This window comes from Martes martes (genome assembly GCF_963455335.1).
Source record: "Martes martes genome assembly, chromosome: 17".
NCBI classification, from domain to species: Eukaryota; Metazoa; Chordata; class Mammalia; order Carnivora; family Mustelidae; genus Martes; species Martes martes.
In genome coordinates, this window is record NC_137905.1 from 43,805,512 (window position 1) to 43,868,657 (window position 63,146).

Below are 63,146 nucleotides of genomic sequence, written 5' to 3' on the forward strand. Positions count from 1 at the left end.
TCTATATATAATGAAAATAAGTTTGCATGAGTATAATTCTAATCTAAAATCACTGAGTTCATTCTAGTTGTATCCCTTTTCATATGTGTAACTCCCTTCCCTGATGGAAGAAATGTTCATTTCATTATCCTTAAATATATAGTTATGTGTATATAAAACATATTTGATTAATCTTCCTGGAAGTAATCAATACCCCATTGCCACTGCCATACTCTCCCTGGACAGATACCCTTCACCATGCTCAGGCTCTCACACAGTTCTGTAGGGCCATCATGGCTTTACTGAGGTGTATGCCTACCATGCTCAGTTCTGCCAAATGGCTTTAGGATTAAATTGCTAGGAAGAAAAAGAAAAGTAAAGATTCATTCCCATCTAGGTCAGAGAGATGTGATGTGAAAGGGACTAAACCCACTGTTGCTGGCTTTAAAGATGGAGGGAGGGGGCCATGAGCTAAGGTATATGGCAGCCTCTAGGCTGGTGACAGTTCTCAGCTTATAGCCAACAAATGAAGATCTCAGATCTACAGATATAAGTAACTAAATTTTGCCAGTAACCCAAATAAGCAGGAAACAGATTCTCCCCAAAGCCTCCAGAAAATAATACAGCCCTGCTGATATTTGATTTTAGTGTGGTAAGACCCATTCTGGACTTGTGACCTATGGAACAATAAGATAATAAATTTGTGGGGTTTTTTTTCAAGTCACAAAATTTGTGGGAATTGGTCACAGCAGCAGGGGAAGACTAATATAATGGTCATTTAATTTTCAACGAAGTTCCAAAGACTTCTACTGTTGAAAATACCATTTGTAAAAAAATGGTATTGAAATAATTTGCTATCTATATAGGAAACAAAAAACCCCCTCAACCCCTACCTGACACCATGAACAAAAATTATTTCAAAATAAGTCCTATTCCTGGGTGCCTGGGTGGTTCAGTGGGTTAAAGCCTCTGCCTTCGGCTCAGGTCATGATCCTAGGGTCCTGGGATCGAGCACCGCATCTGGCTCTCTGCTCAGCAGGGAGCCTGCTTCCTCCTTTCTCTCTGCCTGCCTCTCTGCCTACTTGTGATCTCTGTCTGGCAAATAAATAAATAAAATCTTAAAAAATAAAATAAAATAAATAAGGCCTACTCCTAATATAAAAAACTGCAGTTACAAAGCTTTCAGGAAAAAAAAAAAAGGTAACTCTTTAAATATTTTTCAAACTTGGCAGCAGACAAGTTTCTTAAGTCACAGCAGTAACTATAAAAGAAAAAACTAATAAATTAAACTTTATTAAAAAAGACTTTTGCTCATCAAAAGACACTATTAAAAAATGACCAGGAAATCCAAATGCTAGGAAAAATATTCACAAAGCATTTGTCTGACAGAGGACTGATGTCTAGGATATATTAGAATTTATATAACTCAACAATGAAAATACGATCAATTAAAAATGGACAGAAAATTTGAGCAGAGGAAATGTTCAAATGGCTAATAAGCACAAAAAAAGTGGTCAACATCAGTAGTCATTAGGGAAATGCCAATTAAAACCACTATGACACATTACAGAACACCATCTAGATATGAGATACATATCCAGAATGACAGCACTAAATGTTGGTGAAAATGTAGGGAAATGAACTCTCATACATTGTTGTTGGGAGTGTAAAATGGTACAACTATTTTGGATAAAGTTCTGGCAGAAAATTATAAAACTGAACTTACACCTATATACCATGTCCAAACAATTCTGCTCCTAGTTGTTTATCCAAAAGATATGAAAAAATACCTTCATAAAAGATACATCCAAGAATGTTTATAACTGCATTATAATAGCAAAACACCTGGAAATATCCCAGAAGCCCATCAAAAGGAGAACAGATAAAGAAACTGATATAGCCATATAATGGGCTCCAACTCTATAATAAGAACTATTTAGATATATCATAAATACACACACATGGATGAATTTTAACAATGTTATACTGGGGAACTGACTGGGAAGGAGCCTGAGGGAACTTTCTGGTGTGATGATATTTTTCTTTGATAGGATTTTGGTTTGCAAAAATGTATTAATTTGTCAACATTCTTCAAATGATAAATTTAAGGTAAGTGTGGTTCACTGTTTATAAATCTTACCTTAAATACTGTAACAAAATGTTGAACTTTAGCTAGTAATATGCATGCTAAAGTGTTTAGGAGTGAAATATACTGATGTCTGCAACTTACTCTGAAATACATGTTAAAAAAATGGACCAATTTGTGGAGGAAAACCAGGCTTGACAGATAGCTAACTAGATGATAAAGCAAATATAGCAAAGTATTAATTGTAGTGTCTAGGTGGTAAATACATGGTATTCATTGTATAATTCTTATAGTTTTCTATGGAAATTTTCCTAAGAAAATGTTGGTGAAAATAAAAAAAAAAATAACTATCAACCCATAATTCTGTATTCAGTGAAAATATCTTCTAAGAATGAGGGGATTTTTGTCTTTTTCTTGTAAGTGGCCTGAAGTGATCTCTGAAAATGGTTACCTATTCACTTGACCCAGAAAACCCCACAAAATCATGCAATTTGAAAGTTCAAATCTTTGGGGCGCCTGGGTGGTTCAGTTGTTAAGTGTCTGCCTTCAGCTTAGGTCATGATTTCAGGATCCTGGGATCAAGCCCTGCATGGGGCTCCCTGCTGAGCAGGGAGCCTGCTTTTCCTTCTCCTGCTCCCCCTGCTTGTGTTCCTTCTTTCCGTGTCTCTGTCAAATAAATAAATAAAATCTTAAAAAAAAAAAAAGTTCAAATCTTTGTGTTGACGTTAAGAACACTGGTGAAACTGCCATCAAGGGTATGCATATCAGGAGCCATCAAGGGTATGCAATATCTGCAAAGCCACCAAGTCTCTAGGGGATGTCACTTTCCAGAAGCAACATGTGCCATTCTGTCACAACAATGGTGGAGTTGGTAGGTGTACCTAGGCCAAACAGTGGGGTTGGACACAGGTTTTGTGGCCTAAAAAGAGTACTGAATTATTGCACATGCTTAAAAATGCAGAGAATAATGTTGGACTTAAGGATTTAAATGTAGCTTCTCTGGTCATTAAGCACATCCAGGTGAAGAAAGTCCCCAAGATGCAGTGCAGAACTTACAGAGCTCGTATTTGGATTAATCTATACATGAGTTCTCCCTGCCACATTGAGATGATCCTTACTGAAAGAGGAGATTGTTCCTAAACCAGAAGAGGAGGTTTCACAGAAGAAAAAGGTATCTTAGAAGAAACTGAAGAAACATAAACTTGTGGCCTAGGAATCAGTATAAAATAAATGGAAATAAAAGTACACTCACATGCATTTATGCACATGTGAGCATGGACACACACACACATAACTAAAATATACCACAATGATAGCATTTAACTTGGTAGAAGCGATGATCAGTGTATTCTAATATCATTATACTACTGGGCAGGAAAAATTGTAAGTTTAGACTTTGATAACTTAAGTATGTCCTGCTAAATTAAAGATTTCGCAAAGTCACTGAAATAATGCAAACAGAATATACCTTCCAAAAGAGGAGGACATAAAAAAATGGGAGAGGAGAACAATTTAAAGAAGGAATAATGGGGGGAGGGAATGAAAACATTAAAAAGTTACATATAACACAAACAGTAATGTGAAAAAATGGTAGAAATAAATACAAATATGTCATTAAATGACTGGATAAATAAAATCTAATTATATGCTATTGTCAAGATACACATTAAAATAATTATACAGAAAGGCTGAAAATGAGGAAGCAGAAAAAACATCAGTCAAAATACTAATCAGAAGAAAGTTGATGTAGCTATATTAATATTGTGTAAAATAGACTTTAAAAGCATTATAAAAAGATCAGCACAAAATGAAATATTTAAATCTCCATTAATTTACATAAATCTAAACTTATGTGTTACTAAAAAGACATACATTTAAACCAAAATTATTGAAACTACAAGGAAAAATAACATTACAGCCATAGTGGGAGATATCACATATTTCTTTTAGTAACTTATATTTAAGAGACAAAAATAAGTATGATTATAGAGGACTTGGACAGAAAATTTACAAACTTTAGTGCATACATTTTAAAAAGTATACTATGTATAATAACTGCAAAGGACAAATTATTTTTAGGGGCACCTGGGTGGCACCCAGTTCCATATGTATATGACAACTTAATTTATGACTCTTGCTAAGAGGGGAAAGGATAGCCTTTTCATGTGAGACAACTGGTGTGTACACACACACAAAAATTACACCCCTCCTTTGTCTTACAGAAAGAGATGGATTCTAAGAGGTTTTATGACCCCCCCCCCAAAAAAAGTGTAAGGCAAAACTTTATAGAAAACTAAAATTATGACCTTGGTATAGAGAAGATTTTTTTTTTAAAGATTTACTTATTTTAAAGAAAGAGTACACACATGCACCTGTGCCTATGTGGGGGAGGGGCAGAGGGAGCGAATCCTCAAGCTGACTCTCCTGGAGCCTGATACAGGTCTCCATCCCATAACACATGAGATCATGACCTGAGCTAAAACTAAGAGCTTTATTTTCTCTCCATTAGCCAAGGTAAAATCTTCTCATGTATAAAGTTATTTAACTATTTTATTAGTCAATGGCCTTTCAACCTTACCCAGTAATGCTCCCATAATACAGTGGGTGCCTGCTTTGCCGGGCTGTGCCAGAGGAAAAAGTTATTAAGGTAGGCCTGACTTTGAAATCATGTTTCTTGAAAACAAACAAAACTGTTGATTTTGCATTCTTCCCCATAACATGTACACTTGATCCAATAGAAAACTCATGTCTAAGGGGCGCCTGGGTGGCTCAGTGGGTTAGGCCTCTGCTTCAGCTCAGGTCATGATCTCAGGGTCCTGGGATCCAGCCCTGCATTGGGCTTTCTGCTCTCTGCGGGGAGCCTGCTTCCCCCTCTCTCTGCCTCCTGCTCTGCCTACTTGTTGTCTCTCTCTGTGTCAAATGAATTAAAAATAAAATCTTTAGAAAAAAAAAAAAGAAAAATCATGTCTAAATTATTTGCCAGATATGGACTCCTGGGTGGCTCAGTCAGTTAAGTGTCTGCCTTTGGCTCTGGTCCTGATTCCTGGGACTGAGCCCCACGTTGGGCTCCTTGCTCAGCGGGGAGCCTGCTTCTCCTCTCCCTTGCCTGCCGCTCTGCCTACTTGTGCTCTCTATCAAATAAATAAAATCTTTTAAAAAATAAACTATTTGCCAGATAAATTGATACCCCCCCCCCCAAATCAAACTAGTGTCCAAGAAAGAAAGAACTTGACCATCCACCAGGAGGACCACCCGCTCTCCTGGGAGTCAAACTTCTACAGACACCGAAATAGAGGCAAGAGAAGAGCACATCTGCGTAACACAAATCATCACTAGTCATCACCAGTCACGCAACCACCCTCAATTACGAACACAGACAAACCGCAACAGCAGAGGCCCCTTACTCCGTCAGACGATCCCACAGTTCTGTCATTACCAGGCAGCTTCCAGTACCAGCCAGCTCACACCCAACGGCATGTAGAATCGCAGAAATACGGAAATACAACCGCACACATAGCCGCCTAGGGCTTCCCAGTCAGCCTGTAACTGTCTCGCGTTATCTCACACACACCAAAAGGGCCTTGCCAGGCAGGGAGGAGGTCTCTGCAAGTCAGAGGATCCGGCTAGTCCTCGCCTCAGCCCCAGCTCCTCCCGCGCACATGCCCGCCTGAGGGTCCGTCCCACCTTCTCCAGATCTGATAAGACCCGGGGATGACTCTCCGCAACCGCAGTCTCAGACCCCAACCGCCCCAGCAAGCGCGCGCCTGACGCCTGCGCACTGAGCGCAGGCGGGCACTCCCAGGAACACCCGCGGCGCAGCCGTTGCGCGAGCGCACTTTAGCCGCGGAGTCCAGGAACCTCGCGGAGGTTTAGTAAACCGGGCATCTCAGCGTCCTGGCCCGCCAGGCTACAACCTTCCGGGCGTTGGACTACATTTCCCAGAGCCACCGCGTCCCCAATGCGGCTTCATTTCCGTTTGTTCGCGCGATTTGGGGCCCTCGCGTGGGGAGGGCAGCGTCTGTGGAGGAGCTTGGCTCGGCTCCGGCTGGGCGGGCGAACCCCAAATTGGGCTTGGACCCCGGGCGCCAGATCCTGGATCCTGAACCGCACCTTCTGTCGAGGTGAGGATGTCCGGAATGCCGTGGCGGAAGCGTCGCTGGGATTGCGTGTATGTTGGTCTCCAGCCGTTTTGTGCTGTGAGCCAGCCTGCCTGTACTGATGTAGGCGAATGAACGTGTGCGACTGTGGTTTTGTGTGTAAGCGTTTGTGTGAGGGTGAGTCGTGACTCTGAGGGTGTAGTAATACTGCTGTGACAATGTGTTTGTGACCGCGTGCTTAACTGACTGGGAATGTGCCTGTGTGACGGTGATGGTGTGTGTACTTCGTATGTGACCGGGGGTTTGCTTGTGACTGTGAGCTGTGCGACAGTGCTCTTGTGACAGGGTTTTTGGATGTACTTGGGTCACTTTGAGGTTGTGTATGCGACTGTGTATTGTGTGTATCACTGAAGTTTGTGACTTTAAGTTGTTATGAGAGTGTTGCTGTGACCCGGTATTTGTGACCACTTATTTCTTTGATCTGGTACTTAGGTGCATTTTTCTGTCTGATTGGATGGCTGTGTGTATGCCATATGTGTGACTCTTGGGACTGTGAGTGTGTCGCTTTCATGACTGTGTGAAGATAGTAAAACAGCTGTGAAAGGCTGTTTTTGGCCTGGTGTATCCCTGACAGGGTGCTTGGATGTGCTTGAGTCCTTGTGTGTATGCTCTGTTTATGATTGGATTTTGTTTAAGATAAGAGGTGGTCTGAGGATGTAATATTAATTTGGCGATTGTGACTCTGGCTGTGTGACCACGGAAGTGTGTGTGACTTTGTCTAGTCAATTTGTATATTTTATAGTCTGTGATCTTATGGAAGTTTAGTGAGGTACAGAGATAAAATTGGGTTTTTGTATTTTGGGGGTTCATTATGGGACTGAGTCTGCCCATGTGTCTTGAGTCCCTTTGGCTTTGTCCTTACAGAACTTGACTTCTTTCTCTTCTGACCTCAGTGATCCCTCTTCACACATGGCCTATACACATGGCCTATATTGGTTCTTAGTTCACACTGGGATTGTAGATGTAGGTTTCCTTTTGGCTTCCAGGTGTCCTCTCACCTTACAGTCTTAAGAATGTTGAATGCAGAAAGGTGATAGGAAGGAAAGACTTCAGGAATTTGAGACCCTGAATGAAGACGAGCTATTTTTAAGTCACAGACCTGTTCTTGACAAGATTAGAGCTGATTGCACCTTCAAAACAGGCTATATGGAAATATAATGGGGAGTAGGAATACTTCTAGAGAATGTGCCAAAGGAGTCAGTCACATACTTTAGAACTGGTAGTGCTCTGTCTCCAGTGGACAGTTTTGAATCCAGCAGTAAATTCTGGCCCAAGACAGCTGGAGTCTTGGACCTTCTTTCTAAAACAGAATACAGAACTGTTCTACTCTCTTACTTTCCTCCAGGGTAAATGAGGGATAGTTTGGGGGGCTGGGTGGCTAAGAGCATGTGTTCTAATTTAGAGTATATCCTAAGAAAGGTGTACTATCTTATGATTCCATTTTCTTTTCCTGAGAGTAGAGTCCAGAGAAGGAAAAAATGGCTGTTGTGCATTCAAAAGCAAAGTCCGAGGTGAGTAGATGTTTCCTCTTTGTTTCCCTAAATGCCTTTATTTTTTCAGGACATAGGAATCTTTGTTTTCTCTTTCCTAGTTAAGCTTTCTCAAATGATGGAGGTAGCAAAACAGTTTTCTGTAGATTGGGAGCAAGGAATATGTGCAGTTAATTGAGAGAGATACTTCCTCACAGTGGTTAAATTGAGGAAGAATGGATTTGAGACTCGTTAATTTAAATAGGAGATGATATTGTGTTATTTCTGACACAGCAGCATTCTTTTTTCTTTTCTTTTCTTTTCTTTTTTTTTTTTTGTTTTAAAGAAAGAGTGGGGGGCGCAGGGTGTGGAGGAAGGGGAAGAGGGAGAGAGAGAATCTTCAGCAGGCTCCATGCCCAGTGCAGAACTTGAGGTGGGACTTGAATTCATGACCCTGAAGTCATGACCTGAGCCTAAATCAAGAGCCTGACATTTAATCAACAAAGCCACCCCAGGTGCCCCTGTTTGGTAGTTTTCAAACTACACAAAAGTATAATGAACCATCATAGGCCCAGCTTTAAAGTTTTCACTTGCCAATCTTATTTATTCTGACTTCAGTTTGAATTCCTTTCTAATTTTCCTTTTGATTTCCTCTTTGATTTATGGTTTATTTAGAAATATGTTATTTAGTTTTCAGGTATTATGAGCATCTTCCAGAGATCTTTTTGTTACTGATTTCTAATTTCATTCCATTGTGTTCAGAGAATATACTTTTTATGACTTGAGTCCTTTAAAATTTATTGAGAGTAGGTTTGTGACCCAAAATGTGTGGTCTATCTTAGTAAATGTTTGGTGTGCACTTGAAAAGACTGTATTCTGCTATTGTTGGATGGAGAGTTCCATAAATGTCACTTAGGTATAAGTTGATAGTGTTGTTGAAATCCTCTGTAGTACCTTTACTGATTTTCTGTCTGTTGCATTTATTTCTTTCTCTTTGTAATTTCTTTAAGTTTCTCCTTCATGTATTTTGAAGCTCTGTTATTAGGTACGTAAAAGTTTTAGGTAATATGTGCTGTTGGTGAATTGATCCCTTCGTCATTATGAAGTTGTCTTCTTTATTCCTGGTAGTAGTCTTTGCTCTGAGCATCTACTTTGTCTGATATTTGATGTTACCAGTCCAACTTTCTTTGCACTGTGTTAGCATGAAATATCTTTTACTATTCTTTTATTTTTAAACTGTTTATGTTCTGATGTTGGAGTGCATTTTTGTCGGCTGCGTTTCGTTGGATCTTGTGTTTTTATCCAGTTTACAATTTCTCTTACAATTAAAGTATAAATAGACCATTTATATTTATATTATATACAATTTATATTAAATATACCATTTATATTTAGTGTGATCATTGATGTGGTTTGGGTCAAATCCATCATCTTGTCCCATCTGTTCCCTATGCCCCTTTCCTTCTTTTCTCCCTTCTTTTGAATTGGGAGAGAGCTTCAAACTGACAATACCAATATTTTTACTAATTATGTGAATACAGAAAAACAATCAAGACTTCTTGACGTTCATAGGATATGACCTATCCTACAGTTAGGCTCATTTGTTTCATCTTGCTTTTTTCTTTTAGTGATTGTGTTTTCCTGACTTTGATTTAATTTTATTTTAAAATTATGTAAAATATTTACTTATCTCCAAAATCAAAACTACAGAACAAAGGTGAATTCAGAGGAGGCCAATGTTCATTCCTATCCCCTTCAACCTGTTTCCTTTTTCTCTGTATAGGTAATAACTACCTGTACTTTTATTTGGTGTATTCTTCTATTTTTCTTTTAAATGACATGTTTATGTGTATGTGTTTGTATGTATACATAGGTACACACACGTATACATTTATTTTTTACGTCTCCATTCCTAACTAAAAGGGAGTATTCTGTATACACTACACTATACCTTTTTTTTTCTCATGTGTTTAATGTATCCTGGAGATCATTCTTAGCAGCCTACAGAGATCGTTCTTACTCTGTTTTATAATTATCTATTCTCTTGTATGGGTGTATTAGTTTATTCACCTAATCTTCTGTGAGTGGGCAGTTGGTTTTTTCCCCCAGTATTTTGCCATTATGTAATATAGCAATCAATAACAATGTATATGGTTTCTATATGTAGATGTTTATCTTTGGGGCAAATTTCTAGAAGTGGCCTACTTTTAGTTTAATGTTTCTAGTACAAATTCTACGTGAATCACATCTCTCAAGTAATAATGAAATGGGTGCATTTCCTTATTTTTCCCTTTCCCCATCTTTTTCTCCATTACCCAAGTTAAAAAGAAAAATGTTTTAGAGTTTATCTTTTATTTTTAAATATTCTTTTTTCTCAGAATTTATTGACTTTTTTTAGCCATTACATGTCCTTTCTTAAAATTTCACAAAGCTATTATTTCCTTGTTTTCTGATATCAAAGTAGTACATGTTTGTTGGTATGACTTAGAAAATACAAAAAAAAAGAAGAAAATAACAGTTACTCGAAAAAACTCCTTTAGACTGAATCATGGTTCATATATGGAATCTATCTTTAATTTAAAGTCTTTCTTTTTTTAAACTTCTTCTTATAGAAAAATTCAAGCATGTGTGAAACTAAGAAGTATAATGCTTTCCCATGTACCCTAACCATCCCTGTGCTTCCACAAATATACATTTGTATATTTCATCTATGTATGTATGTATGTTTCATCTATAGATCACTGCTCCCTCTCCCCACCAAAAAAATGGGTTATTTTGAAGTAAATTCTAGATATGTATTTCATCCACAAATATTTTAGTATGTGCATCTAAATGATAAGAACATTTTTACTTAAAAAAATACAACCATGGGGCCTCCGGGTGGTTCAGTCGGTTAAGCGTCTGACTCTTGGTTTTGGCTCAGGTCATGATCTTGTGGTCATGGGATTAAGCCCTGTGTCTGGCTCTGAGCTCAGCTTGGAGTCTGCTTCAGATTCTCTCTCCTGCTCCCTCTCTCTCAAATAAATAAATAAAATCTTTAAACCACAAGTCTCAATAAATTCTGAGAAAAAAATATTTAACAATAAAAAAAAAACTAAGACCTTTTTTTTTTTTTTTAACTTGGGTAATGGAGAACCACAATATCATCACTATAAAAAAAAACCCACCTTTAATACTTTCTTAATGTTATGAGATAACAAGTCAGTGTTCACATTTCTCCCATTGTCCATAAATATTTATTAGAATTAAGATCCAAACAATATCTATTTAGTGTAATAGTGTGGTATGCTTCTTAATCTTTCTTTTTCTTTTCTTGCAGTTTATTCCAGAAGCAGTTTTCTTATAGAGCTACCCATATTCTGGATTCTGTTGGTTGTATATGTGTGGTGTCATTTTACATGTTCCTGTGTTTCTTCTAAACTGGTACTTAATTCTAGAGGTTTGATCAGGTTCAGGGGTTTTTTTGTGTGTGGCTTTGCTTGTTTGCTTTGCACTAATCTTTCATACTTAATGGTGAATGCTGCATAACATTAGGTTGTTTTCCTTTATGTGATTTTAGTAGCCATTGGTTGTCTTTACTTGGAATTTATTATTTTATCAGAGTTCAAAATGATATATATTTTTTACGATTCTATCTATTTATCTGAGAGAGAGAGTGAGAATGAGAGAGAGCACAAGCAGGGGGAATGGCAGAGGGAAAGGGAGAAGCAGGGTGCCTGATGCAGCTCAGTCCCAGGACCCTGGGATCATGACCTGAGCAGAAGGCAGACGTTTAACCTACTGAGCCACCCAGGCGTCCCACAAAATGATTCTCTAATTCTCTTATTTCTTCTGCAATTATTAGTTGGAATACTTCTGTAAAGGGAACCATCCTCTCATCAATGTCTTGGTTATCCTAAAGTATAGCACATTTTAAAAAATTAGGATAAAAGCTTGCTTTTACTTATTATTTTTCAGCATCTTCCAAAGTTCGTCCTATGTTTTTCTTTTAAATTATTATCATGAATTTGAAGATTTAAATATATTCGATATGTTTTATCCATAGCAGTTATTGTTCTTATTAATACTCAGTTTGTTCATCTGTGATCTATGGGATCCTCTTTACTCCCTCTGATTTGGCTCCTTTTGGATTCTGTGGCCCTGGTCCTTGAGGTGGGTGAAACCTTTTGTCTGGTACTCCATTGGCAGTGAAATGATTCCCTGTATCTGTGCTGATCCATCTGACAATCTCTTTCTCTGTCAAAAAAGAGAAGAATTTGTTTCTTGGTTTACCTCCCTCTTTTTTTCCCCTTTGTTTGTTTGTTTTGTGTCTTAAATTACACATACGAGTGAAATCATACGGTATTTGTCTTTCTTTGACTGACTTATTTTTTTTTTAAGATTTTATTTATTTATTTGATAGAGAGAGATCACAAGTAGGCAAAGAGGCAGGCAGAGAGAGTGAGAGGGAAGCAGGCTCCCTGCCGAGCAGAGAGCCTGATTCGGGACTCGATCCCAGGACCCCGAGATCATGACCTGAGCCGAAGGCAGAGGCTTCAAACCACTGAGCCACCCAGGTGCCCCTGACTGACTTATTTTATTTAGGATAATACCCTCTAGCTCCATCCATGTTGTTGCAGATGGCAAGATTTCATTCTTTTTATAGCTGAGTGATACTCCATTATGGATATATACCACATCTTTATCCATTCATCAGTGGATGGATACTTGGGCTATTTCCATAATTTGGCTATTGTTGGTAATGCTGTTATAAAACATCAGGGTGCATGTATCCCTTTGAATTAGTATTTTTGTATCCTTTGGATAAATAGCTAGTAGTGCAATTGCAAAAGTCATAGGGTAGTTCTATTTTTAACTTTCTGAGGAACCTCCATACTGTTTTCCAGAGTGGCTGTATACCACTTTGAATTTCCACCAACAGTGCACAGGGGTTCCCCTTTAACCACATCCTAGCCAACACCTAATGTTTCTAGTACTGTTGATGTTGGCCATTCTGACAGGTGTGAGGTGATACGTCATTGTAGTTTTGATTTGTATTTTCCTGATGATCAGTGATATTGAATATCTTTTCATTTGTCTGTTCTCTTATGTTAATACAGGTACACAGGTTTTCTTACGCTTAGTATTTGTATGATATATCTTCTTCCACAACTTTCCTCATCTGTGTCTTCATATTTAAAGTACATTTCTTGTAAAGAACATATAGTTGAAACTTGCTTTTTTTCTTGTCTTGACATTGTCTTTTAATTGGAATAGCTGGACTATTTACTTTTAAGGGAATTACCATTTAGTTTAATCCCTGCTGTGGACAGGAACTTCCCAAATATCTCTTAAGAAGTGCTTTGCACATTTTATAGTTCATTTAAATTTCCTTGTGTCTTTAGCTCTGTGGTGAATTTAAAGGAGACTGTGATTTTTTATCTTTTAGGTTTTTTAAAAAAGATTTTATTTATTTATTTGACAGAGAGAGAGATCACAAGTAGGCAGAGAGGCAGACAGAGAGAGAGGGGGAAGCAGCCTCCCCGCTGAGCAGAGAGCCCAGTGTGGGGCTCGATCCCAGGACCCTGGACCATGACCCAAGCTGAAGGCAGAGGCTTAACCCACTGAGCCACCCAGGCACCCCAATGTGATTTTTTTAATCTTATCTGAAGTATTTTTAGTTGTTAAGATGGGCGCAGTTACCTGTTGAACTTCCACATCTGGAAGAAGTAGAATTTTTAATTAAATGTTAATTGAATATCTATATCATATATTTGGGGCAATGGTTGTCCCTGGAGGATATTTTAGAAATACATCTGCATGCTTTTGAATGTTAAGATAACTGAGTTGAGGGTGAAGTCATCTGGCTATTGAAGGACTGAAGTAATGCATCCTGATTATAGGGTAGATGACTTTTCTATAAAGGGATAGACAGTAAATACTAAGATATCCGGGCCACATGGTCTCTGTTGCAGTTATTCAACTCTGTTACTATAGTATGAAAGTAGGCAAAGATAATTTATTAACAACTGAGTGTAGATGCGTTCCAATAAAGCTTTATTTATAAAAATAGTTGGTGGGCAGTAGTTGGCTAACTTCTAATCTAGATGCTCTGCAGTACACAGCAAATGATTGATCTGTGACCTGCAAAATGGAAGACCATTGCTGGGGAAAAAAATGTGTTTATAATAATCTGGGTCTAGAACTTCTCACATAAAGCACTATTTTTTGCATGATTTCTACAAACTGCTGGATTTATCTGTGTTACTATTATTGCATGGTTTTACTCTTAATCTTCCAGGAATGCTCGAGAATGATTGAGAAAAAAATTGTACTTTGCTTTATTTAGAAATGTACTGTGACTTTTAAAGTCACAGCACTGATATGAACACTGCTTGTGATATTTTCCTTGCCAGTATCCCATACTTGCAGAAGCCTGCATTTGTAGATAATGGATTTCATTGAGCCTATGCATACCCAAACACATCACACACAAACATACATATGCATACATACATATACACATATATAGACTTTATTTCAAAATGTCAAAAATAAATAAAAGTTGTCAACAATACTTAGTTCAAGACTTCTGGGGAAGATGCCAGAGTAGGAGGGCCCTAAGCTCACCTCGTCTCATGGATACAAACTAGGTAACAACTACATCAGTAAAAATGAGCCAAAAAATGGCCTGAAGACTGGCAGAACAGACTCTCCTTAGCTAAATGTAAGGAATAGGCCACACTGAAGAGGGTAGGAGTGTAGGGATGCAGTTGGGAGCTAAAGACCCACAGGACTGTCTGCAGGAGGGAGGGACACTACAAGCATGTAGAGGAGAAAACAAACAGATCCTCACACCAGGCACCCCAGGCATGGGAGCCTCAGGCACAAATCCCCTTAGTATTTGGCTTTGGATTTCATGAGTCCTTGCAAACAGCAGGGCTTAACACCTGGAACTTTAAAAATCAGTAGGCTTGGCTCTGGGAGAGCTGGGAGGGTGAGAAAACTGAGTCCCTGCCCTTAAAGAGATAGCACAACAAACAACCCCACGGAGGTGCAGCATAGAAGCAGCAGTTTCAAAAATGCCTGGGGTATGTGAGAGAGAGATTTGTTTCCTGATCTCAGAACTTGTGCTGGAGGGGCAGGGATCATTGGGAGTCATCTCCACAAACAAAAGAACTGGCAGGCACCATTTTCCTTCCCCATCCCCCAGTCTAGACACACAGGTGCCTATGGGAACCAGTGCATCAGTGGTATTTGCTACATAACTTGCTAACCGTGTCCGTGCCCCTGCGCTCTTCTGCAGATCCACCCCTTATAGCCAAGCCTCTGCTCTGGTTCTCTTCTCGTAGACCTGTGCAAAATTTGCTAACACCCTGCAACACACATGCATACTCCTGCAGACCTGTTCTTCCAATATGCCAGACTAGAGCTTATCCAGAGTGGTGCCACAAGGTTGGCAGTGTGCAAACATCCTTGACATGGACCAGCAACCACTCCCGTGTGACTCCTACTCAGGGGAGAGGTGAAGGTAACCACACACCACAGTCCAACTGCAGCTCCAGCTGGGGGTTCGGTATACACATCTGGTCTGACTGCAGGCCCTACCCACCAATGAAAGCTTCTTAGGGGACAACACATGGAACGTGCCCTGCAGTTTGGTGCTGCTTCGGCGATGGCAAATGCCCGGTGTGACTCAACTTAAGCCCAGTGCAGCCCCATTCTGGCCCACAAACAGTGCAGGAACCAAACTTTACACACAACAGGCAGAAAGACATTGCAGACAACTGAACTGAAGGCAAAAGTGGCTCAGCTACAAAGCGGGGAACAGCATGCAACACACATAAAGGATATTCCTGAAGTGCCAAGTTCTGGTGATCAGGGGACATTGCACTGCAGGGTATTACAGGAATTCTTCATAAGGCCACTACTTTCAAGAGCAGAAGATGTTGCTGATTTTCCTAACATATAGAACAGACACAGAGAGTTAGACAAAATGGGAAGGCAGAAGAATGTGTCCCAAATGAAAGAACAGGACAAAATCACAGCAGGAGATCTAAACAAAATGGAGATAAATAATATATACCTGATAGAGAATTTAGAGTAATGGTCATAAAGATACTCTCTGGACTTGAGAAAAGAATGGAGGACTTCACTGAGACTCTTAACAAAGACAGAAAACATAAAAAAGAACCAGAGATAGAGGACTCAATAACTTAGATTAAAAATACATCAGGTGATGTGTGACTGCATGGCTCAGTGGGTTAAGCCTCTGTCTTCGGCTCGGGTCATGATCTCAGGGTCTTGGGATCGGGCCCTGCGTTGGGCTCTCTACTCAGCGGGAAGCCTGCTTCTCCCCTCTCTCTGCCTGCCTCTCTGCCTACTTGTGTTCTTTCTCTCTGTCAAATAAATAAATAAAATCTGTAAAAAAAAAATACATCAGGTGGAATCAATGGTAGTCTAGAGGAAACAGAAAAACAGAGGACAGAATAATGGAAGGCAGTCAAGCTGAATAAAAGAGAGAAAATAATAATAAAGAGTGAAAATAGAGAAACTGAGCATAACCATCAACTGTAAATAACATTCACACTACAGGGATCCTGTAGAAGAAGAGAAAAAAGGAGGCAGAAGTTGTATTTGAAGAAACAATAGCAGAAACTTCCCAAATCTGGGAGAGGAAACAGAAATCCAGATCCAGCAGGCACAGAGAACCTCCAACAAAATTAACACATGGCAGTCCACACCAAGACACATGGTAATCCAAATGGCAAAAAGTAGTGATAAAGAGAGAATTTTAAAAGCATCAAGAAAAAAGAAAATAGTTACATATGAGGGAAAAGGCTCGTATAGGCTATCAGCTGATTTTTCAGCAGAAACTTTGCAGGCCAGAAGGGAGTGCTATGATGTATACAGAGTACTAAATGAAAATCCTGCAGTTAAGAATACTCAGTCTGGCAGAGCTATCATTCAGAATAGAAGAGATAAAGAGTTTCCCAGACAAAAATTAAAGAAATTCATGTCCACTAAACCAGTCATGTGAAATGCTAAAAGAGACTATTTAAGTGGAAAGGAAAGACCATAAGTAGGAATAAGAAAGTAGGAAGAATAAAAGCAGTAAAAGTAAGTATATCTATAAAAATCAGGGGATTCACAAAAGAAAAGGATGTAAAGTATGACATCATACGCATAAAATGGGAGAGGAAGGAGTAAAGAATGTGTTCACACTTAAGCAACCATCAACTTAAATAGACCACTATATTCAGAAGTTGTTATATAAAAAGCTAATGGTAACCAAAATAAAAAAACCAGTAATGGATATGCAAAAACTAAAGAGGAAGGAATCCAAGTATATCACTAAAGAAACCCAAGAATGAGAGAAGAGAACAAGAGAAGAAAGGAACAGAGACCTACAAAAACAATCATTAACAAGTAATGAGGGTGCCTGGGTGGCTCAGTTGGTTAAGTGACTGCCTTCAGCTTGGGTCATGATCCTGGAGTCCCGGGATCAAGTCCCACATTGGGCTCCCTGCTTGACATGGAGTCTGCTTCTCCCACTGACCTCTATCTTCTCATGCTCGCTTTCTCTCTCTCTCTCTCTCTCTCTCTCTCAAATAATAAGTAAAATCTTCTAAAAAAAAAAAAGTAATGAAATTGCAGTAAGGACATACCATTCATTAATTACTTTGTGCACGTGCTAAATGCTGCAATCAGAAGATGTAGGATGATGGAATGAATTTAAAAAGCAGAATCCATCTATATGCTGCCCACAAGAGACTCATTTCAGACCTAAAGACACATGCAGATTGAAAGTAAAGGGATAGAGGGCCATGTGGGTGGCTTAGTTGCTTGAGTGTCCTGCCTCTTGGTTTTGGCTCAGGTCACAATCTCAGGGTTGTGGGATTGAGCCCCACATCAGGCTCCACACTCAGCATGGAGTCTGCTAGTCCCTTTACTCCCCCACCGCTCTTCCCCCTCTGCACCTCCTTCCACTCACTCTTGCTCAGGTGCCTAATCTCTCTGTAAAATCTTTTTTTTTTTTTAAGTGAAGGAATAGAAAAGCAGTTATCATGCAAATGGAAGTGAAGAGAACTTCTATAAGTAGTAATACAGGAGTGAAAAGAACTATATAAGTAGTAATACTTACATAGGACAAAATAGATATTAAAAAAACAAAGACTGTAAAGAGACAAAGGACACTAGTAATAAAAGGAACAATGCTGGGGTGCCTGGGTGGCTCAGTGGGTTAAAGCCTCTGCTTTCGGCTCACGTCATGATCCCAGGGTCCTGGGATTGAGCCCCTCATTGGGCTCTCTGCTCCGTGGGGAGCCTGCTCCCCCCCCACCTGCCTCTCTGCCTACTTGTGATCTCTGTCTGTCAAATAAATAAAATCTTTAAAAAAAAAAAAAGGAACAATGCAACAAGAATATATACCAGTTGTAAATACTTACCACACCAAACTTGGGGGCACCCAAATACATGAAGCAGCTGATAACAAACATAAAGGAAAGGGAAGTAATTGATAGTAATACAATAATAGACTTTATCATCCCACTTAAATCAATAGATTATCAAAAAAAAAAAATCAACAAGGAAACAGTGGCTTTGGAAGACACATTGGACCAGGTGGATCAAATGATATATTCATAACATTCCATCTTAAAACAGCAGAATACACATTCTTTTCAAGTGTACAAGGGATATTTTCCAGAATAGGTCACATACTAGGCCCCAAAACAAGTCTCAATATATTAAAAAGATTGAAGTCCTACCATGCAGTTTTTCTAACCAGAGTGCTATTAAACTAAATATCAACCATAGGAAAAAAATCTATAAAGATCACAAATATGTGGAGATTAGATAACATGCTACTAAACAATGAGTGGGTCAAGCAAGAAATCAAAGAGGAAATTAAAAAAAAAAACATGGGGACAAATGAAAATACAATGATCTAGAATCTTTGCAATGCAGCAAAAGCTGTTCTAAGAGGGAAGTTTATAGCAATACAACCTAACTCAAGAAGCAAGGAAAATCTTAAATAAAAAACCTAAAGTTACACATAACACAGAAAAAGAGCAAACAAAACCCCAAACCTGTAGAAGGAAGGAAATAATAAAGATTAGAGCACAAATAAATGAAATAGAAACTTTAAAAAAAAAAAAAAAAGAACAGTGAAACTAGGAGCCAGTTCTTTGAATAGAGCAACAAAACTAATAGATATTTAGACTCATCAAAAAGAAAAAATGAGACAATTCAACAAAATCAGAAATGAAAGAAGAGAAATAACTGACACCACAGGAATATAAAGAATTGTAAGAGAATATCATGAAAAATTATATGCCAACAAATTGGATAACTTAGAAGAAATGAGAAATTTCTAGAAACAAAAGCTCCCCAAACTGAATCAGGAAGAAACAAAATTTGTATAGACTGGTTGCCAGTAATGAAACTGAATCAGTAATCAAAAAACTCCCAATAAACAAAAGTCCAGGACCAGATGGCTTCACAGGTAAATTCTACCAAACATTTAAAGAAGAGTTTAAAGCTGTTCTCAAACTATCCCAAAACACAGAAGAGGAAGGAAGACTTCCAGATTCATTCTGTGAGGCCAGCATTACCCTGATAACAAAACCAGATAAAGACACCTTTCAAAAAAGAGAACTACAGGCTCATATCTCTGTTGAACATAGGTGTAAAGTTCTTCAACAAACTAGTAGCAAACCGGATCCAACAATATATTAAAAAAATTGTTCACTGTGATCAACTAGGATTTATTCCCTGGATTCACGGGATGTTCAGTATTCACGAATTAATCAACATCATACATCATATCAATAAGACCAAGGAGAAACACCATATAATCATTTCAATAGATGCGGAAAAAGCATGTGACAAAGTGTAATACCCATTCATGATAAAAACCTTCAGCAAAGTCGGTTTAAAGGAAACAGTCTTTGACATAATAAAAGTCAAATGTGAAAAACCCACACCCAGCATACTAAATGGCAAAAACTGGCAACTTTTCTGGTAAGATCAGGAATAAGACAAGGATGTCCACTCTCACCACTTTTATTCAACATAATACTGGAAGTCCTAGCCGTAGCAGTCAGACAACAAAAAGAAATAAAAGACATCCAAATTGGCAAGGAAGAAGTAAAACTTCCACTCTTTATAAATGATATGATATTATATATAGAAAACCTGGAAGACTCCACCAGAAAACTACTAGACTGATATATGAATTTAGTAAAGTCAGAGGATACAAAATCAATATACAGAAATCTGTTGCATTTTTATACACTAATAATGAAGCTGCAGAAAGTGAAGAAAACAGTCCTCTTTACAATTGTACCAAAAAGAATAAAATATCTAGGAAAAGACTTCACCAAGGAGGTGACAGATCTGTACTCCAGAAACTTAAAATTGATGAAAAAAAAAATTGAAAACAACACAAATGGAAAGATATTCCATGCTCATGAATGGAAAGAACAAATGTTGTTAAAATGTCCATACTGTCCAGAGCAGTCTACAGATTTTTAAAAAATATTTATTTATTTATTTTATTTGAGAGAGTACCCAAGTTGGAGGAGGACAGAGGAAGAGAGAATCCTCAAGCATGAAGCCTGATGTGGGGCTCCCTCCCAGAAACCTGAGATAATGACCTGAGCCAAATACAAGAGTCAGACACTCAACTGATTGAGCCACCCAGGCGTCCCCAAACTACAGATTTAAGGCAATCCCTATCAAAATACAACAGCATTTCCTTAGATTTATATGAAACCACAAAAGACCTCCATTAGCCAAAGCCATCTTGAGAAAGAAGAACAAAGCTGGAGGTGTCACAATTCTGGGTATCAATATATACTACAAAGCTGTAGTAATCAATGTAAAATGTGGTACTGGCAGAAAAACACATCAGTGGAACAGAATAGAGGGCCTGGATATAAACCCACAATTATAAGTCAATTAGTCTTTGACAAAAAAGAGACAAGAATATACAATGAAAAAAATCTCTTCCACAAATGGTGCTTGGAAAATTGGACAGCTGCGTACAAAAGAATGAAACTAGACCAATGTCTTACATGATACACAAAAATTTAAAAATTAGTTAAGAACCTAAACGTGAGGCCTGAAACCATAAAAATCATAGAAGAGAGCACAGACAGTAATTTCACTGACATCACGTTTAGCAACGTTTTTAGCAACACGTTTTTAAATATGTCTCCTGAGGGGCACCTGGGTGGCTCAGTTGGTTAAGCAGCTGCCTTTGGCTCAGGTCATGATTCCAGGGTCCTGGGATCGAGCCCCTCATCAGGCTCCCTGCTTAGCGGAGAGGCTGCTTCTCTCTCTCCCTCTTCCTGCTGCTCTGCTTACTTGTGCTCTCTCTCTCATCTCTCTGTCAAATAAATAAATAAAATCTTAAAAAAAAATAAATATGTCTCCTGAGACGGGAAGCAAAAGCAAAAATAAAATACTGAGATTACTTCAGAATAAAAAGCTTCTGCACAGCCAAGGAAACACCAAAACTAAAAGAAGATATTGCAAATATCTTCTCAAATGACAAATCCGATGAAGAGTTAGTATCCAAAATATATAGACAACTTACACAATTCAACAGAAAAACCGAATAGTCCAATTAAAAAATGATCAGAAGACATGAACAGACATTTCTCTGAAGAAGACTTACAGATGGCCAACAGACACATGAAGAGATGCTCAGATGATCCCTCATCATCAGGGAAATGCAAGTCAAAACCACACTGAGATATCACTTCACACCTGTCAGAATGGCTAAAATAGAAAACACAGGAAACAACAAGTGTTAGCGAGGGTGTAGAGAAAAAAGAGAACCCTTGTGCACTGTTGGTGGGAATGCAAACTTGTGGAGCCACGCTGGAAAACAGTATGGAGTTTCCTTAAAAAGTTACAAATAGAACTACCCTATAATCCAGACTCTTAATCTTAGGAAACAAATAGGGTTGCTGGAGGGGAGGGGGTTAGGAGGATGGGGTACTTGGATGATGGACATTGGGGAGGGTATGTGTTGTGGTGAGTGCTGGGTGTTGTGTAAGACCGATGATTCATAGACCTGTACCCCTGAAACGAATAATACATTATACGTTAATTAAAAAAAAGAACTACCCTACAATCCAGCAATTGCGTAACTGAGTATTTACCCAAAGAATACCAAAACACTAATTCAAAGGGATACGTGTACTCCTATAGCAGCATTATTTACAATAGCCAAGATACTACCATATTATCCAGTAATTCCACTACTGGTACTTACCCAAAGAATATGAAAACACTAATTTGGCAAGATTTATGCATCCCTGTGTTTATTGCAGCATTATTAATAATAGCCAAATTATGGAAACAGCCCAAGTTGTCCATTGATAGATGAATGGATAAAGAAAAGGTAGTGTATGTTCATTCATGTATATATAATGGAATATTACTCAGCCATTAAGAAAAAATGAAATATTGCCATTTACAACAACATGGATGGATTTAGAGAGTATAATGCTAAATGAAATTAGAGAAAGACAAATACCATATGATTTCACTCATGTGGAATTTAAGAAACAGAACAAAGAAAAAATAGACAAACCAAGAAACAGGCTCCTAACTATACAGAACAAACCATTGGTTACTAGAGGGGAGGGGGTGGGATCATGTGTGAAATAGGTGAAGAGGATTAAGAGTACACTTACCGTGATGAGCACTGAGTAATATATAAAATTGTTTAATCAGTATATTGTACACCTGAAACTAATATAACACTGTATGTTAACTATACTGGAATTAAAATTTAAAACATAGCACTTAAAAAAAATGCTTACCTGAATATTGTCATCTTACAAATCTCAATTTGTTCAAGTAGTTGTAAAGCATAAGTGTTTAGTTGTGCCTTTTAATTTATGTAACAGTTGATTATCTCCATTTTTGGCATAATGTATATAAATGTGTCATATCTATATATTTTATTTCAGAAATGGTAGAGAAGTTGTTCTAAATATTATTGTTTTGTATATAGAGAGCATTGAGTTTGATCAGGGTAATAACCACCACCTGTACGTCTCCCATAGAGTATCTTTTGGTGACAGGAGCTAGAGACAGGAAGAAGAGAGCAAGAAGGATAATTCTAACTTACTTATTTGGAGCTTTGCAAAAAGCATGGTCTCATGGTTCTGTTTTCTTCTCTCCAGTTCTGCCTTTTTCGGACTCTGTGCTTCTCTAAGCTAGGAATCCAGAGGAGGATTGATCGTTTTTTGCAGCGCTAAAAACCATGGCTCAGGTAAATTGGTGGTTTTTTTCTTTTCTCTTTAAGTAGTTACTTTTTTTACAGAGTATGTGTATGTTTGCATTTCTTATTTCTGAAATTTCCTTCCTAACCGATCCCACTCAAGAATGTGGTCCCCAAGGATGCCTGGGTGGCTCAGTTGGTTAAGCCGCTGCCTTCGGCTCAGGTCATGATCCCAGGGTCCTGGGACTGAGCCCCGCATCGGGCTCCTTGCTCGGCAGGGAGCCTGCTTCTCTCTCCGCCTCTGCCTGCTTGTGCACTCTCTCTCTCTTCCTGTCTGACAAATAAATAAATAAAATCTTTAAAATTAAAAAAAAAAAAAAAGTGGTCCCCAGCATTTCATTCTTGTAAGTAATAAGGATCTTCCTGAAGTTTGTCTTTCTAATAACCTATATTTACATAATTATTCAAAAATAGTTTGAGCATCTCAGACTAGAAGCACTGTTATGACAGAAGCAGATTCCCTGATTTTATAAGAGAGAGAAGTTTGTTAAATCACATCACATATGAGAAAACTGAACTTTTCTTGGTTAGGCAGTATCATTAGTTTTGACTGGACTCTGTCTCCATACCTGGCAAGAGCTTATGTTCTGTGAGCTTTTAAGATTGGTTAGGAACTTGATTAGAGACAGAGAGATCAGGGATCTTCCCTGGGAATCCATAATTGACATAAAGCAATAATATAGATCATTGTGAGAATCAACATTATGAGTTAATCTTGTATGCATAAGTTTAGATTATCTTTTTTATCTTTTTGTTGCTTAGAACAAGGGAAGGGGGGGCGCCTGGGTGGCTCAGTGGGGTAAAGCCTCTGCCTTCAGCTCAGGTCATGATCTCAGGGTCCTGGGATTGAGCCCCGCATCGGGCTCTCTGCTCAGCGGGGAGCCTGCTTCCTCCTCTCTCTCTCTCTCTCTCTCTCTCTCTGCCTGCCTCTCTGCCAATTTGTGATCTCTGTCTGTCAAATGAATAAATAAAAATCTTAAAAAAAAAAAAAGAACAAGGGAACGGTACATTTTTAAGTGATAAATAGTAACAAGAAAGATTATAATTCACATGCAAAAGTTGTTGAAAATTATAAACTCCCAGAATGAGACATGCTTATGAGATTTTTATGTAACCTAAAGTATTCAAATATGCATACTTAGTAAGTCAGACATATTCATTATATGAAGCTATTTTGCAGCCTATTAAAAATGTATTCTAAATTATTGGTAAGGAGGAAAATGCTTACGATGTATTCCGTCTGATATGATGATGAACTGAGATTTCAGTAAATTCTTTAACTATACAAATCTTACAAGGTACAGATTTTATAAGATTTTTCAGAAAAACTTCCCCAATTATTTTTCTTATAATTAGAGAATAAGAGAACCTTTCATTTACTGAGAATGATATACAAGATACAAGCATAATTAAAGAGCGAGTAATAGAGTATTGTACAGGATGCCTATGTGTGCTTTTTCTTTTAATTGGGACATTACATCTTCTTTATTTAAGTTCCAGACTTATCCGTCTAATGAGATGTTCTATATACAGGAAATACCTACAGCAGCAGGAATAAAAAGGAATGTGTTGGCACACCAGAAGCTATGATATCTTTAGTGTCTTATTTATGTCAGTGGCTTTTTGCTCTTTTCTCCGTTGCCTCCTTGTGGAGAGCTCCCCCATCATCTCCCCTCCATTGAAAAAATATTTTCTTTATTTCTACAACTAGTATTATATTTGTTGTTTCAGAGATCAGTGATGTTCAGGGATGTTGCCATTGACTTCTCTCAGGAAGAGTGGGAATACCTGGACTCTGCTCAAAGGGATTTGTATAGAGATGTGATGTTGGAGAACTATAGTAACTTGGTGTCACTAGTAGGTAAGGAAATGTACCCCTAGTATTTCAGGATTTACCTTTGGAATGGCTGCTTTCTCTGTTTTTAAGTAATTAACTGAATTGCCTCTTACTATTCTCAAAAGAATGGTTTTAAATTACTAGAAATAGTAGTATTTCAGAGGGCACATGTGGCTTCTCCATTCTGCAAGTATAATTATCTATCTTCTGTCTGTCTGCCTTCCTGTCTTCCTTGATTATCAAGGAGCTAGATTTGAATTCTGGGATACTTGAAATATTAAAAATAGACTATCCATTGTTACAATTTAGATCTGCTAAAGGAGCTCAAAATATTTTTTAAAAAATAGATGCAGAAATGTATGGTTTTTCTAATAGAAGAGCTTATATTATTTACATAGTAATAGGGTAGATCAACACAGGTCAACACGGTCCATTACAACAAATACATTCTCTTATTTGTGTTTTATAATTTAATATTACATTTTAAGAACTTCGTATTTTACATTGAATGAATGTGCCAGAACCACCTTCTATTGGAAAAGAGCTCAGGAAGAATATATGATTGTCTCAGAAAGTTAATTGTTTTTTTCCTGTAGACAAGAGACACCCTATATCAGTTAAAACTTCAACAAGTGATTTTCCAACTTAAATGATCACTTTCTTTGGATGCTTTAAGTCCCTGGAATGTAACTGTCTCTTGCCCATTCACTCTTTACTCGGAAGACTTTATGAAGTTATTGGTTGGTACACTGCCTTTCAGAGCCCAGGTCATGTGGAAAAAAAACTTCTCACTTGAAAAGAAAAGCAAGAGCTTTTCAGCACAATCTCTCTAAGGAATCCCACCTAATCCCTACTTCTCCCTTTTGGTCTTTTATGGTAGTCCTTCCCACTGCCAAAGGAGGGGCTTTTCCTTTCCTCCAGTGAAAACAACCCTTTTATTTAAACTTGGGAATCTATTCTGTTCTAGATTTTTTAAAAATTTAGACTTATATCATTTTCTCCCTTCTTTAAAATGTACTCATTCATTCGAAATACATTTACTAAGAGCCTATTCTTTGCCAAGAACTGTAGTAGGCACTGGAGAAATGATGATCTACATAAGGTTCATATTCTGCCACATTCTCATGGGAGAAATAAAAAGTAAACAAGGAAATAAAAATATATGTGTATTTGTGTGCCTATATATGTACATATATACATTTATTTAATAAGTATAACAGTTGCAAGTAGTAATAAAGAATATGAATAAAGGTAAAGATAAAAGTTAGTTCATAGGCAAATGAACTAACTGGGGAGTATGGCTGGGCTATTTTATAGGTAGATTATTTTTTTAAATTCTTTTTGAGGGAGGGAAAGCACCAGCAGTGGGGGTGGAGGGACAGAGGAAGAGGGAGAGAGAGAATCTCAGGCAGACTCCCTGCTGTATGTGGGGCTCAGTCTCAAAACCCTGAGATCATGATCTGAGCCGAAAACAAGAATCAGATGCTTAACTGACTGAGCCACCCAAGATCCCTAGGTAGGAAGATTTTCAAAAACCTCTCTAAAGAGGTAATGTTTGAGGGAAGACTTGGCTGATATAAGGGTCTGAGTCAGGCCAGTCTATGGGGGAACGGTATTCCAGCAGATGGAGTAGTATGTGTAAAGGGCTTGGGGTGGGTGTTAACTTAGGAGGAACAAAAAACATAATTAAAGAGTGAGTGATAGAGTAATAAGAAATAAATATACTTAAACAACTTCAGAAAAGGAGTCCAAATTTTTTTTTTATTTTTTGAGGTGGGGCCCTCTGACTTCTGGCCAAAGAAAATGCACATCCTCTCTGAAGGAAAGTAAGAGGGCTTTAGAATTCCCCAAAATTAAGATCAACAAAAGAGGAGGTCACAAAGATCATCAAACCCACAAGGAAACAGGTCATAGGTGAGTGATAGATAATGTAAAGAAACAATAGATTACATGGCAAATGATTTGGCTTATTGACATTATTAGATATAAATGTAAAATGTTGGTGAAATGTTTTAAGAAATAAGCGAAATCACAAAAATGACAAGCAATGACATTTTCATAAAGGATCTCATTTGAAAGAGAACCAGATAGAACATTTCTAAAGGTTCTGGTTAGATTTAAAAAAAAAAAAATCAGTAATAGATTGATAAATTTGCATGAAAATTGTTTTCTTCATAAAAAGACATAAAGTAAAAGACATTGGGTGAAGATATTTGCAATTCATATTGACAACAGTAAAATTAATACCTAGGATATAAAAAGCTTTTATAGAATGAGAAAAAGGTAAATAAATTTTTTGAAGAATTGGGTAAAAGGCATGCATAGGCAGTGAGGAAAGGGATATAAATCAAGGAAGTGAACGACTTATGCTCTGAAAACTACAAAACACTGATGAAAGAAATTCAAGACAACACAAATGGAAGGATATTCCCTGCTCATGGGTTGGAAAAATTAATAATTGTGAAATGTCCATGTCCATACTACCCAAAGCAAACCATAGATTCAGTGCAATGCCTAACAAAATACCAGTGGCATTTTTCACAAAACTAAAACAAATAATCCTAAAATATATATGGAACCACAAAAGACCCTGAATAGCCAAAACAATCTTGAGAAAAGAACAAAGCTGGAGGTATTGCAATTTCAGATTTCAAGATATACTACAAAGTTGTAGTAAACAAAACAGTATGTACTGGCACAAAATAGACACATAGATCAATGGAACAGAGATCCCAGAAATAAACCCACACATACATAATTAATTAATCTACAGCAAAGGCAGCAAGAATATTCAGTTGGGGAAAAGAGAGTCTTTTGAATATGGTTCTGGAAAAACTGGACAGCTACTTGCAAAAGAATGAAAACTACAGCACTTTCTTATACCATACCCAAAAATAAACTCAAAATGGATTAAGACCTAAATGTGAGACCTGAAGTCATAGAACTAAAAGAGTACATAGGCAGTAATCTTTTGGACATCACTCTTACCAACATATTTCTGAATATGTCTCCTCAGGAAGGGACACAAAAGCAAAAATAGACTATTGGGACGACATCAAAATAAAAAGCTTTTGTACACCAAAGGACACCCATGAATAAGTGAAAAAACCTACTGAATGGAAGACAATATTTACAAGTGGTATATCTGATAAGGGGTTAATATCATTATGTTAAAATAAAGGGAAATACAAATAACCAACAGACATGAAAAGGTGCTCAACTTCATTAGCAATCAGGAAATGCAAATTAAAGCCGCAGTCAGATAATGATTTCACATACCCTGGAGGGGCAAAAACTTAAGTGGTAGTACCAAGTGTTTACAACTTTTGGTGGCAGAAATGCTATATACTTCATTTTCACAATAACCAAAAAGTGAAAATGACCCAAATGTCTGTTGACTGATAAATAAATGAATAAAATTTGGTTTCATTTTATAATGGATAATTATTTAGCAATACAGTAGCCAAAATGTGGAAATAATCCAAATGTCCACCAGCTGATGAAAGGATGAATAAAATTTGGTTTATCCTTAAGATGGTATTATTATTCAGCAATAAAAAGGAGTACTGATACATGCTACAACATGGATGAACCTTGAAAACATCCTAAGTGAAAGAAGCCAGATACAAAGACTATGTATTACGTGATTCTATTTTTATGAAACGTCTACGATAGATGATCTATAGAGATAGAAAGTAGATTAGTGGTTGCAAGTGCATTTGGGGTAGGAGGTGAAGGTGGATGGAGAATGAGAGTAGGGAAATTGGAAATGACTACTAATAGGTACAAGGGTTTTTCTTTTTTTTGAAGTATTAAAAATATAAAATTAGATTGTGGTGATTGTTGCAGAATTCTGTGAATATACTAAAACTTATTTAATTGTATACTTTAAATGAATGAACTGTAGGTATGTGAATTATATTTGAACAAATGTGTTGTTTAATTTAAGTGTTCTATACCTTACTGATGGCAATATCAATTGACATAACCACTTTTTAAAAAAAATGTGGAAATGATTTCCAAATTTGTATGCATAGCCGGGTTCTTTTAAAAATTCCAGATCCCAAAAGACTCAATCTCAAAAAACAGACTGAGGGTTGCTGGGGGGCGGGGGGATGGGAGAGGGTGGTGGGGAAATGGACATTGGGGAGGGTATGTGCTATGATGAGTACTGTGAAATGTGTAAACCTGGTGATTCACAGACCTGTACCCCTGGGGATAAAAATACATTATATGTTTATTAAAATAAAAAAAATAAAAAAATGTAAATAAAATAAAATGAGGGAAGTAGTAAAAAAAAAAAAAAATTCCAGATCCCTGGACACACTCCAGACCAATTAAATTACAGTCTCTGGGCATGGGACACAAATATTTTATGAAACTTCTTAGGTTGTTCAAATGTTCAGACTTGTTTGGTAAGCACTATAGTATATTATCTGAGAATTTATTTTTTTTTTATTTGAAGGTTCACTCCATTTAATTGCTATTGCCTGGATTTATTTTTCCTATTTTATGTTTTTTGTTTGTTTATTTGTTTACTCTTTTAATCTTCTGTGCTTTCTTTTTTATTTCTTAATCAAGATAGATACAACTTTTTGGGGTTTTTTGTTAATTCCATTTTCCCCTTGTTTAATTTGGAAGACATATACTATTTATATATCTTTAGTGGTTATCTTTAATTTTTTATCACATATACTGTATTTCTTTTAATGCAAATGCAGTTTTGTTTTTATTAATTGCAGTGATGTTTGAAAAATATATGCATTTAATGAAAATGGACTTTTATTAATTATTAAATGTATTAATTAATGTGAAGACCCTCATTCAATCCATACACGTATTTGTTTGCATACTGCTTTACAGAAGTCTTTTTTATTTCCCAGATTTTATTTAAATACAGTGCAACACTAGTTCCAGGTGTAGAATTTAGTGATTCATCACCCTCATAGAACACAGAGCTTATCACAACAAATGCCCTCCTTAATACCCATCACCTATTTAACCCATCCCCCTGCCCACCTCCCCTTCAGAAGCCATCAGTTTGTTCTATAAAGTTAAGAGTTTATTTCTTGGTTTGCCTCTCTTTTTTCTCCTACTATGTTCATTTGCTCCTTAAATTCTACATATGAGTGAAATCATACGGTATTTGTCTTTCTCTGACTGACTTATTTCGCTCAGCATAATGCACTTTAGTTCCATCCATATCACTGCAAATGGCAACATTTCATTCTATTTGATAGCTGAGTAATATTCCATATATATATATACATATATATATGTATATATATATATATATATATATATATATGTACACACACACCACATCTTTATCTGTTCATCCGTTGATGGACGTTGGGGCTGTTTCCATAATTTGGCTATTGTTGGTAAGCTGCTGTAAATAGGGTGTGCAGGGCGCTTGGGTGGTTCAGTGGGTTAAAGCCTGTGCTTTCAGCTCAGGTCATGATCCCAGGGTCCTGGGATCGAGCCCCGCATTGGGCTATCTACTCAGCAGGGAGCCTGCTTCCCACCCCACCCCGCCTGCCTCTCTACCTACTTGTGATCTCTCTCTCAATCTCTGTCAAATAAATAAATAAAGGGGTGCATGTATCCCTTTGGATCAATATTTTTGTATCTTATGGGTAAATACCTAGTAGTGCAATTACTGGATCATAGGGTAGTTGTATTTTTAACTTTCTGAGGAACTTCTATAGGTTTTCCACAGTGGATGCACCCATTTGCATCCCCACCAACAGTGATTGAGTGTTCCCCTTTATCCACATCCTTGCCAACACCTGCTGTTGGGGAAACAGGACAGCAACATGCAAAAGAATGAAACTAGACTACTTCCTTACACCATACACAAAAATAAATTCAAAATTGATTAAAGACCTAAATGTGAGACTGGAAACCATTAAAGTCCTGAAGGCAAACATAGGCAATAACCTCTTTGACATCAGCTGTAGCAACTTCTTAGTGGGTATGTCTCCTGAGGCAAGGGAAACAAAAGCAAGAATAAGCTGTTGGGACTATATCAGAATACAAACCTTCTGCACAATGTAGGAAACAATCAACAAAGCTAAAAGGCAGCCTACAAATGGGAGAAGATATTTGCAAATGACATACCTGAAAAGGGGTTATATCCAAAATATATAAAGAACTTACCAAAATCAACACCCAAAAACCAAATAGTCCAGTTAAAAAATGGGCAAGAAGACATGAATAGACATTTTTCCAAAGAAGACATACAGATGGCTAACAGACACATGAAAAGATGCTCAACATCACTCATCATCAAGGAGATACGAATCAAAACTACAAAGAGAGATTACCTCACACCGGTCAGAATAGCTAAAATTAACAACACAGGAAAACAGAAATCTTGAATGAATCATATGCCCCACTCTCACACCTGGGATTTCAAGGCAACCAGTTGAAAAATAGAAAGGACTGTGTCTACCTTGAAATAAATTGGAAGCTGTTGTGACATTGAGTTAAGGTTCTATAAGGAGATGAGATATTGACATCTCTTATGTCACAATAGCATCATTGTCACAGAATTCTTACCAGGAGCCTACCCTCAATGTACACTCTTTCTCTGTACTTTTACGAACACTACATACCTGTGATTCCTGGTGAGTTTAAGTATTTCAGGAGTATTTGTGCCTGTTTGGGTCCTTTAATCATTATTATTATTGTTTGTGCCACTTAAGGAATACATACTTAACAAAGACTAAAGTTAATATCTCCTTTGTCCCAGAACAATATAAAGGATATATGAAGAGTCTTAGAATGCTTTAACTTTCATTAATCTTTCCTATCTATTATGTTGTCTGGTATTTCAATTCTGTTTTCTTTTTAACCCCCAAAATGGGCATTATTTTTGTTTTATAATGAAAGTGTTTGCTTATAGATTTATTCACCTGATTATCCTTTTTTAAATTTTTTAAAAAGATTTTATTTATTTATTTGACAGACAGAGATCACAAATAGGCAGAGAAGCAGGCAGTGGGGGGTGGAGGTTGGGGAAGCAGGCTGATGCAGGGCTTGATTCCAGGAACCCTGGGATCATGACCTGAGCCAAAGGCAGAGGCTTTAACCCACTGAATCACCCAGGTGCCCCTCACCTGATTATCCTTTTATTTGCAAACTATTCCTCCTCTATTATACCTTCCTGCTGAGATCATTTTATTTGTCATGAAATACATTAGGCAAATCCTATTGTTAGTAAATGCTCTGTTTTTATTTTTGTTGTTGCAAAGTAACTTTTGCTTCACTTTCATTCCTGCTTGATGACTTGACTGGGTATAGAATTCTGTACTGACAATTATTTTTTTCTCAGCACTCTGAAGATATTATTCCACTGTCTTCTGGCTTCTATTGTGCTCTTGAGAAGTCTGCCTTCTGTCTCATTATTGTTCCTTTTGTAAGTAATCTGTATTTTCTCTCTGGCTGCTTTTAAGATTTTTTTCTTAAGATTTTAGTATAATTGATTATATTGTTTTATTTCTAGAACTTTGATATTTTCTTCCTTCCCGAGATCTTTTTTTTCTCTTGCTTCTGTTTAGTTCCTTTCTCATGGTTTTGACTTTATATTTTACATTTCATATATTTCAGTCATTATTTTATATGTATCTTTCAGCATTCAGTAATTATAGAGAACAGGTCTAATAATGCTGCTTCTTACATTCATGTGGACTCCTGTGTAAATTATTTTTTTCTTCCTTTTCATTGAGAGTCTAGGCCAAGATTGAAATGTTTCTTGTCATTTCCTTTGAGGTCCCATGGGTTTTTTTCCCTTGTACTGTAAGCCTTGAATAGTTCTGTTTTTATGAAGAGGTTCAGTGCTGATCTCTGACATTTTGTGGGTCCATGGCTTTGTCTCTTGGATTTTATCAAACCATTAAGTTAAATACAAACTGGCAGTTGAAGTCACCAAATGTCATGAGGGTAGCTGTGACTCTGTCAGGGCATGTTTAACTCTAGTTTCTCACTTCACTGTGCCTCTTTTGGATCTTCTTTACTTTTTTTTTTTTTTTTTAAAGCATGGAATACTTTTAAAAAGATATATGTCACAGGTTAGCCAGCATTTCAAGGTGTTTTCAGGAAATCTGATGCACCATTCACATATTTACAATTGTGAATCCTGTCTTTAAACATGCTGTATCTATTTTTTATGTCCTTTGTAAATTTCTTTTTTTTTTTTTTTCTTAAAAAATCTTTTGCATTTCTTGTTAAGCAATTTTCTCAGTACTTTATAAATACTGATACTCTACATAGGAATATTTTGTTGTATGATATTTTCTAAATGGTTAATACAGGTATATATACATACATGCACAATACACACATACAGATAATAAAATGTTGATTTCTGTAAGTTGATGATAATCTTACAGAAATATCTAATAATTTCCAGTGGGTAATATTGGATTTCTAGGTAGATAATTTGAGTTTTATGTATGTCTTATTTCTTCCTTTTCTATTTGTACCAGTTTTTGAAAACTGTAACCCATAGGAGCTGATTGAGTATTTCATAATTTGAAAACAATTCTTATCTTTTTTCAGACTTTCTTGGAAGTACTAATGTTTACTGAATATGTTTTATAGGTTTCTGGTAAATACTCTAAATTAATTAGGTGAAAGAAGAGCTGTTCTTATTTTAGAGAGTTTTTAGTATAGGATCTCATAGATTTTCTTTTCTTTTTTAAGATTTTATTTATTTGAGATTTAGAGAGAGGGAGCATGAGCTAATGGGGGGCAGAAGGAGAGGGAGAAGCCAACCCCCTTCTAGCAGAGAGCCTGATGCAGGGCTTGATCCCAGGACCTCGGGATCATGACCTGAGCCATAGGCAGATACTTAATTTAACCGACTGAGCCACCCAGACACTCCTCAAGTAGATTTTCTGATGTTGAATTACTCCTGCATTTGTGGGATAAACCTTATTTAATTGTGATATATTAGTCCTTAAATACATAGCTAGATTCTACATTGCTAATGTTGATTTTTAAATTCTACTAATGTTGATTCATGAGATTGACTTAGTTTTCCTGAGCTCTCGTTGTCTGTTATTTCAGTTAACTATGTAAAATGACTTGGGTGGATTTCCAAATTTTTGTTATGTTCAACAATTATATATGGTTAGAATTGTGTATTCTTTAATGATTTGGATAATCTTGCCAGTGATACCATCAGTCATTGGTATCAGTGGCCTTTTAGGAGCATAGACATTGAATTCACATTTAAAATTCTTAGTGGTTATTGATGTATTCTCAGATTTTCTTTTCTTTTTTTTTTTTTGTATTCTCAGATTTTCTTTCTTCATGAATCATTTTTTATTAATTTCATCCATTTCATCTAGTTTTTCTAATATACTGTTGAATTATATATAGGTTTTTCTCATAAGCACTTTTCTTAATTTGGGGGATTTATGTTATTCTTTTTCCTTTTCAGTGTTTTGGGTTTGTACCCAATCTGATTTTTTTTCCCCCCAGCATGTCATATTTTTCTATCGTTTACTTGATTTGGAAGGAACGAATGAACTTGTAGCCATTTCTGTTCTTTATAAATTCTGGCTTATTCACTTTCTCATTTTTAGCTCGCTAATTTTTTTTGTTTGTTTGTTTCTTCCTCTTCTTCTTGAGTTGAAATCTTAATTCGTTTGTTTTTAATTATTTCTTGTTTTCTAATAAATGCATTTAAGACTGTAGGTTTTCTGTGGATACATAATCTGAGTATCAGGATTTCACACCAAGTTGCTCTTTTGGTATTTAGTTCTAAATTTTAAGTTTAATTGCTATTTCCTTTTATGACAAACATTATGTATAAGTTAATTCTAGGATTATATTTTGGCTTTATTTTGACAATTTCTAATCTTTTTTTTTAAATTTTTTAAAAGATTTTATTTATTTATTTGACAGATCACAAGTAGGCAGAGAGGCAGGCAGAGAGAGAGTAGGAAGCAGGCTCCCTGCTGAGCAGAGAGCCCGATACGGGGCTCTATCTCAGGACCCTGAGGTCATGACCTGAGCCCAAGGCAGAGGCTTTAACCCACTGAGTCAGTGGGTTAAAGGACACCCAGGTGTCCCTCCAATTTCTAGTCTTAATGTAATATAATAAAATACTGTTAGTTTTATCTGTCTACCTATCTTATTAATTATGCTCCAGTCTTCTTAACCCGTATTTATTCTCAGTCTGTTTTTATTTACTGTCCTAAAAAGAAAAAAAAAAAAAAACCTATTTCCTTCTACTCACACAACACTTCTGACACCAGATGTGTGGATTTTCCCACAGCAAGCAGTTCTCCAGTTCTTGGTAGACACCAGCAGGAGATCCTATAATTCAACTTAATTCTGACACTAACTTTACAGAGTTAGCACAGACCCTGCTGGTTAAGGGCTCAGTCCCACAGGGCTGCTGCTTACCTCAAAGGCCTGTTGTAAGTCCCAGGTTGTCACCTGTATCTATGACTTGCTATAAATCAGAGGTTCCCACAACACCCTCCTCAGGTTTAATAACACGCTAGAATGGCTAAGAGAAGTTAAGAGAAACATTTGTCAGTTTATTACAAAATATACAACTCAGGAACAGCCAAACAGAAAAGATGCACAGGGCAAGTATTTTTGTACTGGTCTCACTTATCAGTAACCACTAATGTTGTGGCTGGACCAGCTTTTGTGGCTCTTACTATGATTGCAACCATCAGGAAACTTTGAAAAAGTAAAGATTTATGACTTAGAGGACCTGGAAATTACACAGCACACCCTGGGCCACACAGTGATGTCATGGGGAGAGAGAGTGCACAGGCCTAGGATTCTGCTTCTGTTGAGGTTGAGAATGAGGGCCTACGGTTTCTGGGCTCTTTATTGTTGAATTCAAAATAAAAGCAGGAACTTAAAGGATGGCAAAGAGAAAACAATAAGTGGTCCAAATGGTTAGTTACTGACATCAACCAAGATTTCTAAAACAAAGGAGTTTTGGTAGGGGGAGGTAGCATGGCTCTTTATCTGCTCTGGCTTGTAATGTGTTTGAGATAGTCATCTTTGAAATGGTCGCCTCTTTGAAGTGATGCCTTAGCAATCAAAGCTTAAGTCAGGCACTCAGATTACAAACAAAAACAAAAACTTGTCCGGACTTATACTCTAGCAAGGTACGGAGAAGGTATAGAGCTTCCATGCTGTCTCCTGGCACACCACCCTCTTAGCACTTTCATGTGTTCACTAACCCAGAAGCTCTGTGAACCCCAGTTAGGGTTTTTCATGGAGGCTTCATTTTGTAGGCATTATTGATGAAATCATGGGCATTAGTAACCTACTCATTGTCCAGTGTCTCTGGACTTCCCACCCTTCCAGAGGTGGGAAGATGGGGCTGCAATTTCCAACCCACTGATCATATGGTTGGTTCCCCTGGCAACCAGCCTACCATCCTTAGGGGCTTTCCAAAAGTCACTTCCTTAGCATAAACTCACCTGTGGTTGAAAGAGACTTGTTATGAATAACAGAAGACATTCCATTTACCTTTATCACTCAGGGAATTCCCAGAGTTTTGAGAGTTTTAAGTTTCCTGCCAGAAATCAGGAACAAAGACCAAATATGTTATTTCTTATTATTTTACAATATCACTGTTCTCTACTATGATCTTGGATTTATTAGTTCCTTTTTCTATGTCTATCAATTTTTGTTTACTTCAAAGCTAAGTTGTCACTTGCATAATCATGACTTCTAATTTCTCTTGCCTGACTCCAAGATGATTGCCCTGAGCTGATTTTACTAAAGTAACAGAAATAATCAGAGAACTTCTACAAGCTTCTGCTGCCCCACTGATCTGTCTCCCTACTCTATACTCATTCGGCCTATTTTCCTATTATGATAGATAAACTTCATGTACTTTTATCTAAGACCAGTACCTCTACTTTTGTACTAAATGCCACTTAATTCTCATCTCTTCAGGGACATTGTTGGACAAATGTTCTGTTTTTTGTTAGTGTTCTGCAATTATCAACTTGTCAGTATCTATTCTAATCATTTTCATCTGCACACAAACATGAAATTTCTCCCATCTTCTATCTTAAATGGATAAACAAATCTCTTAACACCCATATTATCCTCTTGATATGGCCCCATTTCTCTGTTACTTTTTTTTTTTAATTAAATTTTTTATTTATTTTCAGCGTAACAGTATTCATTGTTTTTTCACCACACCCAGTGCTCCATGCAATCTGTGCCCTCCCTAATACCCACCACCTGGTTCCCCCACCCTCCCACCCCGCCCTTTCAAAACCCTCAGGTTGTTTTTCAGAGTCCATAGTCTCTCATAGTTCACCTCCCCTTCCAATTTCCCTCAACTCCCTTCTCCTCTCCATCTACCCTTGTCCTCTATATTATTTGTTATGCTCCACCAATAAGTGAAACCATATGATACTTGACTTTCTCTGTTTGACTTATTTCACTCAGCATAATCTCTTCCAGTCCTGTCCATGTTGCTACAAAAGTTGGGTATTCGTCCTTTCTGATGGAGGCATAATACTCCATAGTGTATATGGACCACATCTTCCTTATCCATTCATCCGTTGAAGGGCATCTTGGTTTTTTCCACAGTTTGGCGACCGTGGCCATTGCTGCTATAAACATTGGGGTACAGATGGCCCTTCTTTTCACTACATCTGTATCTTTGGGGTAAATACCCAGCAGTGCAATTGCAGGGTCATAGGGAAGCTCTATTTTTAATTTTCTGAGGAATCTCCACACTGTTCTCCAAAGTGGCTGCACCAGTTTGCATTCCCACCAACAGTGTAAGAGGGTTCCCCTTTCTCCACATCCTCTCCAACACACGTTGTTTCCTGTCTTGCTAATTTTGGCCATTCTAACTGGTGTAAGGTGGTATCTCAATGTGGTTTTGATTTGAATCTCCCTGATGGCTAGTGATGATGAACATTTTTTCATGTGTCTGGTAGCCATTTGTATGTCTTCATTGCAGAAGTGTCTGTTCATATCTTCTGCCCATTTTTTAATATGATTATCTGTTTTGTGTGTGTTGAGTTTGAGGAGTTCTTTATAGATCCTGGATATCAACCTTTTATCTGTACTGTCATTTGCAAATATCTTCTCCCATTCCGTGGGTTGCCTCTTTGTTTTGATGACTGTTTCTTTTGCTATGCAGAAGCTTTTTATCTTGATGAAGTCCCAGAAGTTCATCTTTGCCTTTGTTTCCTTCGCCTTTGGAGACATATCTTGAAAGAAGTTGCTGTGGCTGATATCAAAGAGGTTACTCCCTATGTTCTCCTCGAGGATTCTGATGGATTCCTGTCTCACGTTGAGGTCTTTTATCCATTTCGAGTTTATCTTTGTGTACGGTGTAAGAGAATGGTCAAGTTTCATTCTTCTACATATAGCTCAGAAATAGATCATCGAAGCAGAAAATCAATAAAGAAGTAAGAGCATTGAATGACACATTGGACCAGATGGACCTCATAGATATATACAGAACATTCCACCCTAAAACAACAGAATACTCATTCTTCTCAAGTGCACATGGAACCTTCTCCAGAATAGACCACATACTGGGTCACAAATCAGGGCTCAACCGATACCAAAAGACTGAGATTATTCCCTGCATATTCTTAGATCACAATGCTTTGAAACTGGAGCTCAATCACAAGGAAAAGTTCAGAAGGAACTCAAATACCTGGAAGCTAAAGACCACCTTGCTTAAGAATGCTTGGATCAACCAGGAGATCAAAGAAGAACTTAAACAATTTATGGAAACCAATGAGAACGAAGACACTTCACTCCAAAACCTATGGGATACAGCAAAGGCGGTCCTAAGGGGGAAATTCATAGCCATCCAAGCCTCCCTCAAAAAAATTGAAAAATCCAGAATACACCAGCTGTCTCTACACCTTAAAGAACTAGAGAATCAACAACAAATCAAACCAACTCCACACGTAAGAAGGGAAATAATCAAGATTAGAGCAGAGATCAACGAGGTAGAAACCAGAGATACAGTAGAACGTATCAACGAAACTAGAAGCTGGTTTTTTGAAAGAATCAATAAGATTGATAAACCATTGGCCACACTAATCCAAAAGAAAAGAGAGAAAGCCCAAATTAATAAAATTATGAATGAAAAGGGAGAGATCACAATTAACACCAAGGAAGTAGAAACAATCATCAGAAGCTATTATCAACAGTTATATGCCAATAAGCTAAGCAACCTAGATGAAATGGATGCATTCCTGGAAAACTATAAACTCCCAAAATTGAACCAGGAAGAAATTGACAACCTGAATAGACCGATATCTAGTAACGAGATTGAAGCAGTGATCAAAAACCTCCCAAAAAACAAGAGCCCAGGACCTGACGGATTCCCTGGGGAATTCTATCAAACTTTCAAAGAAGAAATAATACCTATTCTCCTGAAGCTGTTTCAAAAAATTGAAGCAGAAGGAAAACTTCCAGACTCTTTTTATGAAGCCAGCATTACCCTGATCCCGAAACCAGGCAAAGACCCTACCAAAAAGGAGAATTTCAGACCGATATCACTGATGAATATGGATGCTAAGATTCTCAACAAGATCCTAGCAAACAGGATCCAACAGCACATTAAAAAGGTTATCCACCATGACCAGGTGGGATTCATCCCTGGGTTACAAGGATGGTTCAACATTCGCAAATCAATCAATGTGATAGAACAAATCAATAAGAGAAGAGAGAAGAACCACATGATCCTCTCAATTGATGCAGAAAAAGCTTTTGACAAAATCCAGCATCCGTTCCTGATTAAAACGCTTCAAAGTATAGGGATAGAGGGAACATTCCTGAACTTCATCAAATCTATCTATGAAAAACCCACAGCAAATATCATCCTCAATGGGAAAAAGCTTGCAGCCTTCCCATTGAGATCAGGAACACGACAAGGATGCCCACTCTCACCACTCTTGTTCAACATAGTATTAGAAGTCCTAGCAACAGCAATCAGACAACAAAGAGAAATAAAAGGTATCCAAATTGGCAAGGAAGAAGTCAGACTCTCTCTCTTCGCAGATGACATGATTCTTTATATGGAAAACCCGAAAGACTCCACCCCCAAACTACTAGAACTCATACAGCAATTCAGTAATGTAGCAGGATACAAAGTCAATGTCCAGAAATCAGTGGCTTTCTTATACACTAACAATGAAAATACAGAAAGGCAAATTAGAGAATCGATTCCATTTACTATAGCACCAAAAACCATAAGATACCTCGGAATAAACCTAACCAAAGAGGTTAAAGATCTGTACTCGAGGAACTACAGAACACTCCTAAAAGAAATTGAAGAAGACACAAAAAGATGGAAGACCATTCCGTGCTCTTGGATGGGAAGAATAAACATCGTTAAAATGTCTATACTGCCCAGAGCAATCTATCCTTTTAATGCCATTCCGATCAAAATTCCACCAGTATTTTTCAAAGAGCTGGAGCAAATAATACTAAAATTTGTATGGAATCAGAAGAGTCCCCGAGTTGCTAAGGAAATGTTGAAAAACAAAAATAAAACTGGTGGCATCACGTTACCTGATTTCAAGCTTTACTACAAAGCTGTGATCACCAAGACAGCATGGTACTGGCATAAAAACAGACACATGGACCAGTGGAACAGAGTAGAGAGCCCAGATATGGACCCTCAACTCTATGGTCAAATAATCTTTGACAAAACAGGAAAAAATATCCAGTGGAAAAAAGACAGTCTCTTCAATAAATGGTGCTGGGAAAACTGGACAGCTATATGTAGAAGAATGAAACTTGACCATTCTCTTACACCGTACACAAAGATAAACTCGAAATGGATAAAAGATCTCTATTACTTTTTATAACAAAACTCAAAAGAATTTTCCATGCTCCGTATCTCTAGGTCATCTTTTAAAAACTGCTTCAATCAGAATTTATCCCCTTTATTCTACCAAAACTATCTTGTGAAAATCAGTAGTAACCTTCTTGTTAAAGCCTTTGTTAAATTAGAAGTTACCATTTATCTTCTCTCTCAACATTTGACAAAACTGATTATTCCTATTTAAAACACTTTCTTCACTTGGGTTCTAGGATTCCATATTCTCCTAATCTTTTTCTTTCCTCATTGGCTGCTCCTTTTCAGTCTCCTTTTCTGGTTACTTCTCATCTGCCTGACCTCTAAATGTTCAAGTGTCCCAGTCTCAATCCTCAAATTTCTTTTTTCTTTTCTTTTCTTCCCTTCCCTTTCTATTATCTTCTGGGTGGCTCTCCTTGGGTGATCTCATCAGATTCCATAGCTTTAAATGTCATCTAGTTATTGATGATTCTCAAATTTATTTATCTCATCTAAATATCTCCCCAGAACCCCATACTTGTACATACACCTTCCTACTCAGCATCTTCTTTACAATATCTAATAGTTCAAAACAAAACTCTTGATATTCTCTCTCAAACCTGATCCTACTACAATGAGAAGTTCTCAGTAAATGGCATTTCTACTGTTCTGGATGCCCAGGCAAAACACTTAAAATTTTCTTTGACTTCTCTCATAGTACATGTCCAGTTGATCATCAAATCCTCGTCATCACATCTTCAAAATATATCCAGAATCCAATGATATCTCACTTTCTCCACGCCTTCCTCCAGAATCATCTGGTCTAAGCCACGTGGATTACTATAACCTCCTAGCTTCTATCCACCCAGCTTCTGTACTTTCCCATTGACTGTTTGTTGTTTTTAAAGGTTTTTAAAATTTATTTATTTTGGAGATAGAGCATGAGAGAGGAGAGTGGGAAGGGAGAGGCAGAGGGAGATAATCCCCAATCGTACCACCTAGCATGAGCGGAGCCTGAATTGGGGCTCGACTTATTAGTAATCTAACATATTGTCAGTCCAGGGCCTTATCTCATGTTTTTGTTTTGTTTTTTTTTTTTAGACCATTAAGTTTCATATGTAGGCAGTTGAGGACAGCAAATGTCCCAAGGGTAGCTGTGGCTTCACAGTATGTTTACCTGTCTAGTTTCTGGTTCATTGTGGACTCTGTAGATCTTCTTTCTTTTAAGCTTGGCATTCTTTTGGGAGGTTGTTTCTCATGTTTTATTCAGTATTTATTGGTGTTCTTCAGGAAATCTGATGCACCATTTACTATTATAGCCCTAATATACAACAGTCCCATTATACCCTCAAATTTCCTCATGCTGGGGGCACCTGGGTGGCTCAGTCGGTTAAGTGTCCAACTCGGCCAAACCAAAAACCTGAGCCGAAAGCTCAGGTCATGATCTCAGGGTCATGAGATCAAGCCCTGTCTGCGATTGTGTGCTCAGTGTGGAGTCTAGTTGAGATTTTCCGCCTCTCCTTTTCCCTCTGCCTCTCCGCCTGCTTGTGCTCTCTAAAATAAATAAATAAATAAATAAAATTTTAAAAAAATTTTCCTCATGCTATCCCAGGGACCTATTTTCTATCCCTACAGTTTTGCCTTTTCCAGAATATTATATAAATGGAATAAAAATATCTAGCTTTTCTGGTCTGGCTTTTTTCACTTAATAAAATATATTTGAGATTTATCCACAGTATTCCATGTATCTGTACTTACTGTTTATTCCTGCATAGTGTTCCATTGTGGGAAAATGTCAGAGTTTGTTGATTCATTTCACTTTTGAGGGACATCTGGGTTTCCATTTTCTTAATTTGCATATAATTGACACAAATGTTGCATTAGTTTCAGGTGTACAAAATAGTAATATGACAACTTTATACATTATGCTATGTTCACCACAAGTGGAACTACCATTTGTCCTGATGCATCACTGTTACAGTATCATTAACTGTATTCCTTATGTTGTGCTTTTTAGTCACATGACATTCATTCCATTAACAGGAAGCCTGTTGTCTTTCATTCCGCTTCTTCCACTTTGCCCAACCCTCCATGTCCCTCACCTCTGGCAACCATCAGTCTGTTCTCTTTATATGTAGGTCTGATCTGCTTTTTGTTTGTTTATTAATTTATTTTTTTAGATTCCACTCACTGAAATCATATGGTTTTATTTTTAAGATTTTATTTATTTGAGAGAGAAAGAGAGAGAGAGCACAAGAAGGGGAGGGTCAGAGGGAGAAGCAGACTCCCTACTGAGCAGGGGGCCCAGTGTGGGACTTGATCATCGAACTCCAGGATCTTGAGCTGAAGGCAGTCACTTAACCAACTGAGCCACCCAGGCACCCCTGAAATCATGTTTGTCTTCCTCACTCTGACGTATCTCACTTAGCATAGTAATCCCTAGGTCCATTGAGGTTGTTGCAAATGCCACAATCACATCCCTTTGGATGTATGATATTCCATTACATATATATATATGACATCTTCCTTATCCATTCATCTGTTGTTGGGCACTGGGTTGCTTTCATATCTTGGCTGTTGTAAATAGTGCTAAAATAAACATGGGGTGCATGTATCTTTTCAAATTACTGTTTTCATTTCCTTTGAAATTATTGGTCCATATGATATTTCTATTTTAATTATTTTAAACATTTTTGTTTTAATCAACTGGTGCTCATCTCAGTAAACACACTCCTTAATCCCCATCACCTGTTTCACCCAGTAACCCCACCAACTTCCCCTCTGGTAACCATCAGTTTTCTATAGTTAGGAGTCTATTTCTTGGTTTGTCTGTTTCTCCCCCTTTTCCCCTTTTGCTCATTTGTTTTGTTTCTTAAATCCCACATGAGTGAAATCATATGGTGTTTGTCTTTCCCTGACTTATTTCACTTAGCATTATACTCTCTAGCTCCATCCATGTCATTGCAAAAGGCAAGGTTTCATTCTTTTTCATGGCTGGATAATATCTCTCTCTCTCTCTCTCTCTCTCTCTCTGTATATATATATATATATATATATATATAATAGTCAAGATAGTCAAGATATGGAAGCAGCCTATATGTCCTTTGATAAGTGAATGAATAAAGATATATACTCTTAATTCATTCACTTATCAAAGGACATATAGGCTGCTTCCATATCTTGACTATTATAAGCAATGCTGCTATAAACATTGGGGTGCATGTATCCCTTTGAGTTAGTGTTTTTGTATTCTTCGGGTAAACACCCAATGGTGCAATTGCTGGATCATAAGGTGGTTCTTTTTTAAATTTTTTGAGGAACCTCCATACTGTTTTCCACAGTGGCTGTACCAGTTTGCATTCTCACCAACAGTGCATGAGAGTTCTTTTTTCTTCTCATCACCAACACCTGTTGTTTCTTGTGTTGTTGATTTTAGCCATTCCAACAAGTGCAAGGTGATATTGTAGTTTTGGTTTGCATTTTCCTAATGATAAGTGATGATAAGCACCTCTTCCTGTGTCTGTTGGCCGTCTGTGTGTTTTTAGAGAAATGTTTGTTCATGTCTTCTGCCCATTTTTTACTTGGATTATTTGTCTTTGACTATTAAACTGTATAGTTCTGTATATATTTTGGATACTAACCTTTTATTGGATATGTCATTTGCGAATACCTTCTCCCATTCCAAAGGTTGCCTTTTAGTTTTGTTGATTGATTCCTTTGCTGTGCAGAAGGTTTGTATTTTGATGAGGTCCCAATAGTTTATTTTTGTTTTTGTTTTTCTTGCCACAGGGGACCCATCTAGAAAAAAGTTGCGATGGCTGATGTTAGAGAAATTACTGCCTGTGCTCTTTTCTAGGATTTTTATGGTTTCAGGTCTCACATTTAGATCTTTAGTACATTTGAATTTATTTTTGTGTATGGTGTAAGAAAGTGGTCAAGTTTCACTCTTTTGCATATTGCTGTCCAGTTTTCCCAAAACTTTGTTGAAGAGACTTTTTCCTATTAGATATCCTTTCCTGCTCTGTCAGAGATTCATTGACCATGTAATTGTGGGTTTATTTATGGATTTTCTGTTCTTTTATTGTCTATGTGTCTGTTTTGATTACTATAGTTTTGTAATATAACTTGAAGTCTGGAATTGTGATGCCTTCAGCTTTGCTTTTCTTTTTCAGGGTTGCTTTGGCTATTTGAGATCCTTTGTGGTTCCATACAAATTTTAGGATTATCTGTTCTAGCTCTGTAAAAAATGCTGTTGGTATTTTGACAGGAATTACATTAAAAGTATAGATTGCTTTTGGTATTATAGACATTTTAACAGTGTTTTTTCTTCCAATCCATGATGACGGAATGTTTTTCCATTTCTTTGTGTCATCTTCAATTTCTTTCGTTAGTATTTTATACTTTTCAGAGTACAGGCGTTTGACCTCTTTGCTTAGGTTTATTCCTAGATATCTTATTTTTGGTGCAGTTGTAAATGGGATTGCTTCCTTAATTTTTCTTTCTGCTGCTTCATTATTGGTGTATGAAATACAACAGATTTCTATAGATTGATTTTGTGTACTGCATCATTACTGCATTGGTTTATCAGTTCTGTCAGTTTTTTGGTGAAGTCTTTTGGGTTTTTTTTTTTTTTTAAAGATTTTATTTATTTATTTGACAGACAGAGATCACAAGTAGGCAGAGAGGCAGGCAGAGACAGAGGAGGAAGCAGGCTCCCTGCTGAGCAAGAGCCCGATGTAGGGCTCGATCCCAGGACCCTGGGATCATGACCTGAGCCGAAGGCAGAGGCTTTAACCCACTGAGCTGCCCAGGCGCCCTGGCTTTTCTATATATAGTATCATGTCATCTGCAAATAATGAAAGTTTTACTTCTTCCATACTGATTTGGATGCCATTTGTTTCTTTTTTTTTGTCTGATTACTGTGGCTAGGACTTTTAGTCTATGTTGAATAAAAGTGGTAAAAGTAGACATCCTTGTCTTGTTCCTGACATTAGGGGAAAGGCTCTTAGTTTTTCTCCATTGAGGATGATGTTAGCTGTAGGTTTTTCATATATGGCCTTTATTAAGTTGATGTATGTTCCCTGTAAACCTACTTTTTGAATGGATGTTGTACTTGTCAAATGCTTTTTCTCCGTCTATTGAAATGATCATAAGGTTCTTATTCTTTCTCCTCCTGGTGTGATGTATCATGTTGATTGTTTTTGCAAAACTGAACTACTCTGGCAACCCAAAAATAAATTCCACATGGGCTTGGTGAATGGTATGTTTAATGTATTGTTGGATTCAGTTTGCTAGTATTTTCTTGAGAGTTTTTGCATCTGTGTTCATAAGATATATTGACTTGTAGTTCTCTTTTTTTGTGTGGTGTCTTTATCCGGTTTTAATATCAGGCCTCATAGAATGAACTTGTAAGTTTTCCTTCCTCTTCTGATTTTGGAATAGTTTGTGAAGAATAGGTATTAACTCTTCTTTTAGTGTTTGGTAGAAATGATTTGTGAAGCCATTTGGTCCTGGACTTGTTTGTTGGGGATTTTTTGGTTATTGTTTCCAGTTTCAGTTGTGATAGCTTATACGTTTGGTAGGTTATGTGTTAATTTGTATGTTTGTAGGAATTTATCCATTTCTTCTAGGTTGTCCAGTTTGTTAGCATATAGTTTTTCATAATATTCTCTGATAATTTTATATGGTATTTATTGTTATTTCTCCCCTCTCATTTGTAATTGTATTTCTTTGTATTCCTTCTCTCTCTCTTTTTTATAAGTCTGGCCAATTTTGTTGCTCTTTTCCAAGAACCAGCTTTATTGATCTGTTTTGTGTGTGTGTGTGTGTGTGTGTAATTGATCTGTTTTTACATACATTTATATATAATATCTATGTTATATAGATATATATCTTTTATATAGATATATATTTATATATACAAATATATTAAATGTATATTTAAATATATATATATATATTGTGTAATTCTTTATTCTCTCTTTTATTCAACTTGATTACTTTCCATTACTCTGTCTTATAGGTTATTAATTTGTTCCTCTGCTTCATCCAGCCTTCTGTTCACTCCTCCAAATGTGTTTCTCATTTCATTTCATTTTTTTTAAGATTTTATTTATTTATTTGACAGACAGAGATCACAAGCAGGCAGAGAGAGAGGAAGGGAAGCAGGCTCCCCGCCGAGCAGAGAGCCTGATGCGGGGCTCGATCCCAAAACCCTGGGATCATGACCTGAGCCGAAGGCAGAGGCTTTAACCCACTGAGCCACCCAGGCGCCCCCTCATTTCATTTCTTGAGCCCTTCCTATTACGTTATTCCTTATCTCTGTTAATGGTCTCACTGGTGTCTTCCACTCTTTTGTCAAGTCCAGTGAGTATCCTTACAATCATTACTTTAAATTCTCCATCAGGCATGTTACTTATATCTGTTCTGTTTAGATCTCTGGCCATGACCTTGTCCTGTTCATTTAGGACAAATTCCTATTTTCTCATTTTGTCTAAGTGCTCTGTGCCTGTTTCTCTGTGTTAAAAAATTCAGGTAATCTCCTTTTCTTGAGGGTAGTGGCCTTATAAAGAAGAGTTTCTGCTGTGTCATGCAGTGTAGTGTCCGTGTTTCCTAGGGCCTGGTGCTCTAGGGAGTTTCTCCAATGTGTGCTATGTGTGTTATGCTGGCATGTCCTGGCTGCTTTATCCTTCAGGCTAGTCATCTGCAAAGCCTTTCTTTGTCTGTTATGACCAACGTTTGGTCCCTGGCCTCAGTGGTATCCATTTTAACTAGGTGTGCTCTGGTTTGCTTGTGAAATGAGACCTGTCACCATTGCCACTGGAACTCACTAAACTCCTAGATCAGGAGACACAGTGTTAGTGGGGGGTTTGATCCAGTATTCTGGGGTAGGGGACCTGCCAAGTGTTACTGGGAAGGGTGGTTCCACTGTAGCTTGGTGGAGTTGGGGCTTGTTGAAAGCAAGTTGAGTAGCTAGTGTTGTTACTGTGTTGGTTCCCACAGGTGGCTCTGTGTTTATGCCGAGGGATGGAGGAGTGAAATGGCACCTGCTAATTCCTTTGTTCCTTGAGGGGTCGCTCTGTGATTGCTGCCTCTCAACTGACCTCTCCACTGTGTGCCCCAGGTACTCTTCAAATCACTATTTCCACACTGTATGTCCGTGGGCTGTTTGACCTGCCTTTTCTCCAAGAGCAGCCCCGTGTCCTCCAAGCTCAATCCCCACTGGTTGCATGAACTCTCAAAATTTGGGTCCTTTCACTTTCCAAGCCAATTGCTATGGAGTTTCATTTTTCCCGTGTGCTTCCCAGTGTACTAGTCTGTCTCTTACCCTTCTCCATGTCTGCAACTCCCTCCCTACCACAGCAGACATGATCAGTTTCTCTCCCAAGCTGCATCTCCAGACTTCCTAACTTCTTTGATGTGGCCTCTTGTCTACTTTTAGATATGGAGTACACATCTTCAGATCGATTTCTGGGGTACTTAAGATGATTTGATAGTTGTGTAGTTGTATTCATAGAACAAGGTGAGCCACGGGTGGTCCTACTCTGCTGCCATCTTCACCCACTCTATATATATATTTTTTTTTTTTGAGGAACCTCCATATTGTTTTCCACAGTGGTTGCCCAATTTACATACATGAAGGTTCCTTTTCCTCTACATCCTTACCAACACTTGTTATTTCTTGTCTTTTTGTTTTTAGCATCCTAACAGATGCAAGATGATGATAGCTCATTGTGGTTTTGGTTTGCATTTTCTTGATGACGAGTGATGTTGGGCATCTTTATGTCTTAATTGGAAAAAATATCTGTTCAGGTCTTCTGCCCATTTTTTAATCAGGTTGCTTTTTGGTTCAGAGTTGTATAAGTTCTTTATATATATATCAGATATTAACCTCTTTTGGGTATATTATTTGCAAATGTCTTCTTCCATTCAATAGGTTGCCTTTTTGTTTTGTTAAGGGTTTCCTTTGCTGTGCAAAAGCTATTTTGATGCTATCCCAATAGTTTATTTTTCCTTTTTGTTTCTCTTGCCTTAGGGGACATACCTGAAAAAAAATATTGCTGTGGACAGTGTCAGTGAAATTACTGCCTGTGTTCTCTTCTAGGATTTTTATGGATTCAGATCTCCTGTTTAGCCCTTTAATCCATTTTGAGATTGTTTTTATGTATGGTGTTAAAAGACAGTCCAGTTTCATTCTATTGTGTATAGCTGTCCGATCGTTCCAGCACCATTTGATGAAGAGACTATCTTTTCCCCATTGTATATTCTTAACGTTCTTTGTCATAGATTAATTGACCATATAAGTGTAGGTTTGTTTCTGGTGTCTCTATTTTGTTTTATTGTACATGTGTCTGTACCAGTACCTTTCTCTTTGGATTACTACAACTTCATAATCTACCTAGAAACCTAGATATTGTTTAATGAAACTGTATGGGTCAGGTTGTGATATGAAAGGTAAGTAGGTATTAGTATAGGTCATAGTAAATAATATCTGAAAGGCACTGATGTAAGCCAGTTATTTCTTTTGGGTGTTGATTACCTATACCAGATCCTCAGCTTATAACTCCCACTCCAATAATCCCACTGTGAGTTGAAAATTTTGTAAGTTTCATACACCTACCGAACATCATAGCTTACCCTATCCTACTTTAAACATGCTCATAACACTTAAAATAGTCTATAGTTCAGCAAAAGTATCTAACTTAAAGATTATTTTATGATAAAGTGTTGAATACCTCATGTAATTTTTTTATACTGTACTGAAACTGAAAAGCAGAATGATTGTGTGGGTGCAGAATAGTTGTAAGTATATCACCTGTTTAACCTCACAATCATGTGGCTGCCTGGGAGCTGTAATTTACTGTGACTGGTCAGGATCATGAGAGTATTGTACTGCATATTTATAGCTCAGGAAATTAACAAAATTCATAATTGAAGTACAGTTTCTACTGAATATATGTTGCTTTTATACTCTCATAAGATCAAAAGTTTATAGGTTGAACCATCTATAGATATTTTCACATGTAGTCTTTTCTACTATGGGTTCTCCTGAAATGACAGCAGAAATGTTTGATGTTCTCTTATCTTTCAGACTTGCCTTCAAGGAGTGCAAATAAAGACTTATCTCCAAAAAATGACACTTATGAAACAGAACTATCCCAATGGGAAATGAGTGCCAGGCTTGAAAACTGTGATCTTGAGGAGTCCAGTTCCAGAGATTATTTGGAAGTCAGAGGCACATTGGAAAAGCAACAAGAAAATCAGGAGGAATATTTCAGGCAAGGGATGATCATATATGAAAAAATGTCCATTTTCAATCAGCATGCTTACTTATCTCAACATCCTAGGTGTCATTCTACTGAGAAACCCTATAAATGTAAAGAATGCGGGAAGGCCTTTAGACGAGCCTCACACCTAACTCAACACCATAGTATTCATACTGGTGAAAAACCCTATGAATGTAAGCAATGTGGAAAGGCCTTTAGTCGTGATTCACAGCTCATTCTTCATCAGAGACTTCATACTGGCGAGAAACCCTATGCATGCAAGGAATGTGGGAAGGCCTTTACTCAGAGCTCACAACTTATTTTACATCATAGAATTCATACTGGTGAAAAACCATATAAATGTGAAGAATGTGGGAAAGCCTTTATTCGTAGCTCACAACTCACCCGACATCAAAAAGTCCATACTGGTGAGAAACCTTATGAATGTAAAGAATGTGGGAAGGCCTTTACTCAGAACTCGCAACTTACTCTGCACCAGAGACTTCATACTGGTGAGAAACTCTATGAATGTAAAGAATGTAGAAAGGTCTTTACTCAGCTCTCACAACTTATTCTACATAAGAGAATTCACACCGGTGAAAAACCTTATGAATGTAAGGAATGTGGGAAAGCTTTTATTTGTGGCTCACAGCTTTCTCAGCATCAGAAAATTCACAATGGGGAAAAGCCATATGAATGTAAGGAATGTGGAAAGGCCTTTATTCGTGGCTCTTTGCTTATGCAACATCAGAGGATTCATACTGGTGAAAAGCCCTATAAATGTGAAGAATGTGGGAAAGCCTTTATCCGTGGTTCACAACTTACTCAACACCAGAGAATTCATACGAATGAGAAGCCTTATGAGTGTAAGGAATGTGGAAAGACCTTTAGTCATGGCTCACAACTTACTCAACATCAGAGAATTCATACTGGTGAGAAACCCTATCAGTGTAAGGAATGTGGAAAGGCTTTTAATCGTGGCTCACTCCTTACTCGACATCAAAGGATTCATACTGGTGAAAAACCCTATGAATGTAAAGAATGTGGGAAAACTTTTAGCCGTGGCTCAGAACTTACTCAGCATGAGAGGATTCACACCGGTGAGAAACCTTATGAATGTAAGGAATGTGGGAAGTCTTTTATTCGTGGCTCACAGCTTACCCAACATCAGAGAATTCATACTGGTGAGAAGCCATATGAATGTAAAGAATGTAGAATGGCCTTTACTCAGAGTTCACATCTTTCTCAACATCAGAGACTTCATACTGGTGAGAAACCCTATGTATGTAATGAATGTGGGAAGGCCTTTGCCCGTGGCTTACTACTTATACAGCATCAGAGAATTCATACAGGTGAGAAACCATATCAGTGTAAGGAATGTGGGAAGGCCTTCATTCGTGGTTCACAACTTACTCAACATCAGCGAATTCACACTGGAGAAAAGCCTTATGAATGCAAGGAATGTGGGAAGGCCTTTAGTCATGGCTCTCAACTTACTTTACATCAGAGAATTCATACTGGGGAGAAGCCCTATGAATGCAAAGAATGCAGAAAAGCATTTACTCAGAGCTCACATCTTTCTCGACATCAGAGAGTTCATACTGGTGAGAAACCCTATCAATGTAAGGAATGTGGGAAGGCCTTTACTCGTGGTTCACAACTAACTCAACATCAGAGAAGTCACATCAGTGAGAAATCTTTTGAATATAAGGAGTGTGGGATAGATTTCAGTCATAGCTCTCAAGTTTATATATGAATTACCTGATTCTTTTATGATTAAGATAGCCTTCTCTGGTCACTAATCCATTATTATCAAAGAATTCCTAAAATGTGAATATGGGAGCGTATTTGCCTCAAAGTTCAGCATCAGTGAATTCTAATGGGGGAAAGATACTGTTAATGTAATCTATGTAGAAAAACCTATCATTACTGGAAACTTATTACACTTTAGCTTATAATAATAGAGAATAATTCTGTTAATACAGTAAATATATTGAGGCCTTTGGCTGTAGAATATGTCTTTTCCAACATTATTTTGACTCTACCAGCTACTTTCCTTCATGACATTTATAATTAACCTCTGCTTTGGCTTAATCATTTGTAAGATAGGTCTAATACCTTCCTTGTAAGATTCTTGGAAGTATTATGTGAGACATTTCATGTAAAGTTCTTAGAGCAGTGCCTTGAACATAGCATACCACAAGTATTAGCTATCATTATTACTAGTATGATTTTAGAGAATTTGCATGAGAAGAGGACACTTAGGGATATAATGAATATTGGAGAAATCTTTCATTAATATTTGACCCTGACTGTTTGAGTGGGGGCCACTGTATGTTGTAATGAACATGAGAAAGCTTTCATTCACATCTTATTCCATATGCTAGAAGAGGAAATTCATACTGTTGGGGGTTGGGGGGAGACAAAAATTTATAGATTTAATCAGTGGATTTTTGAAGAGAGGTAAAGTGAATTGTAGCAAGGTCCAAAAACTCATATGTCCTATCATTTTTACCATAATTCAAGAATATTATTTAAGAAATGAAAAACAATGGCTAGCCAAAATAAAATTTCCTACTAAGAAATTTCTAAAAACTTGAATGTACAGCTTTTTAATTAAACTAAAAATAAACTGATATTACTATTTTGCAGTGAAACATGACATTCTGTCACAGACTGCTACTTCCCTACCCAATATCCATTTTTCCTTTAGAATTCTTGGCTGAAAAATGATCTCAGCCTCTTTTGCAGCTCAGCAAGATGGAAGTGGTATTTGTACATGTAGGACATTTAAGAATACCTTTTCTCTCTCTGCATTTCTTTGTTTCCCTGCCTACAATGTGGACATTTAGTTTACAGCTCTGGTGATTTTATGGAGAATTTGAAAATGATTATCTGGGTACTAACGATGATGGAGCAGAAATACAGAATGAGTCTACACCTGTACTGATTTTTTGGAACAGTTGTACCAATTCTGGTCTGTCTGCCTCCTGTATTTCTTTATATAAAATTCAAATAAACTTATTTGTTGATGTTGTTGTTATTCTGTTATTGACACTAAAATGTGAATTTTGTACCCAGAAGTGGAGTGCTATGGGTAAAGGAAATCTTAAATATGGCATTGACTTTGTGCTATCATGAATGAGAATTAACCTACTTCAGGCTAGAAAACTAAAGATTTTTGCTTTTATAGACAGGACATTTGGTCTGACTCTCTTCCAGTCTATCTTAAAGGCAGATCCTTCACCAGTTAAGGCTGTAATTTTAGTAGAAATGGTAGGAGCGATTCCGAATGTGTGTTGGGTGTTTCTTGCTGCTTTTGGTAATGTCCCATGAAAGATAAATTTGGTATAGACTTAGTTGCAGAGGCCACTAGCAGAGATTGAAAGCAATATTGCTTTGTTAAGAGATGTCATCTCTCCCTACAGGCATTCAATCCTGGTTGACAGTAAATTCATATATTGCTATATCCCAGCCACTGTTTTTAGGTGTTTGGGATATATCAATGAGCAACTATAGCAGGTGAAGATAGAATAGTTACAGAAAAATTACAGAGTATGTTAGAACATTAGTGTTATGGAGGAAAGGTCACTCAGAAGTAGTTCAGAGGAATATGAAAGTTTATGAAATGGACCATAGATAAGGAATGATTTGAGTTGAGATTTGAAGATGTGAAAGAGAAAGTGGTTATCTAAAGGAAGAGCACTGCAGACAGGAGAAAGCTAAGAACAAAGGCCCTACAATGGGATGATGTTAGTATACTTGAGGAACATCAAAGAAGCTATTGTAGAGGTCTGTGCAAGGGGGTGATTAATAGAGGAGGATGGAGAGATAACAGGGCCACATCTTGTAAGTCCTTGTCAGTCACTGTAAGCATTTTGTAATTTTTTCTGGTGGAAGAGGCAGCCACTGGAGTGTTTCAGCAGAGGATGTGATTTGACAAGCTGCCATTGGTGTTGTTTAAATTAAAAAAAAAGAAAAAAAGTGAAGTGGGCGAGAGGCTGTGGCCCCTTAATTCAGATGAAAGATGTTAGCTTACATCATAATGGTAACAATGGTGAGACGTGGTTGGACTCTAGATATAGGGTAAATGTGAGCAAGCAAGATTTGTTTAAGGGTTAGATATCAGGTGAAAGAGAGAGGTTTCTGGGGTGACTTTGCCTCGCAGATTTTGGCTTCAAACAACTAGAAAGATGGTATTCCCATCAGCTGAGATGGGGAAAGCTGCAATTCCTTCAGGTTTGTTGGGGATATTGGGGAGTTCAGTTTTGAAAATGTTGAGTTGAAGTATTTTTTAGACAAAATGATAATATTGATTAGGCACTTGGATGTTTTAGCTTGTACTGTTCTAGAGATTATATTAATTTGGTAAGTATTGCCTATACTTATATAAAACCATGAGGCAGAATAAGATCATTAAAGACTTGGGTATAGATAGAGAAAAGACTGATCCACAGTGCCTTCTAACATTAAGAATTCAAGGATAAAAGGACAGACTAGCAAAGGATGCTAAGAAGGACAGGTGGGATAGAAGGAAAAACAGAATAGTGTGGCATTACAGAAGCTACATGAAAGTGAGTCAAAGGAAGATGACCAGTGGTTGTAGATACCATTAGCAGATGACATAATACTAGATGAGACTTGACTTGAACTTATCCACATTAGTGTTGATCTTGAGAAGAGTAGGAGTATTTTTGTTTGTTTTGGAGTAGTTGAATTAAGAACCTGTTAAAAAATAGAAATTGGGGACAATGAATATAGACACAACTGCTTGGAGGTGTTTGCAGCAAATACAAGCAAAAAAAAAAAAAAAAAGTAGCAACAGGAATTAGATTGTCTCCAGGATGGGAGAAGTAATAGCAATTCTGTATGCTGTTTGGAATAATTGGATGGGGGAATAATTCATAACAAAGAAGTGAGAATTACTGGAGCAATGGCTTTATGTCAGTGAGGGGATAAGATTTAACAGATGGAGGGATCATTTTGGGTAATATCCTGGAAAGTTTATTCCTGGTGGCGCACCTAGGTGGCTCAGTGGGTTAAAGCCTCTGCTTTCGGCTCAGGTCATGATCTGAGGGTCCTGGGATCGAGCCCCACATTGGGCCCTCTGCTCGGCAGGGGCCTGCTTCCCCCTTTCTCTCTGCCTGCCTCTCTGCCTACTTGTGATCTCTCTGTCAAATAAATAAATAAAATCTTAAAAAAAAAGTTTATTCCTGGCAATAGTATGGCCAAATATGGGGTGCTGGGAAGTCAGTAGATGAGATGGGAGAAGTTTTGGAAAATGTTCTTCTAATGCCTTCAGTGATTTCATGAGTGTTAAACAAAGTTAGCTGAAAATATGGGGGGGGTGAGAAGTTTGGGGTCCAAAAGAAAAGAGATAGGAAAGTCACCAAAGTGAGGTATTTAATGTGAAATATGATTGCCTGGCAACATTAAAGGGATAGAAAAATGAAAGCACAAGGGGCCAGTAAGCAAAAGAAATCAAGCTTAAAACTGTATTCACACAAGATCTTTGACATTGTAGTTAAACAAATTAACGAATACTTTGAAAGCCTAATAAGTTTCTTTTTTTTTTTAAGATTTTATTTATTTGACAGAGATCACAAGTAGGCAGAGAGGCAGGCAGAGAGAGAGGGGGAAGCAAGCTCTCTGCTGAGCAGAGAACCCGATGTGGGGCTTAATTGGGATCATGACCTGAGCCAAAGGCAGAGGCTTTAACCCACTGAGCCACGCAGGCACCCCAAAAGCCTCTTGAGTTTTTGAGGGACATGTACTACTGTTAATGAAACCCAATCCTAGCCTGCAACAGTGTATGACTCAAATCCCCCGAACAATTCCCAGACTTTGGAACAGATCCATCAGGAATTTATGTAGTTTTTCCAAGGATATATATGAAACTATATATTTCTAGCTATACAGGCTACTAGCAGAGAATGAAGGTGACATATGTATATATAGAGAGAGAGCTACAATGTAGTTTTGCTTTTTAAGAATATATGAATTGTATGTGTTATAAAAACCTGCCTTGTTTTTTCGCTTCCATATTTTGGCAATCGTTCCAGTTGCTGTTGCCGCATAACAACCACTCCAAATTTGGCTTAAGATACAGTAATAATTTATTTAGCTCACACATATGTAAAAACTTGGACAGGGCTTGGCAACAACAGCTCATCTCTGATTGACGTAGCCATAGATGGGGTGGCTCGAAAGCTTGACAGCTGAAGGCTGGGATCATCTGAAGATTCACATGCTCACATGTCTGGCAGTTGATTCTGGCTATCAACTGGACCTTAGGTTGGTCAGCCAGAATACCTACATGTGATATCCCTATGTGGCCACTTAGCATAGTGTCTTGGGTTCCAAGAGTATGCCCTAAAAAACAAGGTGAAAGTGCATGTAATTTTTATGATCTAGCCTCAAAAATCACATAACGTCACTTGTGTCATACTCTATTGGTTGAGGCAGTTAAAGCTCTATGAAAGAATTGTCACGTTTTAAGAAGAGCTTGTAGGATAGGATATATTGTGGCCTGTTTGGAAAATGCAATATGCCTTAAAGATCTTCCATACCTAACCTGGGAAGTTGCATAATTTCACTTCTGCCATTCTCTGTTTAGGCAGCTACATCTTGATAGGAGAGTGTCACGTTGTAAGCAGAGCATATGGGGTAGGATATAGTTGAGTGAGTGGGCCTTTTTGGAAAATATGTTCTGTCCCAGAGGTCCTCTCCTACATGAAATTACCTCATTTTTATGGTGGCATGTTGTTATACCTATATATTAATGATTTTTAATGATACACCATAATTTGGGCAGACTGCCAAAATTTTCAGGTTTTTTTTTCCCTGGGTGCTTGGCTCCCCTGCTAGGTACCAAATTTTCCATTCTCTCTTGACAATTGTGGGCCTGTGACTAGGTGAAACGTTAGCAGAAGTGATACATAATTTCATTCTCATTTGCTCAAAACGTTCCATAAAAACAGGTTGCCTGGGTGGCTTAGTTAGTTAAGCATCCGACTCTTGATTTCGTCTCGGGTAATGACCTCAGAGTCAAGAGATTGAGCCCTGGTTGAGGTCCATGCTCAGTAGAGTCTGCTTGAGACTCTTTCTCTCCCTCTCCCTTTGTCCACCCCCCTCAAATAAATAAATCTTCCAAAAATTTTCCATAAGAGTGTAGAAATAACTCCCAATTCATTATTAATTATAGTTAGTGTAAATATTTAATGTGGCTATTAAGGATATTTTACTTCCAGTTCTGGACCAAGATGGAGTATAAACATGAAGCTATTGTAAAAGAGTAACTATAAGATATAAAGAATTCTGACGAGTACCCAAAGACTGAAGGAGAGTATCCAGGGAAGGATAAATTTTGAAGATGGGCCCCATCTCTAAGTCTGGGGTTCAGATTTCATTATAGAAGGTGTGGTTTCAGCTCCACTGAATGGTGGAGAATTTTGGTGGGCTGCCAGTGCTAGAGCTAATCTATACTTGTTCAGCAAGCAGGAAAAAAACCTTTGGGACACAAATGAGTTGCAGTATTAACAGTAGGGGACTTTAACACAGCACTTAGATCAATGGATAGATCATCCAACCTTCTTACACCATTGGTGGGAATGCATGTTGGTGCAGCCACTTTGGAAAACAGTGTGGAGATTCCTTGAGAAATTAAAAATAGGGGCACCTGGGTGGCTCACTGGGTTAAGACCTGGGTGGCTCAGGTCATGATCTCAGGGTCCTGGGATCAAGCCCCACATCAGGCTCTCTGCTTCCCCCTCTCCCTCTGCCTGCTGTTCTGCCTACTTGTGATCTCTCTCTGTCAAATGAATAAATAAAATATAAAAAAAAAAGAAATTAAAAATAGAGCTATGACCCTGCAATTGTACTACTGGATATTTACCCCAAAGATACAGATGTAGTGAAAAGAAGGGCCATCTGCACCCCAATGTTCATAGCAGCAATGGCCACAATGGCAACTGTGGAAAGAGCCAAGATGCCCTTCAACAGACAAATGGATAGAGAAGATATGGTCCATATATACAGTGGAATATTACACAGCCATCAGAAAGGATGACTACCCAACTTTTGTATCAACATGGACAGGACTGGAGGAGATTATGCTGAGTGAAATAAGTCAAGCAGAGAAAGTCAATTATCATATGGTTTCACTTACTTGTGGAGCATAAGGAATAATATGGAGGACATTAGGAGAAGAAAAGGAAAAGTGAATTGCGGTACATCAGAGGGGGAGACGAAGCATGAGAGACTGTGGACTCTGAGAAACAAACAGGGTTTTGGAGGCAGGAGTAGGGGGATGGGTGAGCCTGGTGGTGGGTATGAGGGCATGTATTGCATGGAGCACTGGGCGTGGTGCATAAACAATGAATCCTGGAACACTGAAAAAAAAAAGATGTTTTAAAAAAGGGTAAAAAGAAAAATCAACAAAGGAAACTGACTTTGAAAGACCTATTGGACCAAGTGGATCTACAGATATATTCAGAACATTCCATCCTAGAATAGAATACACATTCTTTTCAAGTACACAAGGGAATAGATCACATATTAAGCCATAAAACAAGTCTCAACAAGTGAAAAAACATTGGGTTCATACCATGCATCTTTTCTGCGCACACCACTGTGAAACTAGAAGTTAACCACAAGAAAAAATCTGGAAAGAGCACAAATATATGAAGATAAAAAACATGCTACTAAACAATGAGTGGATCAACCAAGAAATTAAAGAGGAAATAAAAAAATACATGGAGACAAGTGAAAATGAAAACACAATAGCCCAAAATCTTTTAGATGAAGCAAAAGCTATTCTAAGAGGGAAGGGTATAGCAATACAGGCCTACGTCAAGAAGGAAGAAAAATCTCAACCTAATCTTATACCTAAAGGAGCTAGAAAAAGAACAAACAGAACCCCACACCAGTAGACGGAAGGAAATAATAAAGATTAGAGCAGAAAAAAATAGAAACTAAAACAAATCAATGAAACCAGGGCCTCAAACTAACACCAATCCCTCCCACTGGTACATACCTTAGATCACAGCCCATAGCTTCACAAGTTCCTGATAGGACTTCCCCAAATGGCTCTTGTAATAAACAGTTACCCCTGCTTCCCAGAGCCTTCCCCTTGTGTGGCCCTTATAGAAGTCCCCCACGAAGCTTTTATAAACCCCACTCTTTTTTATTTGAATTAAGCAGTCTGGCCCTAGCATTAGAACCCTACAACACTACCAACAAACCCTAATGAAAGCATGTGCCCTAGGTTCTGCTGTACTTTCTGTGTGCATTCTGCCTGGACCTACCTGCGTGGCCCCTGGAGGCATGCTGTGTACTTCCTCTTGGACCTGTGAGTAATAAACTATATTTCAATTTCTTTTTGGCCTTTTTTTGAACCCCAGTTCACCATCCAACATTGTGGTGCTCTACTTTATAAATACTAATTTAACAAAGTTAAAACAAAGGTATCCTAGTAGCAATTCCCTCAGGTTTTGTTTACCTGGAATATCTTAATTTCTCTTAAATTTTTGAGGTTAGTTTTGCCAGATATAGAACATCTGTCAGGGTTGTTTTTTTTTTTTTTTTCTCTCTTTCGGAATGTTAAATATATAAGCTGATTTTCTTCTGACTTACATGGTTTCTGATGAGTAATCAGCGGTTAACTTTATTGAAGCACCTTTGTATGTAGCAAATTGATTCCCTCCTGCTTTCAAGAACCTTTGTCTTTGCTTGTCAATAATTTAATTATAACACTTCTGAGTGTTGATCCCTTTGAGTTTATCATGCTTGCAGTTGATTGAGGGTCATGAAAATGTGTATTTCTTATCTTCAGGTTTGGGAAGATTTGGGCAGTCATTTCTTCAAATATTTTTTCTGCCTCCTTCTTCCTCCTTCTGGGCTCCTATTATGTATATATTGATGTGCTTGATGGTGTCGTATAGCTTTCTCAGGCCCTCTTTTTTCATTTTTTCTGTTTCTAGTCTTCAGACTAGATAATTTCAATTGCCTTATCTTTAAGTTCACTAAGTTTTCTACCTCCTCAGGTCTACCATTGGACTCATCTAGTGAATTTTTCATTTCAGCTATTGTACTTTTCAGCTCCAGAATCTCTTTCTGGTTCCTTTTTATAGTTTCTATCTTCCAATTAACATTCATTTTTGTTCATTTATTATATTCTTTTTTAAAAAAAGATTTTATTTATTTATTTGACAGACAGAGATCACAAGTAGGCAGAGAGGCAGGCAGAGAAAGAGGAAGGGAAGCAGGCTCCCTGCCGAGCAGAGAGCCCAATGCAGGGCTCGATCCCAGGACCCTGGGATCATGATCTGAACTGAAGGCAGAGGCTTAACCCACTGAGCCACCCAGGCACCCCTCATTTATTATATTCTTGATTTACTTTAGTTTTTTTGTCCAGTGTTTTACTTAGCTCATTTAGCATATTTTGGATAGCTGGTTTAATATATTTGACTAGTGATTTCAGTATCTGCATTTTCTCAGTGATAGTTTCTTTCAGATTCTTCTTGATATGTGAATGGGACATACTTTCCTGTTTTTTAATGCTTTTCAATTTGTTGCTGAGATGTAGACATTTTGAGTAGTATAATGTTGTAAGTTTGGAAATCAGATTATTTCCCTCCTTGGGGATTGCTGATTTTTGTTGGTTGAGGACTGTAGCCATCCATTTATTTAGTGACTTCTCCAAACTATTTTTGTGAAGTTTGTATTCCATGTTGTGTGTCATCACTGACGTTTCTGTTACATAACCTCTGAGGTCAGGCAGAGATATTGATTAAAACTTCAAGAAAATATAACAATTATAATCATATGCATTGTCTTAGCTTGGACTTCTATAAAATAATACCATAGACTGGGTGTCTTAAGCAACAGAAATTAATTTTTTTACAATGCTAGAGGCTGGAATTTGGAGGTCAGTGTCTCGATATGTCAGTTTCTGGTGAGAACTTTTTTTTTTAATGGAAAGCTCTTTTATTGGATTGTAGATGGCCGCTAACTTGCTGTATGCTCACATGACCATTTCTTTGTCCAGGTGCAGAGAAAGAGTGAATAAGCTCTCTGATATCTTTTCTTATAAGAGCACTAATCCTATCATGAAGGTTTGTCCCTCATGACTTGGTCTTATCCTAATTATCTTCCAAAGGCCCCATCTCCATTACAATAGGGCTTAGGGCTTCAACATATAAATTTGGGAGACACACAAATATTCACTCTATAATATGTATCTAACAACAGACCTGCAGAATATATAAAGCAAAAAAAAATGACATTATTGAATATACAAATAGTTATACAATGGTACCTTGAGCCTTGATTACTCTACTTTCAATAAAAATTAAACAATGAGTCACTAAATTCTACATCTGAAATTAATATTACACCTTATGTTAACTGACTGAAATTTAAATAAAAACTTGAAAACAAAACAAAATAATAAAACAATGAAATAGAAGATCAGTAAGGAAACAGAAGACTTGAACAACACTGTATTTAAGTCAACAGACAAAACAGAATCCTCAACCTATTAATAGCAAGACACTGATTTTTGTCTTAAGTGCATGTTGAACAACCTTCAGAATAGAACATGTAATTAGCCACAAAACAAATCTTAATACATTTTAAGAGACTGAAAATATACCACATATCTTTACCAATTACAGTGGAATGAAACCTATGTGGAAATTAAGCAACACACTTTTTTGAAGTATAATTAATATGCAATTAGTTCTATTAGTTTCAGATGTACAAACGTATGGATTCAACAATTCAATACCCTACTCAATGCCCATCACAGTAATGTAGTAACCATACAACATTACTACAATAGTATTGGCTGTATTCCTTATTTTGTACTTTTCATCTCTGTGACTTATTTTATAACTGAAAATTTGTACCTTTTAATTCCCTTTATCTATTTAACCCACCCCTACACCCATACCATCCTCCCCTCTAAGCAAATACCAGTGCGTTCTCTGTATTTAAGAGTCTCTCTCTTTCTCTCTCTCTTTTATTGAAACAACATACTTTTAAGAAATCACTAGATTAAATAAGAAATCCAAAAATGAAATTACAGTTTGGGATAAATGAAAATGAAAACACGCATAACAAAACTTAGAGGATGTAGTGGGCCCAGTGCAATGAAACTAGAAATCAATAGTAGGAGAAGTAGAAAATCCACAAATATGAGAAAATTAAAGACTTTTAACCAGTGCATCAAAGAATACTTCACAGGGGAAATCACAGATCTTGAGACAAACTGAAAAACGTAACATTACAAACACTTAACAGAATGCATCCAAATCAGAGCTAAGAGAAATTTACAGCTGTAAACATTTCCATTTAAAAAAAGATCTCAAATCAGTAACTTTACATAATATGGAATTAGAAAGAACAATTTAAACCCAAAGCTGTCAGAAGAATGGAAATAGTAAAGATTAGAGCACAGATAAACAAAACAATATAAAGATCAGCAAACCCAGGAGTTGGTTCCTTGAAAATAACAGCAAAATTGAAAAACTTTTGGCTAGATTGACTATTAAAACAGACAAGAGAGAGAAGACTCAAATTACTAAAATCAGAAGTGAAAGTAGGGACTTTACCAATTTTTCAAAAATAAAAAGGATTATAAGAATACTATAGACAAATGTAGGCTAAGCACTCTGATAATCTTGATGAAATGGGAAAACTAGAAATAGACCCCTAGAAATACACAAACTACAAAAACAACCTACGACAAAATAGAAAATCCAAACAGACCTATACCAAAAAAAAAAAAAAAAAAAAAAAAGAAAGAAAGAAAGAAAGAAAGAAAGAAAGAAAGAAAAATTAAGTCATTAAGCAAAAGCCTCCTAACAAAAGCCTCCATCCTAGTCCAGATGGTTTCACTGGTGAATCCTTCCAAATATTTAAAGAATTAACACCAATACTCCTCAAACTCTTCCCAAAACTTGAATTAGAGGGATCACTTCCAAACTCATTCTGTGAGGTCAACATTACCTTGTTATTAAAAAACTACAGGCCAGTATCCCTTGTAAATATAGATGAATATAGATGCAAAGGTCCTCAACACAATACTAGCAATAATAATATGTTAGTGAATTCAACAACCTATTAAGAGAATTATACACTATGACCAAATGGAATTTATCCCAGTCCTGTGAGGGTGGTAGAAGCTATAAAAATCAATGTAATGTTAGGTGCCTGGGTGACTCAATTGGTTAAGCATCTAACTCTT

General features: G+C 37.3%; 1 long non-coding RNA gene and 1 pseudogene across 2 annotated transcripts; both read left to right on the forward strand.

Annotated features, from left to right (window-relative positions):
- The first annotated feature begins 429 nt into the window (after nt 1–429).
- LOC308358358 (large ribosomal subunit protein uL22-like) lies at nt 430–3,278 on the forward strand (annotated as a pseudogene). Its single transcript has 2 exons — nt 430–455; nt 2,771–3,278. The product of its transcript is annotated as a large ribosomal subunit protein uL22-like (transcript).
- A 2,780-nt stretch (nt 3,279–6,058) lies between these two features.
- Nucleotides 6,059–25,942, forward strand: LOC308357920. The gene is made up of 4 exons (XR_013968261.1): nt 6,059–6,186; nt 7,683–7,733; nt 22,877–22,965; nt 24,706–25,942. It is a non-coding gene; the product is annotated as an uncharacterized lncRNA (long non-coding RNA).
- Nucleotides 25,943–63,146: the final 37,204 nt, after the last annotated feature.